Source organism: Centroberyx affinis, unplaced genomic scaffold (assembly GCF_046629955.1).
Source record: "Centroberyx affinis isolate AG114_WGS23_722 - 3 ecotype Tasmania unplaced genomic scaffold, CSIRO-AGI_Caff_v1 ptg004685l_1, whole genome shotgun sequence".
Taxonomy (NCBI): Eukaryota; Metazoa; Chordata; class Actinopteri; order Beryciformes; family Berycidae; genus Centroberyx; species Centroberyx affinis.
Window position 1 is genome coordinate 1 of NW_027282265.1, and position 60,000 is coordinate 60,000.

General features: G+C 44.0%; 4 protein-coding genes across 4 annotated transcripts; 2 read left to right on the forward strand and 2 right to left on the reverse strand.

The window, feature by feature from the left end:
• Positions 1 to 10,902: 10,902 nt before the first annotated feature.
• On the reverse strand, positions 10,903 to 17,153 carry LOC139665840 (probable endonuclease 4). The gene is made up of 8 exons (XM_071544842.1): positions 16,913 to 17,153; positions 16,307 to 16,470; positions 15,119 to 15,328; positions 14,344 to 14,526; positions 12,978 to 13,109; positions 12,459 to 12,563; positions 11,666 to 11,795; positions 10,903 to 11,160 (listed from the first exon to the last, which is right to left on the reverse strand). The coding sequence occupies exons 2-8, from the start codon at positions 16,467 to 16,469 to the stop codon at positions 11,100 to 11,102; spliced, it is 984 nt and encodes a 327-aa protein (XP_071400943.1). The 5' UTR covers position 16,470; positions 16,913 to 17,153; the 3' UTR covers positions 10,903 to 11,099.
• Positions 16,784 to 41,331, forward strand: tnrc6ba (trinucleotide repeat containing adaptor 6Ba). The gene is made up of 22 exons (XM_071544841.1): positions 16,784 to 17,046; positions 21,335 to 21,421; positions 23,106 to 23,127; positions 23,620 to 24,063; positions 24,252 to 27,317; positions 28,728 to 28,892; positions 29,567 to 29,766; positions 30,040 to 30,114; positions 30,686 to 30,886; positions 31,125 to 31,244; positions 31,463 to 31,588; positions 33,425 to 33,595; positions 34,770 to 34,883; positions 35,009 to 35,213; positions 35,494 to 35,661; positions 35,820 to 35,966; positions 36,939 to 37,082; positions 37,650 to 37,742; positions 38,635 to 38,844; positions 39,188 to 39,255; positions 39,740 to 39,879; positions 40,568 to 41,331. The coding sequence occupies exons 2-22, from the start codon at positions 21,365 to 21,367 to the stop codon at positions 41,130 to 41,132; spliced, it is 6,501 nt and encodes a 2,166-aa protein (XP_071400942.1). The 5' UTR covers positions 16,784 to 17,046; positions 21,335 to 21,364; the 3' UTR covers positions 41,133 to 41,331.
• Positions 19,782 to 20,450, reverse strand: LOC139665841 (uncharacterized). The gene has a single exon (XM_071544843.1). It carries the CDS (start codon positions 20,448 to 20,450, stop codon positions 19,782 to 19,784), a length of 669 nt encoding a protein of 222 aa, XP_071400944.1.
• Positions 41,332 to 47,092: 5,761 nt separating the features above from the next.
• LOC139665838 (casein kinase I-like) lies at positions 47,093 to 56,771 on the forward strand. The gene is made up of 10 exons (XM_071544840.1): positions 47,093 to 47,183; positions 47,352 to 47,462; positions 48,361 to 48,509; positions 50,684 to 50,912; positions 51,719 to 51,889; positions 53,034 to 53,182; positions 54,153 to 54,351; positions 54,751 to 54,890; positions 56,508 to 56,569; positions 56,665 to 56,771. Exons 1-9 carry the CDS (start codon positions 47,108 to 47,110, stop codon positions 56,538 to 56,540), a joined length of 1,257 nt encoding a protein of 418 aa, XP_071400941.1. The 5' UTR covers positions 47,093 to 47,107; the 3' UTR covers positions 56,541 to 56,569; positions 56,665 to 56,771.
• Positions 56,772 to 60,000: the final 3,229 nt, after the last annotated feature.

The following is a 60,000-nucleotide window of genomic DNA, read 5'->3' on the forward strand; positions in this document are numbered from 1 at the left end:
TTACCAGTGGACTGTTTAACAAAATGAAGCGAGGGCAAACCACAGCCTGGAGTGATGCTCATGTTCAGCTATTTCTTTATGCGTTCTGAACTGGTATGAACACCAGAGAAGAAGAGACAGAATCTCTAACTCTGTCCAATAAATGAGTTACTTGTGAGTCCATGTGACTTTTGTTTACAAACCCTGGTTCACTTGTAATTGGTCAGCATGAACCTAAACGCACCAAATACAAAAATGCAGCAAACTACTCTGGTTCAGGCCAAAGAAAACAAACTGTAGATGCAATCTACATTTTGAAAGATTACTTCCATACTCGTCCATATGATGCACTGTGAACCTGTTGAACTCTCCTTAGACCTGACAAAGACCCAGTAGAGAGCCTAAGTCCCTCCCCTTCCAGCAGACCATCATGGGACCTTATTTTGGAAAAAATATGTACGGTAGTCAATGGAGAGAGACAAATAATTGTTTGATCCCGTTTGAATTGTGCCATGAATTACACATATGATGTTTTGTCAATTTAAAAGATAATTTTGCAAGTCAAGAAAGTCGCAGTTTGTCGTAAAACTGTTGAAGTATCAGACTGTGAAAATACGTAATTAGAAAGACTACACACCCAAAAGTGACATAAGTGACGTCATAACTTTCTCTCTCCACAAGCTCCCCAGAGCCGCTGAAGCTCAGTCCCTCTCAGATAGCAGCAGTATTATACACAACCTGGAAGGTAGACAGTAAGAACGCATTTAAACTGGTTTGGGATAGTTTTAGTACAGTGGGGGCTAACGTTAACGCCGTGCCTGTGTGTTTCCTATGTTTCCTTCCATGTTGGTGTCGGTGATGTATATTGTGTGAGACGAGAGATGTAGTTCACTGAGCGGTTTCACACAAAACTAAACGTTACTTTACTGTTTTACGACAAACTGTGACTTTCTTGACTTGCAAAATTATCTTTTAAATTGACAAAACATCATATGTGTAATTCATGGCACAATTCAAACGGGATCAAACAATTATTTGTCTCTCGCCGTTGACTACCGTACATATTTTTTCTGAAATAAGGTCCCATGGGGGGCAGTGGAAGGGGAGGGGCTTAGGCTCTCTGTAGGGTTGAAACATTGTCTATTTAATTCTATTAAATAAAGGCACCACTGGAGCATAGTGTGCAGGTTCTAAGCTTCATTCTTTATTGGATTTAATCTCAACCCAGTGCTTAAGAAGATGAAATGTGTTTGAATAATTGTTTCTGTTGGAAATCCCCCATGATTTGAATCCCCACCCATTCCTCACTCCACCCCTTCCTCACCTCCCACGCCCCCGCCTCAAACCCCACCATCCATCCATCCATATTCACACGCATCCCGGCATCATACATGCATAAATGTGGCTCTTTCTTACGTCGGCCCCGGGGTGCGACGCTGATTAGCTTCCTGGCAGGAACGCCGCCCCCGGGTCGACGCTGGGTTCCTCCCAGAGAGCCGAGCGGTGGCGGTGGCGGCGGCGGCGGGTTTGAGAGCTGCAGCCGTCACTGTTTGTTTGGACTGTGCGCTTATTTCCGTGAATTCTGACCTGGCAGGAAGCGTGGCGGGGAGACGGGACAATGGGCTATTGTGAGGCTAAAACAGGAAAACGGAACACACACACACACACACACACACTAACCTGCACTAAGATACACACAGTCACAAAGACCCTTACAAAAACCCCTCATGTTCCCTCTCACTATCTCTCTCACACACACACACATTTGTATTACTGTACTTGCACTTGTACCTTCATTGACTGCATTCATTCCCTCACCACGACATGACTAACTTTAACCTTCACCCTGTCCTAAACCTAATATCCTAATTCTAATTTTAATCCTAAACCCAAGCCGTAAACCTAAACTTTTCCCTTTGAAGAAGTGAGAAAATGTCCCCATTTCGCAAAAACATGTCCTCACTCTGGGGGGATTTCCCTCATCTTTCTATCCTTGTGAGGACATTTGTTCTTCATAAGTATAGAAACACAAGAACACACACACACACACACACACACATACATACATAGGAATACAGGCACATACATGGAAACAGACACACAAACAGGTCAGGTTTGACCAATATGGATTTTTAAAGGCCGATATTTGTGACTGAAGCTTCCAGTAGCTGACATGTGCCAATATTCAATATCTTTACATTTTGCCATTTTGATGCAAACAACAGAACTTTATTCTTGGTTTTATTTTATTTCCTGTGTTTAAAAGCATTTAGACCAGTGGTTCTCAACGTGGGGTCCGGGGACCACCAGAGGTCCTTGAGGGGGTTCCAGGGGGTCCCCAGCAAACTGTTGAATTGTTAAACTTCACCATTATTTCATTTACAAGAAGTTAACACAATTAGAGAATGTAGAAGAATGACTGTTTTGATCATAGTTTCTCTCTAGTTATCTCTCTACCTACAATACAGATAGTCATGGGATTCTGGACAAAATCATATCTAACAAGAAAAATATTCTCAGATTTGGGTTCAAGAGACAAAATCTCATCAGATGGGAGTCCGTGGCTCTAATGTGGACTAAAGTAGGGGTCCATGATATGAAAAAGGTTGAGAATCACTGATTCAGACCATCATGGGACACTAAAACTCTCCACTGAAACCCAGACTGATGAAATTCTTTTAGTGTCAGCAGCTCTTTGAGGCAGAGAGACCCACTGCCTAAATTAAATGAAAACATAAAATGGTTTAAGAGAATAAAATTTAATAGCAGGCTTTTTCTGGGAGGGGGAGGAACCATCATATTGGAGGTGGACGGCATGACTGGCTGATATCTGATTTTTACTGATATATCGGTCTAGCCTTTCTACACACTACCCCCCCCCCCCCCCCCCCCCCCCCGTCACATACCTCGTGCTCTGTAAATAGCAGAAACAGCCTCCCTTCCCTTCCTCCAGATCTTTCCCTTCCTTTCCCTCGTTTCTCAGCCCCTTGTAAAGCCGTGGATCATCCAGAGCCTGGCGCTTTCATCTGACCTGAGAGGTGACATGGCCCAGTTCACAGGCTAAACTATATAATCACGGTGGTGTGTGAGTGTGTGTGTGTGCGTGTGTGAGTGTGTGTGTGTGTGTGTGTGTGTGTGAATTCCCTCGTCCAGGCCTGTGAATCTGAAGGTGTGATAACAGAGCAGAGAAGCTTACATGAACTGTAACGTGTGTTTGTTTAGTTGAAGCCATCGGTTGGCGAAGTCCAAGACCCTGGAGATAGGAGAGGTCGGGTCAGGAGTGTGTGTGTGTGTGTGTGTGTGTGTGTGTGTGTATGTTTTTGCGTTGTGAGGAATGTCACTGCCTGACCTGTCTGATCTCTGTGTATGAACGACTGACCTGAAAGATTGACCCTATGTGTGCTGGTTTGCTGGTTCAGTGCCTGGCTTCTGTCACACACACACACACACACACACACACACACTTTTCTGATAAACACCCATCCAACATGCACAGTAACGCCAGATCCATACAAGCCAAATCCATGCTGCGTGTGTGTTTGTGTCTGTTTTGGGCGGCGGTGTCGGTGTGTTTTCCTTCACCTCAGTGTAATTAGTACTCAATACGTCGGGCTGAGCGGCATCTTAATAACAGCGTGTGCATCTGCGGCAGTAGGTCTGTATGTGTGAAAATAGCAGTGTGTGGTCAGTGGCTCTGTGTGGGGGGGCAGACGACAGACTCAAGTTTCTATTTTAGTGTGGAGAAGAAGAAGAAGAAGAAGAAGAAGAAGAGAGGTTTAACAGCTGGGGTTTTTTATTCTGTGAAGGAGAGTGACTGCTGTGTTGTGCTACGTTTTCCAGTACTTGTAGTCACTTTCTGCTTCAACTCCAATATTGTAAGTAATTGATTACATCTGTGTTTTAGTACATACATTCCCTCTTAATGCATGTAAAGTCATTTGCATTCAACTTTTCTTATTCAATTAATCAGAATTCACAAAAACACTAAAGGCTTCATCAGTAGGAATCTTGCTGATTCAGTGATCAGATTTAGTCATTTTCCCTTTTATTTTTTTTCCCCAAATTTTCAAATTAAAATTTTTTTCAACCTTTGCATCCTCTTACACTGTTAGATCTTATCAATCTGCGATGTTCAGTGCATTCCAGGAGTTAAACTGTTGGAAACGACTTTCCCTCAGCCTGTCTGATCTACTTCTACTTCGCTTAGTGATTTCCTACATTTCCCAGAATGCCTTTTTGACAGCTCCCAGAGAACGGGCTTGAACTTGTTTCATTCAGCTGTTTGTTATATGTGTAGGTGGAGAAAGTGATAGCAATAGCATAGTAAGAGAGAGGAAGTTTTTCAGCTGAGAAAAAGCGAGAGTCGCGTACATAACGTCACAATGTCTTGATGCTGCATTGCATTCTGGTCTCTCTCCTGCTTCTGTGGGTGGAGAAATTGGTCTCTCTTCCTCTTCTCCGATGGATTTCTCCCTGTATGATTGTTGAACGTCTCTCGGTGCAAAATGGCGGCTCTAGAAAGAAGCCCTCGCTCTTTGATTCTGAGGGACTGACACCAAAACCTGACGTTTACCGCGGATGTTTTAGATCCATGAAACATTTTCTCATATCAAACTCCATTGTAGCTTCTGGTGTGTTTCAGGGTGGATTTCTCCTTTAATTATTCTTTTTTCTGAGGTTTACATGGATTTCCAGGTTTTCCCTGAGATGTTGGGAGAGAACAGAGGAACAGCACGACATGCAGAGAGAGAGAAGAAGAAGAGAAGAGAAGAAGAATGAAAAAGAAGTGAAATGAAATGCGGGAAGAGAAATCTTGGCACCTGAGATGACTTCAACAGTAATCGCCTAATATGTTGCTACTTCATTCTATCACTCTTCTGTTCTCGCTCTCATCCATCATAGCTCTCTTTTCTCCTCTCTTTCAGTCTTCTTGATCCCCGGTCTCTCTCTCTCTCTCTCTCTCTCTCTCTCTCTCTCCCCGTCTTTTTTCTGTTGCTGTGATTGCCTGTCTCCTCATGGCCCGATGCCCAGCCGCCACTGGGTAGCATTCCTCACCCTGGGCCAACGGGAAGAAGAGGGAGGAGGGGGGGAAGAGGAGGAGGAGAAGGAGGAGGAGGAGGAGGAGGAGGAGGAGGACAAATGGAAGGAATGAGAGAGAGAAAAGAAAAGTGCAAGAGAGAGAGAGAGAGAAAGAACCACAGCAGGTCTCCTTATATAGAGTCTGATGTTATAGAGCTGAGGAGGGGAAGAGTGATTTTTCTTTTTTTTTTTTTAGTTTGTCGCTCCCCTTGGTTTTTGATAGCAACCATAAAGTTTTCCTTTCAGCAGGTCTGTTTATAGTCACATCCACTCACGGCACTGCTCGTTTTACACACACGCACACACACACACACACACACACACACACACGGTCAGGCCGCAGGATGACCACACGAGGGTCTACAAAAATACACATAGCATGCAAACACACTCAGGGCCTCGCTGTTTTGGGAATGAAACACCAGATCTTGAAGGTAACTGCGCTGTCGAGGTGCAGAAAAAAGGTTTTGCTGAGAAAGCAGAACGGACTCCACCCTGCCCTCCAGCTCTTATTTCTTCTTCGATTCAAGTGTGCATGAGTTGTTTTTTTTGAGGCGTGGACGAGCATGTGTGTGCATGCAGGCAGAGGAGAGTGTGTGTGTGTGTGTGTGTGTGTGTGTGTGTGTGTGTGTGTGTGTGTGTGGCATCTCCACTGCGAACTGCTGGCAGATGCAGCAGTCAGACTGTGGGTATATAGGGACGGAGAAAGTTTGGCTCGGCCTGAAACTCAAGCCACACTGGAACAGAGGAGCCACGCATACAATCCTTCTCTCTCTCTCTCCTTTTCTCTTTCTAATTCTCTTTCTCTTTCTCTTTTTCATCCCCTCTCTCTCTTTCTCTTTCTCTCTCCAGTTTCTTCACTGGTTTAACTAAACATGGATCCTCCTCTGCCTCTTCGCTCCAGCTCTGCTTTCCTCGCCCCTCTTTCCTCTTTGTAACGTGTTAGACTACTCTGATTACTTTTTTGTAGTAATTATCAACTTATTGCATTCGTTTTTGGACGTAACTGTATGAATGTGAAGCAGGGCTTTACTGAAACAAAACATGCCCAAATGTCAGATTTGTACAGATAAATATAAGCTAAAATGAAGATAAAATAGGAGACTGAAGGATTTAAAACGTAGTTTGTAGGCTCCATGCAGATTGAGAAACCGGACCGGGTGTTTGATATAAACAGCAGTATAATGAAGGAAAACAATGAGAACTGCTAGATGATAGATGTTTCTTTTTTACTAGATTTGGTGGTGGAGATGTTGTGGAATTAACTTAAAGTAATGAAACCAGTGTGCAGGCATTTCTTTCTCTATGAATTACAGACTTCCCACGTAACAGAATGGACTTTCTGTAACTTAATCACCAATAAAAACAGACTAATGCCATTTGGTGGGCGTGTTTTTATCCAAAGCAATGTTTTAATCCATTTTATAGGACCAGAAATACATGAAAATGCAAGTTCAGTGCATTTTGTGCATGGAAATAAGCCCTTGACCCTGCAGTGTTAGTGCCATGTTCGACCCTTTGTGCTACTCAGGACCATAAAAAGAAAAACAATGTCTTCAGTTTTACAGTTTGCGAGTCGTCTCCAGCTTCACTTTGTAGGCCATTTTCCTCTCGGAGGCTCATGGCTATCTCCTCAGTCGGGTATTAGGCAAATGGAAACTGAGGCCAGAGACTGATCATCACTTGGCTACTCACAAACCTTTTACATATGAGTCTGGAAAGACGCTGCAAAAGTCTAACCAAAGATATCTGGAAGTATTTACAAAGTTGTATAATTAGATCAGCGGCTTAAGGCTGCAGTGGAAACTATTCACAGTGTAATGTAATGACAGAGAGAGCAGAGGGGGAACGGCTGGACGATCCCTCACAGAACGAGCGAGCATATTATGCCATAGCCGGCTAATACCACACATCTTAAGTCGATTAGAGGATGGAAAGGCATGGGAGTTCCCATCACTGTCTTTTCCTGCACATGCCTCCTGCCGAAAATGATGCTTCTCAAACTATTTTGGATACACACATTGGGTAGATTGGCTCCTAAAGGCCTTAATGAGGAGTTTGACATTAGACCTTTGTTTGTCGCACTCTGTCCGTTATTTTCTTTGTTACTGGAGTGTTTTCTATATACCTACTTGCTTTAGATGTTACATTTCCCTACAATCCATAGGATACTTTATAAATATCAGTGGTTCTCAACAATTTTGGCTTGTGACCCCTTAAAACGAAGCGATGTATACTCGCAAGTTCAACCAAAGAATGATTTTCCCTTTTCAGGTTGTTTGATTTGATTCATTATCAGAGGAGACTGAAGAGAGGGGAATATGATGTTTATATATTTTTATTATATATGTTGAATTTTTCTATAGATTTTGTATATATGCTATATATATATCATTACATGTAAATCTGACTCTGATCTTGAATTGTATTTATGCATTATGATCGTCACCTTGCAACAGCTGTGTTATGTCACATGACTTTCTACTAGGGTTTATGGGTATTTAAGATGGTGATTCTCTGTTGTTTATAGTAAGTCTGAGGAGGAGCTACTTGCTCGTCATTTCTTTATTAAAGGCCCCATGAAATTGCATCTGCACTTCTCTGATTTGATGTATTTCCAGTTGAAACATGATGCTGGGGAAGGAATTTGTTGGTTGGAGTTTTTACTTACGCCTCCTGGTGCAGTATGAGGTCATCATTAAAGATACACTGTTTTCCAGGAATGATGAGTTCATTTCATGGGGGCTTTAAATATTTCATATGGGAACATTTTTGTGTGTGGATCCTCTGTTGTATTCCTCCAGAAAATGACTCACTTAGAACACAAGGATGTGTGTACAGTGTTTAGTCTGAGGCCCCCGCTGGGTCGTGACCTCTGACCCCGACCACATCACCAGGGGCCAGTTGCATAAAGCTAGTTTAAGACTAGTCTAAGCCTTAGACTGGTCTAAGATTCTCAGTTTAGGTTAGTCTAATTTAGACTTTATGTTGCTTAAATATTTAGACTGACTTATTTTGAAGTAGGAAAGTTAGCCACCTTCCCCTGGCTAAACGTGGATTAAGAACTTTGTCGCTACGGCAACAAGTCGGCCTAACTGTGAGAGTGGGAGGTTTAAATACTGAAGCTGTTTCATACAAGGTGGCAAATCTTTGGTTTTTGGAAAGAGCCTGAATGAGTCTTTAGAGACAGAAATAACCTGTTAGAGATCTACAACAATCAGGAAGTAGCAGGAACAGGTGAATATAAGTTTCTATAGGGTCAGATTAAGGTCAGATTTAAGTCTAAGACTAGGTCTATCTTAATGCAACTGGCCCCAGGAAAACCTTCAGAGGTCTGTTTATCTGAACTGGGTAGGCAGTACCAGGACCGGCCTTCTCCTCCTTCAAACTCCCCTCCATCCCTCCATCCTTTCCTCCATCCGTCTCTCTCTCCGCTAACTGCAGACTTCTTTTTCATCCGTGCAGACCTGCAGACTCACCCGGGCTGGACAGGCATTTCCTGTGGGCGGGGCCAGAGAGCAGAGACATTCTTGGGCCAGGCACCTCCACTTCCTGTCTCTGTTAACACCCAGCCGACAAGACGTGCTGTCTGAACTTCTTCTCTTGCTTTGCATTTAGGTTAAAGGCATTATATTTGACACTCTTATCCAGAGTGACTTACAGTGAGTGCAGCAGTAGATTAAGTTTAAATTCCTTGATCAGCAACCCTGCAAGTAAACAACAGTAAGGAGTGCAAGGTCAAAGTCTTGGTGCCCCGATAACAGATGTCAAAAAATATTCCTGTGAGCTTAGTGTTATCGTGTCAGATAGAGAAGTGCTGGGAAAAGAATTTCAATATATAAGAGCTAAGGAAAAGGGTAGAAACCTCAGACAAGAGCATTTTAGAGCAAGTAGAGCATGTATTTTACTTTTCTCACTTCTCCAGTCTTTCCTCGTCAACCACCTGTATGCACGTTGTCTTTTATCAAATCTTATGCTTTGAAATAAATGCATTCAACTCTGTTTTAATTTCAAAGTATAAGTCTGAAATGAATGCGTGCAAATCCGGGAAAAGATTATAAAACTGAGGTACGGCTGCGTTTTTTCCACTATTTTAGAGCGTTTTGTTGTCATTTTTCCTTGACCTCGTTTGCATAGAAATAAGGTTTCACTCTCCACAGGATCTAAATATAACCATGATGTTTTCTGGCTGAGCTAACTGCTGCCTCACGGATGCATCTGAGTTTACAGAGAAAGGATCAGTGTGTCACAGCTCAGCCGTAAAGCTCACACACATCAGCAGCTCTCACTTCACTACATTACAGCATATAGAGGAAGGTCGCTTTCTCAGTTGTCCCCCCCCTCTCTATTTCTGTCTGTATTTGCTGTCTCATGTCTTCTACTCAGTTACATACATGACTAGAAAGCTGTGTATTACATGCCTGTGTAGGGTTTCCTCTGATATGGACTTCAGTGTGTGTGTGTGTGTGTGTGTGTGCGTGTGCGTGTGTGTGTACGGTGGGGTGTTAGAGTAGGTGTTACAGTCAACTGCTGTCCTCCCAGGAGTCAGCAGCTGCAGCAAAGTGTTGGTATTCGACAGCTGTGCCCATGCGGAAGAGGAATGTGGGTGGGCGTGTGTGTGTGTGGTGGAGGTGTGTGTGTGTGTGTGTGTGTGGTGGAGGTGTGTGTGTGTGTGTGTGGGTGGGGTGATCGTCACCTATACATAGATGATGATCAGATATAGACGTTAATATGTTGATGGGAGTGATGACAGGGTGGTTCCCATTAGAAACAGGATTTCCTCCCTCCTTCACCACATCTCAACCTCCTTGTTTTAAACGTTACAGGTGATAAACGTATTGTTTCATGTGATTTAAGTGTTAAATATAAAGGAGGGTAAACTATGACCGCCAGTCAGTCATCATCATAAGGCACGGCACCACCAATATAAACACAAATTTGTTATTTTCAGAAAAGCTCTGAAAAGTACATTTTGACACCGTCATATAGTCAGTTCTTATATATTCAGCTCTGCTCTGGCTGTATAGTTATGTATTTACACCTATTTCTATTCTGGAAGCTAGTACAATATTCTCTAGAGCTGTATATACTGTATTTCTGTTTATTTTTTTTATATTGCCAAATTCCATAGCTTCCCATCAGTGTAATCAGTCAGTTTTCAACAGAGAACCATGTACATACTGTACAGATAGACCTATTTCTTGAATTTCTACTTTTTTTTTCTTCATATACTACTTACGTTGAATACAACCTCAAAGGTAGACCTATTCCCTAGGTTATAATGTAACATTCAACGTTATATGTTTTATGTTAAATGTGACCTACAGGAACAAACCACCAAGTCAAACACCTTGTGCAGACTTGGTCAATAAACCTGATTCTGATTCAGAAAAGTACTCATTTTTGCTTTTTCCCCTTAAAAGATCCTATCTTCATGTCATCTTGCATTAGTTTGATACTACTTACTGTGATGTCTACAAAAATATATGTCAGAAATATTTATATTAGTCTTAAAGGGGGGTAAAACGAGCAGCTTATGTAAGAAAATTTAAATTATCTTGACACCTACATTGGGCCCCATAGAGCTGAAACTGGCCAACAATCAAAAAATGATACTGGTTCAGTTTAGGACACATTATGGGATCAGTCACTCATGTGGATTGGATTTTCATAATATCTCATAATATATTTCACCTGTTTCATCTCTGCTGTTCCTATGACATCAACCACTGTGGGAGTCTGAAACTAGGTTTGTGATGCATTTGTGTGTTCCTGCTGCCCCCTAATGGCTCATTGAATCAGTGGAGAACAAGACGACTGGTCACCAGCAAAATAAAACCTTCCATCAATATATTTATTAAACTTTAAACTCATTAACAGAAACAAAACCACCTCTTTGAATCCGTTCACACAGTGATTAAACAACTAAACTAAATCTGAATGCATTTGGAGGAAAATGAGCTGCATCATCCATCCTCTTTGGTCCTTGGCAAACACCTTGCTGGAGTTTGACAGTGCTAATTTATTAGTAAGTGTAGCTTCTATTTGTTTTTGCATAGGGAATACAGAAGCTCGATCTGTTCGGCATACTCGAATCCTGGCCTGTGGAGAGAGGATAAAACGGTGATGTTAAAGCTGCACTGGGAAACTTTGCATGTCGATGGTTCTAAATAGCAACTGTTTGAACATTTTTTACTTAAATACCCAGAAATCCTGTGGTGTGATGTGTCAGTAAACGTCACACAGAACACTCATGTTTACCACCCAGCCGGTCTGTGATGCTTTATACCAAAGAAACCAAAGAGATGAGAGAGGAAAAGATCCAACACTGGTGAGTCCAGCTTCCTCTGCTGCTGTTTAGGAGACAGTTTGGATTTCACTCTTAACTTTCGATTCATCAATTCTTGTCTATCAAGTCATTGTCATTTGGCCAAATAGTGCAAATCTAGAGGGTCTCAGTGGGTATTGCAGATCTGCTTTAATTCAGGCTGGTAGGATGGCTAAATTCTCCTACGCCAGTTTAAAGCATCCTGCAGGCCTACAGATCTATCCATGGCTCACAAACCATCATGACCTCTGACCCCCCCCCCCCCTCTGTCCCTCTCACCGTCCGGGCGTCTCCAGGATCAGAGGGATGTCGTCCAGCCTCGGCTCGTTGACGACGTCTCGGAAAGCCGAGATTCCGATGTGACCTTTCCCGATGTCTTCGTGGCGGTCGAGGTGGCAGCCCAGCTTCCCTGTAAACCACAACGACAGAAACGGGAAAGATGACGATGGTTTAAACGATTCACAAAGCAGGGGCCGGATTCAGTTCTCTTCAGAGGGATTTTAAGAAATTAGCCAAGAATACATTTTAGGAAGTTCTTAAGAACAATTCCCCAATATTTTCTTAAGATTAGTTTAATCCTTTTGCAAACTTCTCTTGGTTTTCTTACTTGAACTTCTCAAATCCGGTCGACCTAGCTATCGGAATGTAAACAAGCATAGGATTTTGGGGGATTTTGTCCAAGTGAATGAATTTAAAAGCTTACCTTTTCACTGCAAACATTTTAAGAAAAGTAGAAGATTATCTTAAAGTTAATTAAAGAACAAATTTTGCTTTCAAGAATTCCAATTATTCATAGATTTTTTTCTTAGGAAACAAAACAATAAAGGAAGTTAAGAAAATACTTTAGAACTGTTTTACTATGAGGTTTTCCTAAGGTTCTGTGAATGTGCCCTGGAGGTTTTTCCTTCATCTCCTCTATTAGCATGTAAATAAACTACTGAATCCATGAGAAAATCCTCCCTTTCCCAAAGAAAACTGAAAGCACAGACGTGATTTCTACCTGCACAAACCACTTATGTCAGCAACTTGTGTAATAATTATTTTAAGTGTGTAAATGTTGCTTGTGTTGTACCTTTGGAGTCGTTCAGATGGATGGCTCTGAGATAGTGGATCCCCACTTCCTGATCAAACTCATCCAGCATGGCCTTCACTCCTCCCTCTGCAGCCAGGTCGTAACCTAGCAACACAAGAAACCTTCAGGCTCATCCACAACTAGAAGAACACTTTTGAAGAAACAGGAACACTGGGTCGTTGAGTACTTTTGGGCTGCAATATAATGCATTTCTTCCAAAGCTACAAACCAAAATTGAGTTTGCTGGCCTTGTTTTCAGCTTGACCACCAGGCATTTTTGAGTTTATCCAATGGGGTTTGAAAGAGTTTCATAAAACCCAAAGCATGGCAGAATTTTCTCAACCCACAGAAGACAATGTGATCTTTCAATTGAAGTGAAAATCACCAAAATTGGAGTTACAGAGTTCTCACACAACACCAGAGATACGCATTTTTCTTCTTGAGCTCCAAAACAAAATTTAATTCAGTAATTCTTGTGGTTTTACGGTGCAAAACAGATCAACGTCATGTGTCACTCACCTGCTGAGAAGGCGTGGCAGGTATCCAGACACACTCCGACTCTGCTCTGGTCTCTCACCTTGTCTATGATGCTCCGCAGCTCAGAGAATTTCCCACCCACAGTGCTGCCCTGACCGCTCATGTTCTCCAACACTGACCACAGGGAGAACAGAGAGAGAGAGAGAGAGAGAGAGAGAGAGAAAGGGAAATTTGATGCACCCATCGCAACTAGCCAATATTTTCCTCTCCCTCCTAACACACCCGATACACACAGGAAATAGATTCAGCCTGTTGTTCATTCCTAAACCACAGCCTGATGCCAATTTCTGCGCTACTACTTCCGTGTTTTTGCAGGCATGACATCAGTGGCATTTCAGGTATTCCAGTCTGTCATCAGCTTATGTGAATTGAAAGCAATGCAACACTAGTGTCAACTTCTGCCAATCACAAGTGATGTGTTAACTCGAGGGCCAACCCCAGTTCAAATGGCTTGGTACAGGATGGCCGGCTGCCAGCAAAAACTAAAATTATGGTCTACTGCTTGATTCTGAAGCATTAGATTATTGACTTGAGGTAATGAAACATTAAACCCCGAATAAGGATCAAATCTGTATATTATAGCCCAATTTAAAAAATTACAACTGAGGCGAAAAACCCACTAATTGTGCTTTTAGTGGCATTAGATTTGAATTTGTGTGAATTGGGGTCTGGCCACTACTGCAAAATTCCCACTGAGGAATTTTACATTGATTAGCTGTTTAAATCTTATAGACGTCTAGCCTAAAGTGAGGATACATAGGGTTTAAAAGTGAAAGTTTAGTAGATGTCTATATCTTAGACCAGTGGTTCTCAACGTGGAGTCCGGGGACCACCAGGGGTCCTTGAGGGGGTTCCAGGGGGTCCCCAGCAAATTAGTGAATTGTTAAACTTTACATTATTTCATTTACAAGAAGTTAACACAGTTAGAGAATTTGGAAGAATGTTTTCTCTCTACCTACAATACAGATAGTCATGGAATTGTGGACAAAATCATATCTAACAATAACAATATTCTCAGATATATACATATATTCTCAAATACACTCTCATTAAATGGGGTTAGGGTTAATTTTGTCCCTTATGTGGACAAAATTAGGGGTCCTTGATATGAAAAATGTTGAGAATCACTTTCTTAGACCACTATTTACATCTGTTTATGCATCGTTGAAATATTTAATAATATATTAACTGCTTGGATCTAAAATTGAGCTATACATTGCCAAAAAGATCATTGGCAATATGAGAGCTAAAGCATAGACGCAAGTCTAGTGCTCAGTTGGTTCCCTCGCTCTGTTGAGACTTGGATTCAAAGACACACACACACACACACACACCCCCGACCAAATACCTGTCACCACAGCAGGCATCTGCTGGTGAGCGTGGTTGATGGCCGTCGCTATCTTGTCCACACACTGCTGGGTGGTGATGGAGCCGAGCGAGGAGCCGGGGTGGAAGTTGTAGAGCGTGAGGCCGAGGGCGCTGCAGCGGCTCAGCTCGTCCACCAGCATGGCCTGGCTCTTCTCAAACACATCTGGGTGGAACAGGGCACACAAAACACTGGACGCGTGTCAAATAAGAATAGAGGACACTGTTGGCAAGATGAAATATGGGATTGATTAAACAAGGAGCGGTTATTGAGAGTGGGAGGGGGAGAGAGAGTAGGGTCAGAATTGGGATGAGACAAAAGCGTTGTCTGAGATCTTTCCGCCTGTCCATCCATCAATCCATCTCACTATCCAGAGGTTTTAATTCCTTGAGACTTGACTTGATGCATGAGGAGAAGACTTGGGACTTGACTTTAACTTGTACTTTGATGACTTGAAAAGGTTTCTAAAGTCTTGACTTGAGATCTTGTGTTTGTGTAAATGACTTTGATTGAAAGTGATGAGATTTGTTCCAGCAGACGACTGAATTTAAATTCTGTTTTCTGAATTTGTATGGAATGATTGAATTTATAGAAGGTGAAACTGATTATAGAAATCAAACTCATGGTGCTCTCACCAAGTTTTTATCTTATTAAAACCATATTGCATTGAAAAGTCCTAGATATTTAGCTTTCTTTAAGATATTAAATTGATACTGGACTCTTGACTTGGTCACACCTCTGTCCCTATCAAACAAACCCTCTTTAGGAGATCCACAGTTCATCAGGTAGGAGCCGTGAGGCAGGATGTGAGCCGGGTCGAACCCCTGCAGGACGCACTGCTCCTGAAACTTGGCGGCGGCCGTCGGGTCCAGGCCGGGCCTCTTCCAGGACCGCTGGGACCCGAGGAACAGGGCGAAACTACGGCCACCCATCTCCGTGCAGGACGTCACCGCTTTCCATATCCCACCTATGGACATAAGGGGGGAAGATGAGTTATATATGGTCATAATGTGCAAATTTCTATCAAATTCTTGCAGTACAATAGGGCTTGGCGATAATTAAATATATCGTTTATTGTCTTTCAGTGGAATCATACTGGGATGATGATAATTTTGGCATATTGAGACACAATTCTGCTGTCTAAACTGATGATAACAAGCAAATTTTATTTCAAAACTAACAAAATAAGGTATGAAGCATATTTTTCAGATTAACAGTTTTTTATTTTCTTCTTAAGCATAATACAAAACATATGCATCACACAATATACATACAAATCTCCCACCCTAACCCCCCCCAACCCGTCATCACCACATACACAATTGGCCTTGGTTGTCAACATAAATACATTCCATCATATGCAATGGACAGAATAGTTAAAATTAGACAAAACTCAAAAAACAAACCATAACAAAACAAGTACAAAACAAATGTAGATTTTTGTCCATGCATAGATTGTGACACAAAATACAAAACATGCGACTCCCCCCAGGTATGAAGCATATTAAGAAATATTATTATTATTAATAATATTATAGAGATTTGTTTTACCTCACACCTAACATTACCATTCGGTTCAGTGGGATGAACCTGTTGCTAATCTGCTCTTGCCTACCTTGTGTTTTTCGCTATGCTTGTCCTATATGATTTTGTTCACCATTGATTGTGTTTAGTTAGATCTAGCTAGACACATTCTCTGTAACGTCCTCTGAGACATGCTTGTGATAAAGGGCTATATAAATAAACTTGACTTGACTTAAGTTTAATTAGATTTTTTTATATGTTATTTTGCATATGTGAGCCATATCGTGATACATATCGCTATCAGGGGGAAAAAATGTTATCGTGATAATAATTTCATCCATATTGCCCAGCCCAACAACCATGATTGTGTGTGTTTGAGTGACTGAAGGGAGGTTTAACATGAGGAAAAATGAGACATTACCTTGAATGCCAACATGAGCCCCAATGTATTTCTTATTTCCACGGTGTTTCCTCCCACTCTCCCTTCTCTCCTTAGCCCCCTTGTCTTCCTCCTCTCCTTCCTTGTCTCCTTCCAGTGCCTCCTCGGTTTTCCTTTTCCTTGCTGCTCTCTTTTTTGGACCCATGCTACCAAGACGAAAATATAATCACCGTTAGGCAACGATTATGAATCTGCAAATTCCTGCCAGAGTCCCTTCTGGTTCTGTCTTGCCACTTGCTGCTGAAAATGTGCGTATGACAGAGCGAAAGGAAGGCTGTTAATAAGCTACAAAGCACGCACAGATGTGCTGAGGCTGAATCTCAAAAGTTTATGAAGGTCAAAAAGCGTCTTTTATGCATCCCTCCTGACAGCAGCTAGCCAGTCACAGAGCTTCCACGCAGCTGCCACAGGCTGGCCATTGGAGACGCTTCATGCTGAGCAGCAAAATGGCCGACCGTCAACCGACTGACTTCACAGCGCTTTGAAATTCAAATTATTCTGCACATTAGGGTTTACACTATCACAACGTTAGTACTTATTTACAAGTCAGTAGCTTATTAGGAGTGTATTTCATTTTCTGCCACTTACTTGATTATCCGCTCAGGCGTCGCTGTTCTTGTAGCCTCGACGAATGCCTCAAAAAGCTAAAAAAAAAAATTCGCACTGAAGCACTTTAGCAGGCTAGCTAGCACGCTAGCTATTCTTCATATGTGATTCCTGAGGTGAGTAGCCGACGTTTGCGATACGCAGAATATTTTGCAAGTGTTTCAAATCGTGTTGTCGTTGGATTGTTTATATGTATACGTTGACGTTACATAAGCGTCAATTTATGTAAGGTCTTTGCTAATGTAGCTAATGCAATGAAAAATGCCACTGCGCTAGCCAAGCTAACGCCGTTAGCCAGCAGTACTAGTAGTGCCAGTGAGTAACTTAGCTAACGTTAGCACTGTGATAGCAGCATTTGTGGTTGTGCGTTAGGTGGGTGGCTTAGTTAGGGCTCGGTATATTTGCTGTGACGGATCGTTGTATACACAGAACCGGGTCGTTACCAAACTGGCTGGCAGTTGATCTAGGATCAGAAAGATTTGTTTTCGTATGCGCTACGTGCTTTTCGATGCGTGCTTACTTCACAAGTGATGCTAAGGTAACGTTAACTATTGCTTTGCAGACATCAGATGTCAACCAATTGTTGTAGCTAACGTGGTAAACATAATTTGCTAGTAAGCTTGCTGCCTGTGTTAACTTGTAAGGGCAGGAGTAAAACTGATTATGTCAGTTTGTACGCAGTGCAATTTCAGCGTTCATGAGCACGTATGTGGCATCACTGTCTTAAGTTAACATTATCTGCCTGTGTCTGATTTTCGTGAACACATAACCATTTGTAGCATACCGTGGATGCTGTAGATGACCAGCTGGTTATAATATCGACAAGACAACAGATAGCTAGCTCACTGCAGTGTTTTGAAGGGCAGTTGGGCAACGTTGAAGGCAGGTCTGACAGCTCGTAACGCTGCTGTGTATCACGGCTGAAGCTCAATGGTTTTCTGATGCGCCAGGCCTGAGCTGAGGTTAGTAAAGCTTCAACATGCCAGGTTCATTTTCCCTGAATCCTGTCTGCTGGAAGAGTTATGGCCCTGAATCGAAACTGTGCAAGACACAGGCACTGTCAGCTCTTACGTGTTTAAAATGTCTATTCTCTTCGAGGCTTATAAATCAACATTCTAGTTCTCACAAGCTTGGTTAGGGCTTACTGCACATTCATATATTGGGGATCCTAATGACAGTGCAATATTTTCTGCCCTAGGAGTATGCTTGTGTGTGTGTGTGTGTGGGTGGGTCTGTGCTGTCTTGTTCCACAGCTCTCATAGCTGGTAAAGAGAATGTAGAAAAGCTGAGCGTAAATGGAAGGCTAATAAATTACAGATCTTCCATGATATCTTGAGAAATCGAATGCTCACATATCAGAAAATGGTTAAGGATGCAAGAGCTGCTTATTTCTCAGACCTCATATCTAAAAACTGTCACAACTCTAATGTTCTGTTCCAAACCATAGATTCTCTCATTAGCCCCTCCCCCAGCCACAGCCTTGAAGCCTCCACAGAGAAGTGTGAGGAATTTTTAGTTTGTTTTACTCAGAAGGCTGAAAATATAAGATTTTACCTGCTGACAGGGACTCATCTGTTTTGTTGGAAAATTCAGCTGTTTTAAATTGTTTTCAACCAATTTCTTTATTGTTTTTAAAGGATATTGTCTCTCAAATGAGGTCCTCTACTTGCTGTTCTGATGTTGTTCCAACAAAATTTCTCAAAGATGTCTTTGAGACAGTAGGTCCTAGTATTCTGTCTATTGTCAACAGTTGTGCATCTGATCTTACTAATTTTAGACCCATCTCTAAACTGCCTTTTTTTTATCAAAAGTTTTAGAAAAAAATGTTTTTACCCAATTAATATCTTATCTGAACCAGAATAATATTTATGAAAGATTCCAGTCAGGGTTTAGAGCATTACACAGCACAGAAACAGCCCTTGTCAAAGTAGCTAATGCAGATGCAGGAGAATGCTCAGTCTTAATCCTTCTAGACCTGAGTGCAGCTTTTGTCAAATGAATTGAATTAAATTGAATCACCTGTGGGGTTCCACAGGGCTCAATTCTTGGTCCCATCCTCTTCTCCCTCTACATACTTCCACTTGGTCATATAATTCGTAAGCATAATGTTTCCTTTCACAGCTATGCTGATGACACACAGTTATATCTACCCTTAAGACATAATGATCCCAACTGCTTTAATACTCTCAGAAAAGGTCTCAAGGACATTAAGTGTTGGATGTCACAAAACTTTCCTCAGTTAAATGAAAGCAAAACTAAAATAGTCTTATTCGCGCAGCCCAACGCAAGAAATCTTATTGTACATGATCTAGGTGACTTATCGTCTAACATAAACCCTGTGGCCAGAAACTTAGGAGTGATTTTTGACAGTGACCTGACTTTCGAGGAGCAGGTAAAGAGTTGTGCAATCCTGCTTCCTTCAACTAAGAAATGTATAAAAATATCAAGTCATTTTTATCTCATGCTGATTTAGAGAAGGTAATTCATGCTTTTATTTCATCTCGTTTAGACTATTGCAACTCTCTCTATACCTGCCTCAGTCAAAAATCAATCTCATGTCTCCAGCTTGTTCAAAATGCTGCAGCAAGAATTTTAACTGGCACTAAATGTAGAGACCATATTACCCCAGTCTTAGCACATCTGCACTGGCTACCAGTAAGATTTAGAATTGATTTTAAGATTTTACTGATTACATTTAAAGCACAGAAAGGTCTAGCCCCTAGCTGTATTGCTGACCTTTTAACTCTTTATGAGCCGGAAGGCAGCCTTCGATCCTCAGGCAAGGTCCTTTTGGTTGTTCCACAGTCGAGGCTCAAGACTAAAGGTGACTGCGCTTTCTCTATTAGGGCACCTAGGCGAGTGCCCTTGGGCGTTCTGGCTGTCGGGCTTTTGGGATTCTCATTTGGGGTTTCGCCGCGTGCTTCCTGCGGCGCTTGCCATGGGTGCGATTGGCTTGTGGGGCGTTTCTCGCGGGCCTGGCGTTCAGGCTGTTTCCCACGGGGGCTCGATGGGGTTTGGATCGGGCGCTTTTGCTGGTCGGTCTGTCGGAGGTGGTGCTCGTCTCTCCTGACTCGGCAGTTGGTTGTTGTTTTGGGGGATGGGTTCTGTTTCCGTGTGTGGGGTTGCCTCTCGGGGCGGCTGGCGGATTTGTGGAGACGGGTGCTGTCTCTGGTGGTTTGGCCGGTGCGGTCACCCGGTCTGGGTCCTGTCGGGCTTTTGTGGGGGCGGCGTGATCATGGGGGATGCCCTCTGGGCCGTTTGTGCCGGTGGCGGGTCCTGCGGGGGGTGTGGGGCGGGGCTTCGCCGGGTGTCTTGGGGGCCTGGCGGCTGGAGTTCCTGGGGTCTGCGGGGCTGTTGCTGCTGTGCATGGGGGATTCTTTGATGGGCGGGGGGTTTGGGGAGTGGAGCAGTCGTTTGGAGTGGAGGTATTGGTTTGTGGCATTGTTGGTGTCTCGGCTGTATTTCTGATCGGTTTGGTGCTGCCCTGGTGGATTGGGGTATCGGTCTCTTTCGGGGGCATGGAGATTTCTTGGTGGTTCCGGATTCTTGAACAGTAGTGTAGGCTACTTGTACCTGTATCTCCATTTTATTGCTTTCTTGTGTTTTGGCACACACTTTTATTTATAGTTCCATCTGTTTTTAATTGTATCTCTGTTTGTTTGTGTGTTTTTAGTTGTACCTGTTTACCTCATGTATTAGCCTACCTTTTATTCCTATTTTCTATTATATATATATATATTTTCTATCATTCACTGTGGTAGTTTCACATCACTGCTTTTGGGTTTTATTGTATGTAAAGCACTTTGTAAACATTGTTTTTAGAAAAGTGCTATACAAATAAAGTTATTATTATAAAGATCCTAATCCTCAAAATATGCTCACATTCCAGCTCAGAAATAATTTAAAGAGATGATTGGGTTTCAAAAGTTTAATTGGTGCTTGTTTTGGTTTATATAACCGTATACAGCTTCTGTCAGTGTGTTGACAAGATATAAGTTAGCTGACCAAAGCCCCTCCCTCTATGTAAACTGTCTTAAAGGGTTGAAATAGAGGGTGATCAGCTTACAGTTTTCTGCATGCTTACGACGAGGATAATTAGTGTTTGTTGCCCTCATGTCCAGCAATATTCTTAGCTGTAGCACCTGATGGCTGATTCATCCTGTCAAGCATGCAGTTCATTGTAGCTCATGCACATTGATGGAAGCTCACATGGCCACGTAGCGACTGTGATGTTGCCTTTTGCCGTCCTAATTTCCGCTGCTTTGCTATGAGCGCTGTTGCCCTGTGTAATGTGAGCAGTGTCAGCAATGCTACAGATAAAAGCCATTGGCTAGAACACTCGATGATTAAAGGGTGAATGTGTGACCAAATGTTGAAATATGTCCGTCTTTTCTCCGCCTCTAGAAAGGAGTATCAGGACAGGAGCAGTAGTTCATGGAAGACAAGAAAAGGAAAAAAGACGACAAAAGGAAAAGGGAAACCTCTCAGAAGGTAAGCATGTTCGGTGTTCATTCCCTCAGTAAAAGTCTTATTCATCTCTGTTTAGGTGTGCTACTTAGGCTCTTTACTGGGAGGTGTGAGAGTTGTTGTTTGAGTTGGCAGTATGTTAATGATTGGTTTTCAACACTATATTGTTATATTTATGACCACGGTACCTTTTATATCAAAAGGAACTGATGCCATTACTGTTATGTAAGGGCTTTCTAGGATGAAGGCATCAGCTTAATGGCCACATTAGAGCGTTAATGTGCATAGTTCAGTCTAGGTTTCTGAAGAACCGGTTATGGGACATTATGAGCATCTGAGCATCTTATCTCCACAAGCAAAGTTATAGGACTCCAGACTAACCTTTTCCCATTGGAGGATGGTTCCACCAACTGCATATGTTGTTGGCACTAGCAGATAATGTGGTGGCAGGGGGATAGTTTAGTCCAGACACTGCTTCACTCACAGTAAAATTTTGATGTTGAAATATGTTGCCTGTTTAAATTAATGTTGTTTTCCCTAGAACATGATGTTGCACTATATCAGCTTGATAAACATGGAGAAAGCCATACACAGTTTTGCTCACATCGTCTATATGCTAGATTTTGGTTTGCCATAGTCGGTGTTGAAGACTTTAAAACTATCCCAAATAAATAAGTGAATTCTAATAATTTGTTTACCTTCAAAGTCTCCTTATAAGCTCCTGCTTATGATCTCAGAAGTTGCAAATAGGACTTACTAGTATTTTTTGGTGACTTGTTTAATTTTAGAAATCAAGTGGCACAGAGCTACTTTAATATAACATAATACAGTACATCCTTGTTACCATCAGATGCTGACATGGCTTCCATACTCTTCCCCACCTAAACATCACACTCGTTTATCATAGAAAATTCCCACTTTCCCAGTAATATTCACCACTTTTGGGTCATACATGTGCGCTCAACTTGTAGTTAGAATATTTTTGACCGCACTTTAGTGCAGCATTAGTTTCAGGAAATGTTTCTCCTCAATACCAAAAGCAAGCTCTCCATATCACCTCTGGCTGATTATGATGCTTTTTAAACCTTTTTCCACTCAAGATAGGTTAGTATTTACCTGTCATTAAAACCATCGGGATTTAGGCGAGAACAGAGTGACAAATTCTGATGAGTTCTTATGGAATAATCTTAATTAGAAATCACTTACATTCTTTAATACCTTTAGAAAACACAAAAAAGATTTATTATTTTATTTTTCTTTCTGAATCAAGATTTTATAGACCTGGCTTGGGTTTTAAATCGCACTGGTATGACCAAAGAAAACATTAAGTGGCACAGCTGGAAAGAAGACCAAATGGTCACACTCTGGAGACCTGAGATATGTTTGGATTATGTCTCTCAGTGTTAGCAGAGGACTGTTAAAGACACAACAAGTCTCAACAGCTAAGGGATCTTGAATAGAGGACTGATTATTTATTATACCTGGCACACCTAGACTAGAGATTTTTTTTCTTTCTCTAACCACCATCATGGATTCTTTCCTGTAAATGCTCACACCGTCTTTCCTGCTTAGCTCAGCCTACGTTGTTTTACTGAGGTTTGACGTGTTGGATGAATGACATGTCACTTAATCATGCCGTTCTGACTTTGATGTCTTATTAAATGGTGAATTGACAACTGATGTGTTTTGTTTTTTTTGCTCATCTTAGGTTGCAGAGCAAAAAAACAAAGGTAAGCAGCATAGTGACGTCTGTTTTGTTGTTGAGTTCATGTGGTTGCTATGCTCACAAAAGCACCACTGCCTTTCTACTCAAACTTGACTTATGATTTCCTGTATTTTCCATTTTTTTTCAGTTGTGATAGTTTGTTGGCTGTGGTGATTGTTGTATTTTGCATTTTGTGTATCACCGCTCCTGCAACATACGATCAAATAGGTTGCTAGATAATGAACACTCCCCCATTTCCTCTTTTATGCTTCCATCAACGTGTCTTGTTAAGTTGTTTATAAATGTTGCTAGTAGCCTTTCTGTCAAAACGACGAGGGTTGAATCAGCATGTGGGAATTTTTTCTAGCATCCTACCTTTCCCTATCTACTTCATTCTTAAACAGAAGTGTGATGTTTACAGAAAATTCACTGTGCAGTGTTCTCCTATCATGTACCAGGTTATATGGTTCTGAATTTCATCACCTCCCTTCCTCTCTCTGCCTTGCCCTTCCTGTAGTGCCAGACTTGACCAAGCCGGCGTCAGCCCAGTCTCCTGCCACCCAGAGCAGCTCTGCCTCCCCCAGCCCTGGACCCACCCCCTCTGCCTCCCCCTCCCCAGCCACCCCGGGCCCTGGCAGTGCTGCCACCCCATCACAGGGCGGCAACAATGCCAAGCGCCTGGCGGTGGCCAACGGACAGCCCCCCTCCACCACCGGTTCTTCCTCCACCGCTGGCGGCCCCAGTGCCACTGGAAACGGCAATACGAGTAGCGGTGGTGGTGCCCAGGCGCCTCAGCAGCAGCGCTACATGCCGAGAGAAGTGCCGCCGCGATTCCGCTGCCAGCAGGACCATAAAGTGCTACTGAAGAGGGGTCAGCCGCCACTGTCCTCCATGCTGCTGGGAGGGGGAGGAGGAGGAGGAGGAGGGGATGGCCCCAATGCAAACATGGCTGCTGCCTCAGGTAAATGTCAGGGTTAGTGAATGGGATGTTATAGGTCACATTCAGGATAGATGCATTCTATGCAAAATTTGTTTAGGTGATTGTCTCTGCAATAAGTGCATTAGGCTTTGTATGTTAGCCTTTTGAAAACACAAAGTGCCGTCTTCTTGACCCTTATTGTCTCTGTGTTGTGGGATTTGCCTTTTCAGATTCCGGTGCAGCTGCCTCCTCACTAGCCCTCACCTCATCATCAGTCGCTGCTTCTACTACTACTTCTAATTATGCAAATTCCATGTGGGGGGCGGGCTCAGGCAGCCAGGCCTCCTCTCAGGGCAGGGAGAAGGTGATTGTCGATGGCAACGACCTGGAGGAGTGGCCTAGCATCGCTGGCGGTGACGGGGGAGGAGCTTCAGTCACCATGGCTGGTGGGGGCAGCGGCAACAACGGAATGCCTGTGAACAGCAGCATCAGTGCCTCTGGCAACCAATCCTCGCCCACTTCCTCGTTCTCTTTGCCCAATGAATGTATGCAGTCGTCCGGTGGTGTGGCGTGGGGGACGGCTGCCTCCCAGGGTCATCTTGGAGGAGGGAATGCAGCAGCTGCAGCTGGGCCACTGCTACAGCAGCCCTCCTCACTTTCCAAAGCCTCCGCTGTGCCAGGGAGCCATGACGCCGGTGGCCCCATCGATGGCAGCAGTGGGATTCCAGGTGCCAACTTCAACCCAAATGCCAACCCTTCGGCCTGGCCTGCCCTGGTGCAGCAGGATGGGCCCGCTGCTGCAGGGGAAGGAGGTCCGTCTTCCTTCCATCACCAGGGCCCCGGAGGGTCTTTGTCTGCCAACAACCCTGCCTCCCTGGGCCTGGGGGTGGGAGCCGGGGCAGTCGGGGTGCTGGGGGGTCACCCACCTTTATCTGTGAATCAATCAAGCGCCCATCAGCACCAACTTCACCAAATGCAATCCAGAGACAGAGAGATGGGAGGGGGAAAGTGGGAGAGCGGATCAGCAGGACCAAAAATGGCAGGGGGGGAGGGGATTGGGGGAGGAATGGACCGTGGTGTGGGAGGAGGGGGGGTCAGCGGGGGAGACCACAGCCTCGCCTCCTCATGGAGAGGCCAGCCTTCTTACCCTGCTGCTAACTCCAAAACGGGTGCCTCAAGGACTGACGGATGGGAGGGCGGAGGAGGTGGCACAGGGGGATTCGGAGCTGCTGAAGGGGATAACGGGACCTCAGGTTGGGGGTTCTCGGGTTCCACTAGTGGGGTTAACGCTTGGGGTAGCGCTGGAAGTGGGGGAAGCAGTGGCCAAACCTCCGGGGTATCTCAGGGAGGGTGGGGGTCATCAGGAGCAGGAGCGGAGAGAGGGGTGTCTGGTGGAGACTGGGGTGGGAACTCCACTGGTATGGGTGGAGCTAATCCTGGAGGGGAGGGACTGGGTGGAGCCTGCAGCAGTAACAGCAGCAGTAGTGGGGGCAGCACCACTGGCAACCCCCCTGCCACCTCCTCTTCTTCCCCAACAGCCACCACTATGACCAGAGCTTGGGACAATCAGAAGGGAGAGGGAGAAACTGGGGAGTGGGGCGGGGGAGCAGGAGGACAGGGAGGAAGAGGAGGATCTTCGTCCAGCGGCGGGAATTCCAGAAGTGGGAGTGGGCCTCAAAGCGGTCAACGGACCCAACGCCCGCCACCTAACGCTGAAGCTGCCTTACAGAACCTGCTCAGCCGGTCCGATCTGGACCCTCGGGTCCTGTCCAACACGGGCTGGGGCCAGACCCAGATCCGACAAAACACGGCCTGGGACCTTGACGCAAGTGCAGGAGGAAGTAGAGGTGGATCATCATCAGCTACATCCAAACACCCATCTTCTGTTGGTTCCTCTTCTCAGTATTCTGGTGGTCCCAGAGCCCCGATCACTGATCCTGTGGGTCCAGGGGCCAATCCCTCCCTGGCTCCCTCTGCTGGTTCGTCTGGAGAGGGCTGGGAAAGCAGCAGCAACAGTAGCAGTAGTGGGGCCTCTCTGTCTGGGAGGGCCCCGCCGCCTTCAGGCCCCAGCACCAGGAATCTCGGCGTCTCACAATCTGGGTCAGTAAGCTCCACTGGGGCTGGTATGGGATCAGGGGGACTTGGATCGGGACACAGCCAGCAGGGGAAGGCCACAGGCTGGGGTGGAGGAGGGATGGGGGCTGGGGAAGGCCAGCAGGCCAAAGGGTGGGGGAATGAGGAGTGGAGAGACAATAGAGGAGGAAATGGAGGAGGTTGGGGCGATGGTGGACAACAGGGTAACCCAGCAAGTGGAGGCTGGGGAGGGAGTCAGGAGGAGAAAGGGACAGGGGGATGGAAGGAGAGGGGAAGGGATGGAGGAGGAAGTGGGTGGGGTTCAGGACAGAGAGCCGGGGGAGGTGGGAACTGGGGAGAGCAAGAGTCCAAATCAAACAGTGGAGGAGGAGGGGGATGGGAGGATGAGAGGAAAGGTGGAGGAGGAGGAGGAAACTCAGGTGGGGATTCAGATGTGGGTGCATGGGGGAGCTGGGATGAGGGTGCCCCCCGGAGGACCTGGGGGGCAGGAGGCACAGGGGGAGGAGGGAGCGGAGGAGGGGGGATGGGTGGAGTCGGGGACATGGGGTCCAAACCCCATCAAAGTTGGAGTGGAGGGAATGGTGGCGGAAACAAAATGCACCAGATGCCAAACAGCCAGTCGGGCTCCATCAAAGGCCCGCCGGCACAACTGCAACAGCAACAATCACAGCCCCGCAATCAGCATCCACAGCAGCAGCAAGCGCTGGACCAAGGGGCTATGCAAGGGGGCTGGGGGCGGAAACCCGTCTCCCAAGCCCAGAATCAGAACCAAAGCTCAGGCTGGACCTCGGGGCCCATCCCCAGCGGCCCTGGAGGAAGTGCGAGTGGATCTGAACCAAGCGGCTGGGAAGAACCCTCGCCGCAGTCCATAAGCAGGAAGAACGAGATAGATGATGGAACATCAGCATGGGGAGACCCAACCCATTACAACTACAAGCCGGTCAACCTGTGGGATAAGAACAGCGCCCCCGCTGGCCAGCAGCTGCATGGCCAGGGCCAGGGTCAGGCTCCGCAGCAGCAGCAGCAGCAGCAGCCGCAGCCACAACCGCAGCCACAGCAGCAGCAGCAACCACAGCCGCCACCGCCGCAGCAGCAGCAGCAGGGACCTCCAGTACAGCAGCAGCCCAGCAGACAGGCTTCAGGACTTGTGGGGAACAGAGACATCAACACTGGGCATGGATCTGGGAAAGCTCCAGCTATGGGTAAGAGACGAGAAGAGCTGTTCTATCACATTTTCTCAGTAAAAATTGTAATTTTTTTTTTTTGAAAGTGTCATATGGTAGAAGGTTGAATTATGTAATTTGAATTCAATATTTCTTTCTTCACAAAATGTTCAGTCATAGGGAGAGACCAACCACTCCATAATTGCCCTCTCAGTTCTGTGTGGCTCTCCCTTCCAACCAGAAAAGACAGGAAGGGCAGGGCAGGAAACTATTTGATCAACCAACCATAGCAGCTTTTTCATCCTAAAATCCAGTAGTCATTTTCACTATTTTATCAGAAACTAGATTTTTTTTAAAAACAATAGGACCTCCAATTGACGGATGGTTATTGTATTTATATATATTTATTTATTATATAAGTGTCTGGTAGAGTAGACAAACTGCTCAGGCACTACCAACACTTACCAGCATTTGTCTTGGTAATTCCCCTATTGTGGAGGGAAATAGGGGGCAATGTTTGGTTGTGTGAGTCCAGGAATAGGAAAACAAGCTTTTCAGACCGTTGTACACATAGAAATTCCATAAATCAACACTGTGTCTTGGTGTTATAGAAGTAGAATATAGGTCATTTTCAGCCAGTCACCTGCATGCTATCTCTGCAGTTCCATGTCAAAAAAACAAGATACTGTCAGCCAATGAGAGCCCTATACTGTAGCTTGAGTGGGCGCACCAACTGAAGCTACAGCTGTGGTAAAATAAACACGATTTCTGCGAATGAACCGTCTCTGTTTGCTAATAGAACTGCAAAGCAAGCCAATGTGCCTGACCAGCACAAGCCAAGAACTTGTCAAAAAACGAACGAAGAGGGGAAAAAAAAAAGTTTGTGGTTGTTTTAGACAGCTGGAAGGTCGAGGGAGGGAACTGGCTGACGATGGTGTGTTCAGCCTGTCGGACACAGAACACAGCAGAAACTGGAACATCCTTCAGAGTAGCAGAGAGACCAAGTAGCAGACTTTTTAGAAGCATGAAAGCTGACGTTTAACTTTGTGAGAGAGATATTTCCCAGAGCTCATTGCGATACTGATAGGATGACATAAAATGCGGCAAGAAAACTCTTAGCTATGATTTCACATTGATGTAGCTCTTAATGCACCTTATTAGCTAAAGGGTTGCTCTGCACTGATTCACTGAAGTAGTAACGTTAGGAGTTCAACCATTTCACCCATTTAAGTACTCTTGAATCTCACATAAACACGCTGAGCACTTCAGGCAACGTCAGACTACGTAAACCGAAGTTTGTGAGGCCTCAGTCTGGAGTCTGGACATTGGGATTCAGCCTTTATCTTGCTCAAGGGAAATAGTTGTGTCCTGGCCCTGTAGATGTCCCTGTCTATGGGGTTTCTATCAGTTATCCCTGTTCTAACCGATGCTGTCCCTGTGTCTCTCCAGCTCCGTCAGGTTGGGGCGGTACCTCTCCCACCAGCCCTACAGTAGATAACGGCACGGCAGCCTGGGGAAAGCCCACTGAAGCCCCGACCGGCTGGGGAGACCCTGACGACGCTGCAGGGAAGACCGCGGGCTGGGGCAACCCCTCTCCCAACCCCATCAAATCTGGTTAGGAAACAAAGGAAAAAAATGTAGCAGATGTTCTCCCTGGGCGAGAGACAGCTGGAAATGAGTTTACCTTGAATTGCATTTGTTTTCTTCATGATCACAATAAAACAGGGCTCCCGCAGGCCTTGATCCTTTGTAGATTTTTGTAGACTTGAGAAATATAAAATCGGGCCTTGATGAGTTTTTGAAAATCAATGGATGGCCTTTTATTTAAGTGAAACATTGCACCCAAATTCATCAATATGCCTCCTCTCTCTCTGTCCGAGGATCAACACATCACATCCTGAGGAAAAACCATGTGATGGCGATTCAGCTGCAGTTTAAAATTGGCCTATTTTAAGTCAAAATGAATGATTTTACCAGGATTAGTAATAAATGAGGCCTCCGTGATGTCTAATTTTGACAAATGTCATGTCTTAACTCAAAACATGCCAGTTTTGAGTCCTTGATTTTTACCTACATTTTACCTACTTTTAACTACATTGAAAGTCATTGAAAAGGTCTTTGAATTTGATGTACAGGTGAGATAAAATTATAAAATGTGTTTGGTTTGGGTTAGTTGTTTTGGGTTGGTCCATGGAGACGTGATTCTTCTGCCATTCTTGGAAACAAATTTTGGATCTACTTATTGCTTATCCACGGCATTAACCATGACCTTTTTTTTCCCCCTGCAGGTTCAAAGTCTATGCAAGATGGCTGGGGGGAGAACGAGAGCTCTGTGGCCGCCACCCGTCACTCGAGCTGGGAGGAGGAGGAGGAGGGAGGGGGCATGTGGAACAGCGCTGGCTCCCAGGGAAGTGGCTCTTCCTGGGGACAGGGAAGCAACGGGGGCTGGGGACAGGGGGGCCACCCTGGGAAGAAGCCCATCAACAAGGTGGGTTCCTTTGGGGGAAAATAAAGCTGGATTCCCTGATAATATCACTTCACTTTCATTGGTTTCTTGTTTGCTGTCTTTTGAAAAAAGACCAAGAATAAATAATTGATCAAAATAATGACATAAAAGAGAGAGCTTTAGTTTGTGTTGGGTGAGGATCCACTGTAAAGTTAATATGGAGATGCCCAGTTTTGCATTTATTTCAGTAAAAAAAAAAAATTAGAGAATTGGCAGATGATATCATTGCCTCTACTTCTTCTGTTTGTCCATCAGGGTCCGCTGAAGCCTGGAGGAGGAGACTCGTGGATGAACCCCATCAACAGACAGTTCTCTAACATGGGGCTGCTGGTAAGACAGAAGATTTCTTTTCTTATTGTTTTACGTATTACCTTAGTGCTATTGTGGGTGGCAGAGCAAGGTAAGGATATTTCCACCAGCCAAATGTTGGTACATTTTGACTGTGGCTGGTAAGTTCATCATCTCTTCCAGCCACTTTGTTAGCTAATCCTATTTGGGAGATTATGTGGTTTTGGGACTCAGTTCAGTGTCACTGAATTTATCCTGGATTTCTTACAAACCAACCAATAATTTCTTGATGACATGAATGTCGGTGTAGCTGCGATACTGAGCCACGTGTCAACAGATTTCTTAAGTGTGAGGCAATCTGGGTCACTGGCAGGTTGGCTGTATTACACCAGTCATGGTGATGATCGGGGGGAAAAAATCACTTTTATGTCCACCAGCCACTTTGACTATTTTACCTGTCAGATAGATTTTTAGACTAAGGCAGGACCTCTAAATGATGGTTAGTTATCTGCCAAAAACTTACCAGCCACAACTTACAGGCATTTAACTGGGGGCAATTTCCTACCTGATGATGATGGTGATGATGATGATGATGACCTTTTCTGCTGCACAGGGTGATGATCCCAGCGGCCGAAACATGGACTTGGCTCCGGGTTCCCTCCAGGAGAAGAAGATGGATGCAGAGAAGAGAGGCATGGGAATGAACGATTACAATGGAGACATGAGAAAGGGAGGAAGAGGAGTGGGGATGGCTTATCGTTCGCCTGGTTCCAAAGAGGCAGGACCTGGGGATGCTGGATCCTACTATGACAAGGTGCCGCCTTACTGCCACGTTAGTGGTCTCTCTTCATCTGTTATGTGTTTCTCATGTCTAGTTAACTCTTTGTCTTTTTCTTCTTTCCTTCTACGATTCTCTTCCTTTGCCTTTCTCTTTCCTTTCTGGTCTGCACCCTTTCTCCTTGTCTCGTCCCACTCCCCACCCCCCACCTCCACCACCACCACCACTACTACTCCTCAAATTGGGCAACTTCCATTGGCTGTCGCTGTGACAGACCTTGCCTTTCACCAATCAGGATGGGTGCCTTGGGGAGGAGGGTCCTTGCTCTCTGTACTCTCCACCCACTGTCTACAAGTCCCATCCCCTCTTCAACCACACTATCCCCCTTAGACAAGTAAGACTGCAGCTCCTCTTGTTTCCGTCCTGCCATCTTTACCCCATAGAAATCGGTTCTTGTAGATTTCCATTCTTTCATAAGATAATTATAGAAATTTACCTCCGAATTATCCTCCTCTATTTCAACGTTGTCTTGTGTATCAGTTTTTCATGTCTCTTTCCCCTCTGCTACGGGTTCTACAACACGTTTTTTTAAATTTCCATCTTCGATCTCAGGGCGGTCACAATATGTTCGGCAGTGGCGGAGGGATGCCCCAGTCAAGACACCAGCCAAGTGTCCCACCCATGAACCAGTCCCCAGGGATACGAGCGCAAGTGCCTCATCAGTTCCTGTCACCGCAGGTACTAAAGCTTGTGTGTTTATTTTGCTGATTGATCTTCCTCCACTGTATGTTTTATACCTTTACCCCTTCCACATCGCCCATTGACACATGAAGTATGTGGCATGTTTACTGCATGTCATACCATTCTCTCTCCTCACTCTTTCCCATTTCTTTCAGCTGTTAACTGTCCAATAAAAAGCAGAAATTCTAAACAAAAAAACTACCTCAGTCACATTCAGGGTTTATGCTGCGTTCAAGTCATATAGAAAGAAGCGGTAGAACGGGATGACATCTTGTTACTACAACTTGAAAGCGTTAATGTGCTAAACTCACTGGAACATCTAAGATGGCGATCGTAAGGGCAATTGTCTGGCCCATCCCTGTTGTTATCATACGGGTTATTACGATCAACTGTTATTAACTTCTTATGAAATTCCTTAAGGAGCAAAGGAAACCGACTTTGGTGGATTCACTCTCATGTTTGCCGCCTGTGTTGACACACTTCAGCAATTTGTGACGCCAGGTGGGAGATATCAAAGCCTACAAAAACTTCCCACGTCCTACTTTCAGTTGACTCTAGGAGGCCGATGTGAACATTTTCCCAGTCGGCAGCTCATATTTACGATAAATCTGACATGTCATAAACGCAACATGAGACCTAGGTCCGTCTGTGCTCTGCTAGGTGTGAACGTTCAATGCTCAGGTTGGTGTCACGTTGCCACACCTGCTTGGTTTGATTATCTGGCACGAGTGTGACATAAAAAGCATCTTATGCAAGGGCGGTGTTTACGACATGGAGACTTTGTAGCAGCGACAACAAAGAAGCAAGTTTAGAGAACAGTGTTCACTGAGAAATATGGGGATTGTAATTTCGTCTGACATTTTGAACACAGGATGTACGCTTTGCTTTTGATGACATTATAAGGTGACAGCCACAGAGAAGTGACAGATAAGGAACTCCACCTGCGTCAATGGGTCTGTTGTGAACTGACATGGAACCTCCTACATAGGATGAACTTGAATCTAGGGCTGCAACTAACGATTATTTTCATTGTCGATGAATCTGTTGAGTATTTTCTTGATTAATTGATTAGTTGTTTGGTCTATAAAATGTCAGAAAATGGTGAAAAATGCCAATCAGTGTTTCCCAAAGCCCAAGATGACGTCCTCAAATGTCTTGTTTTGTCCACAACCCAAAGATATTCAGTTTACTGTCATAGAGGAGTAAAGAAACCAGAAAATATTCACATTTAAGAAGCTGAAATCAGAGAATTTGGACTTATTTTTCTTAAAAAATGACTCAAACCGATTAATCGATTATCAAAATAGTTGGCGATTAATTTTATAGTTGACAACTACTAATCGATTAATCAATTAATCATCACAGCTCTACTTGAATCAGCATATTCCCAGATCATATGTGAGCAAAGTGATATTAAAAACTACTACAAACAGTTGTGTTTGTGCTGGGAGCTTTTTGGCACACTAGGTAATTGTCTGGTTATTTTTATATGAGCTTAAGGCGTCTGCTGGCTGCATGTGTTGCGTCTGGTAGTCAGTGCCGTCCCTAGAGAGCGCAGTCACTCTTCAGCACAACATTGATCATGTTCCCCACTTGTTTCTAAGGAATACAATTATGTCAAACGCATGTGATTTTCCAGGGATTGGATCAATTTCTCTCACTCACTCGGGTCGGGTCAGTTGTTAACACAGACTAACAAGAACATCAAAAGGAATCGATGTCAGTCGGAGGGAAGCGGTGGGCTAATGTCGTCGCTAGTGGTTACAGCACCGGGCGTTGCGTGCTCCAGGTTTCCGTGGTAACAGGTGTGCCTTCTGTTGCGTCTGTCCCCAGGTGCCAGGCTCCATGCTGAAGCAGATGCCCCCTCCCAGCGGGAGCGTGGGCGGTGTTGGCGGCGTGGGAGGAGTGGCAGGAGTCGGGGGAGGTGTGTTCCCTCCGCAGCTGTCCCCCCAGCACATTGCCATGCTCAGCAGCATCTACCCACCTCACATCCAGTTTCAACTGGTGAGGAACGGCTCAATACTTCTCTTAACTCACTACAGGGTTCCTACAAGGGTCCGAAAAGTCTTGAAATGTATGGAAAACAATTGGCAATTTCTAGGTCTCGGAGGTTTGGAAGATGCACAAAGAAGTTTTCTGTGGTTTTAGTCCCCTCCCATATTCCATTTGTTCCTTTGAAGAATAATCTTAATGGATAGAGTGATATGGCATAGTTAGTAGGGATGTAAGTAATATGACTATCAGCATTCAAATCAAGAATTTATGAAAAAGGGTGGAATTTACAAACTGAAACTGTGTAGGAACCCTGCCGTTATTAAATGTTTTAGGAACATCATACTATAAAGCAAGGAATCTCTGTCTGTATGTGTGTCCTTCGCATATCTCGAGAACCGTTCGTCCGATCTACTTCACACTTGGCGGGTGTATTGCTGGGGACCCAAGGACGTGCAGTGTCGGATTGGACACACGACACGTTGAATATTAATAAACTTTGACTAAACAAGCGAAAGGCGCTCTGTGCAGCAGCGGGGCTCAAAGCAAGCGACTGGAAGCGCCGTGTCGAGTGTGAAGTTGTTTGGATGGGCGGTTCTCGAGAAAGCTGCAAGCAGCAACACCGGAGGCCAAGCAGTCGGCCCGTTCCGAACAGGCATGTTTTGAACGGGCACTGCACTAGTAATTGTATTGTCAGGATCACACCAAAATGCATTTGCAAACTGCTTCTGCAAACACAAATGTGTGCATCCTGTGACGCAAATGTATTGAGATGAAACTGATAAGACATTGTTATCGGTTGTTGTATTACAACATAAACTTTTGTTTTAACTCTGACTCACTGCCCAAATGTTATGATCATGATTACTTTCCAGAGAGGTAGCAAAAAGAAATGGGTAAAACTACATTAGCTTTAGCTTTAGCTTCAGCGCATTGCGACACTATTATCACAACACTGTGCATCTGCAACAGAATTTCTCTAAATTAGAAATGAACAAACTTCCATCGGCAAGTAACACATCCAACGTATTAAGTGTGATCCTGGCATAACGATTATCATATATCCAGAATATAGTGGTTATCTTTCCTTGTGGTACATAGTGCATTCATTTCTCTCTCTGGCTGCCCCACTCTTTCTTTCGTTGTTTCTTTCTCTCTTTCTTTCTTCCCTCCTTTCTTCCTTCAGGCTTGCCAGCTCCTCCTTCAGCAGCAGCAGCAGCCTCAGCAGCAGCAACAGCAGCTACTGCAAAACCAGAGGAAGTTCACGCCGAACGTACGCCAGCAGGCTGACCCTCAACAGGTACACACACACACACACACCACACACTCAACTCCATTTCTTACCTCCACAGATCATGGATGAATACAGGTACATCCACACTGTTTTGCCACCTGCTGACTCTTTGTGTTGTCGTCCCTCCCCAGCTGGCCCGCATCATGGCGGTGCTCCAGCAGCAGAGGCAGCAGCAGCAGGTCGGGGGTGTCGGCGGCAGCTCCAAACTCTCCCCCTCCCACCTTGGTGGAGGAGGCGGAGGGGGTCCCAAACTGCCCGGCGCTGACTCCCTGCCCCACCCTGGCCTGCCGGGATCTGTGGCCGACCTGCACCAGAAAACACACGGGCCGTACTCCGGTGAGCATTTGGCCCTCGATCGATTGATTCACATCAATTAATTAATCAGAGCGAGCCTTGTGGGAGAGATGTGGGTTTAGAACAGCAAATGCCAAAGCTTTCATCGACTGGCTACAGACATTTATTTATATGAAAATGTTGCAGATTAAAAATGATAAAAACCTGAATTATTTTAAGAGTCTATTTTACAATGCCCCCTCCCTGTTTCTCTCTCTCTCTCGCTCTCTCTCTCTCTCTCTCTCTCACTCTCTCTCTCTCTCTCCCTCTCCCCCTCCCACAGGGTTTAGTTCTGGCGTCAACCTGTCGGGTCTGGACCTCGGGGGTCCCGTGGTGGGGGGTCCTGGGGGCATGAAGGACCTGGGGGTGCAACAGTCCCGTTTCAAATGGATGATGGAGGGACACTCGCCCCCAGACCCCTCCCCACCCGAGAGCGCACTCCACAAAAATGGTAAGATATCTTTTTGATTTCTATTTTTCTGACTAATATATTTGGTGAGAGTGAGGCAGATCGCTTGGTAATGAGATTAGACGTGAAGTCACATATCAGGGTGAATAGCTGTTAGCCCATCTGTTGTTCGTTGATGTAACACATCCTCGCCCTCCCAGGTCCCGTCACCCCCATGAAGATGCCGGGCGGGTCGCCCTACTCTCAGTACGACATGATGGTTGGAGACGGCCTGGGCGATCACTGGCATCGCACCCCCGGCAACAAGATGAGCTCCAAGGTTACGACCGCGCCCAGCTGGCCCCCTGGTGAGTGGCTCAGGATAACTCACCGACAGAGGAAATCTCATTTTATTTTACCCTCATTCAACCAATTAGGAGCAAATTGTAATTACAGTGATATCCTGGATTCCTGAGCGATTAAAATATTGAGTGAAGTAGGAATGTCGACTATATTATCCCCAGATGAACTCCCTAATAAACTTCCAAATTCTTGGGAAAGTAAAAGAATTTTTGCGTAGTGTGAATAACATAGTTACTGCATACTTGTTGCCCTTGGTGTCGGTAAATCAGGGTTCCTACATACTCCTGGAAAGGCTGGAAATGTATGGAAAAAGAATTTGGTAATTTCCAGGTCATGATAAATTTTGAAATTGCACAAAAAAGATATGGAACTTATGGAAAAATGTTGTTGTACTGTCCTGTATGACGATACATTGTCTGTGGTTTTAGACCGCTGTTGCCTCACATATTCTGATTGTTGCTATAGATGAATGACCTTCATCTATAGAGTGATATGGCAGAGTTTGTAGGGGCAAGATGACTATCGTGCTGAATACCAAAATTTTCAAATCAAATCAAGGAATTAAGGTCAAGAAAAAGTATGGAATTCTGGGATTGTTACTGTCTAGGAATTCGATGCAAACATGACAAAATCAAAATGTCTTTTTCACATTTTCTATGACACCTTTTGTCAAAATGCTGCTGTTGCTTTTTTTTTTACTCTTTTTTTGTTTTGTTTTTTAAGTGATATTAAGTTACTAAATTTAGATTTTAGATATTAGGAGCTCAGCAGTGCAGGAGTGCTTTCTCTCTGCCTCTTTAATGTTTACGGACCGGAAAATGAAATTATGGACTGTGGAATTTCTTGTTTCCCCTCTTTGCTGTTGATAAAGTGTTGAGGTTCAGCGTGTCTAATGTTGTTGAGCGTGTCATATTTTACCTCTTGCCTTGACAAACTGGCCTCAGGCTCACCATACCGCATGTCTGTGTCCTTCCCAGAGTTCCAGCCTGGCGTTCCCTGGAAGGGAATCGACCGCGTCGACCCCGAGTCTGACCCCTACATGACCCCAGGGAGCATGATGGGAAACACGGGCTCCCCCAGCCTCAATGACACTGAGCACCAGTTGCTACAAGATAATACTGGTAAGTACCGCAGAAACATGGGTGGGTCTTAACCGCTCTATTGCCTTGTCTCGTATTGTATCAGTACCAGAATATAATCAGATATTTAGCAGAAGTTAATTTTCCTTGTTATTTTATGTGCCATGTTGTCATTCTTGCTTGTTTCTTCCTTTTGTTTGGGTCAAGATGTTTCTCTAAATCCCATGGTGTTTAGAGAAGTCATTTGTCTTCTTCCAATGTTTTTTATCATTGTATTTTATCTGTGTTTTTTATCATTCTGCTTCTATGTTCACTTTGCAAATAAACTAAATTAAGCCAAGGTAAAGGATGAAAGGAATTGACATTAGTGAGCTGCAGCCTCAGCCACATTCAGAGCTGTCAGTTGCTAAGAAACTAGAGCGGTTTCTTAGGTTAGCCAAGCAACAAATCTCTACACTTGAATATGGATCACAATATTGTATGTTATTGTGACAAATATATTAGCACTGTAGAGTAGACTTAATGGTTTTCAGTTAATTTTCAGAATAGTTTTTAGTTATTAAATGGTGGAGTGATGATAAATGTCGTCTGTCGGTGCCTCTGCTGCAGATTCCACCCCTCCCCTCAACACCTTGCTGCCTTCACCTGGTGCCTGGCCCTACAGTGCCTCAGACAGCCCCCTCAACAACGCACACAACTCAGGTAACCTCGCCACACACACACACACACACACCAGCCCATTCAGAAACTCACTCAGAGTAACACCTTGCGCTTGCTTTGTCTGACTCTCTTGCTCTTCTTTTTCCCCCTCTCACACTCTTTTCACTCTTTCTCACTGTCTGTATATTAACATTTGTTTGAGTCAAGCGTAACTCTGAATGAAATCTCAGGCTGCATTCACACTTCAGCTAAAACTGTCCCCAGTTCTGTTTTTCTTTGCCTCACATGCAACACAGATCAGATGTTTCCTAATCTGTGTGAATAGCAAAAAGCTGCTTGGAGTTGCTTTTTTTTCCAATTTTGGATATGCAGTACACACAATCGAATCCCGAGACATGTGACCTACATGCTCAAATCAGCGTTTTGTCAGCGTTGCCATGACAACAAGTAAATCTTAAATCATTCATTTGAGACATTTGTCACCATTTTGGAGCTTGGTTAAGCCAGCTTTTTCATGAGATACGACAATGGAAAGAAAACCAAACAGTGACTTGATCGGCCTCAATTCAGTCAAAACTGGAAGGCACATATAACCACAATGTGTTGAAACAAGCTGCAGAAGCATAGATACAAAAATGGATGTGACACCTTTTTGTTATCGTCACTGTGCACACATTTACTCTGCCTTTTTCAGCATCGCATTTTATCAATACACTGGATTTCATGATCCAAAGTGAGCGTTCATACAGAAGCCCATATTCAGATGTCAACAGAACAATGTACTAACCCACAATAGACGACATCAGACAAGCAGCACTGTTCACCAAACCCAGAATCTCAATATTACAGGGTTTAGTGTGTGAGTCACTGGTGTTTCCACAGATGTTTCACTGAATTTGGCTCATGTATTTCCTGTCCCCCCCCCCCCCTACAGCAAAGTACACAGACTACAAGACCAGCTGGCCCCCGGAGCCCATTGGCCACAACAAGTCCTGGAAAGCCAGTCGCGGCAGCAGCCAGACCCACCTGCCCCGCCCACCTCCAGGACTACCCAGTCAGAAGCAGCCGTCGCCTTCCCCTTGGTCGGGAGGAGCCCCGCGATTGGCCGCCAGGGGCTGGGGCGGTGGCGGCTCGAGCTCCACCGGTAAGGCCTTAACGCGTTTCTCGTGTTGTTTTGGCTGCGAGCTCGTGCTTTTCCCTTGTCCGGCCGTACCACGTGTTGAAATATTCAGCTGATGTAAATGTACGCGGGAGATAAAACACAGCTGCTTCTGCGAGTCCATTTATATTTGATTTGGAGGAGCAGCCGAGCTACAGGGAAAGTTATTCATCATTTATTGCGTTTGAGAAGCCGTGGGTAATACAGAGGGAGGGATTGTGTTTACTGGGAATATGGAAAACTCACTCTCTCACTCCATTTTTCCTCTCTCTCTCTCTTTTCTGTTTGCTCTCTCTCTCTCTCTCTCTCTCTCTCTCTCTCGCCACAGGCTCTACCTGGAGTGATGGCAGCTCCCGGGGAAGCTGCTGGTTGGTGCTCAGCAATCTCACACCACAGGTACACACACACACATATACACACACACACTTGCCTTACAAGATTACATCATCCATGTGTTTTCTTTCAACTCAGTCAAGTCAAAAAGTGAATTTTCTTCTATAAAAAAAAAAAAAAAAACTGTTATGGGGGAAAAAAACATGTTCCATTCAATGAGTTTCAGTTGTTTTGATCTTTTTTTTTCCATCTGGAATTGTAATTATCCTGACAAAGCCATGTAAAGGCAAGGCAAGGCAAGTTTATTTATATAGCACATTTTGTACACAAAGGCAATTCAAAGTGCTTTACACCAGGTATATAAGACATTAGATAAGAAATACAGGATAAGATAAATAAAAAACGAATAAAAAGAGATGATGAAGTGTATACGACGAGAAAATAAATTAACAATTAAAATCCAGACATAAACATTCAAACTCCTCTGGATTTCATTCCTTCACACATGCCTCTTGTCCCACTAAGCCCGTCTTGTCTGTCCCTGCAGATCGATGGCTCCACTCTGAGGACCATCTGCATGCAGCACGGCCCCCTGCTGACCTTTCACCTCGGCCTGACCCAGGGCACCGCTCTGATTCGCTACAGCTCCAAACAGGAAGCAGCCAAGGCCCAGAGCGCACTTCACATGTAAGATTTGTGTTTGAGCTGTGTCTGTCCGTCATACGTGTTTTCTCAGGTGATTTGGAGGGATCGTGCGTCTTCGAACTGTTCCACTGTTTACAGAAAATGTCACTTTTTGGCTTAATGTGGGCGCTAAAATTAAAGGCCAACATTTCTAACTTTGAATGCTCTAACTCCTGCACGGTAAGTCCGATTAACACAGAAAACTTGTCACACACATCCAGCTATCCTCAGATATTACACTGAATGGCATAACGGGGGTGCTATCATTAAAGATATGTGATATGTGTCCTGATATGTGATATCTGACTGGTCCGATTACGATAAATCTTGGACATGATAACCAAACATCGGTCGCTGAAACCAAATCATCATGTCACAACTTTATTCAAATTTCGGAGCATGATAGAGTGTGCGACTAGTGGGTATGACGCATTTTGACCTTGTGTTCTGGCGTTTAAAAATGACACAGATTTGCCTGATGGAGGCGCTCTAATTAAAGGTAAAAATTTCAAACTTTGAAAGGTCGCAGCTGCAACATCACCGGTCTAATTTTGACGAACCCTGGAGGGTAGAAGCATCTTGTTACTGACTGGCCCAACGGGTGGCTGCATGGGGGACGACATGTTTACTTGTTTTGTGTTTTTTTCCCCCCAATATCCCAATGTCTGACTGAGTGTTTTGTCTTGCCCAGGTGTGTTCTGGGTAACACCACCATCTTGGCGGAGTTTGTGAGTGAGGAGGAAGTGGCTCGCTACATTGCACATTCCCAGGCAGGAGGAGGAGGGAGCGGAGGGACGGCGCCCGGCTCCACGGGCTCCGGGCCCGCGGCGACCTCGGCGGTGGGGGCCAACGGCACCGGAGGGAGCGGCGAGAGAGGAGGCGGAGTAGGAGGAGGAGTAGTCATAGGAGGAGGAGTCGACGGAGGCTCCACCGCCGGAGGAGCGGGAAGCGGAGGAGTCGGGCCGTCCGGCTCCGGCTGGCAGAGCCTCGACGGTACGGGAAGCTCCTCGGACCCGGCCGCCACCCAGGGGCCCGGCCTGGGCATCTTCGCCCAGTGGAGCAACGGGGCCGGGGTGGGCGGGGCCGGGGGGGTGGAGCCCGGGAGGCAGGGTCTGTGGGGGGGGATGGGGGGCATGGGGGGAGCGGGGTACCCCAGCAGTAGCCTTTGGGGGTCTCCTGCGCTGGAGGATCGTCACCAGATGGGCAGTCCTGCCTCACTGCTGCCAGGGGACCTGCTGGGTGGAGGGGCCGACTGAAACACACACACACACACACACACACACACACACACACACACACACACACACAGGTTAAACCCATATTGTAACACACATGTTCACTCTGTATTTACTTATACACAGAGGTGACATGAATTCCAACGACACTGATCATCAACATGCAGACACTCTCACACACACACACACACACACACACACACACACACACACACACACATAGTAAATGCACACATGATTTTCACACACATACATTCACCCGTTAAACTTTAAATGAAGACGACAGCGAAACTTGAACCGGGGGAAAAAGGTGAAATCCATCAAACTGTTAGGACTCAACTGGATAGCTCTTGTCTTTTTACTCCAAATCCCACCATCCGCATTCAGAGACCCGATCACTCAGGCATGCACTGCAGACAGGCTCAGCCAGAGTCGTACATGAACAAGTTTAGCTATTGCTGTTTTTAGTGTGCCACAATGTTATTTTTTTGTATTACTATTTAATGGTTGAATCTCAAAAAATTCAGACTTGCGGACTGAGCCCCCATAGACCTGGCTGGCGTTCTTCTGAGTTCTCAAGTTTCGGAAAGGCCGAGAGCAGGGGAAAAAAAACAAAAAAAGGGTCTGGAGAGAAGAGTTTGGAGAAAACTCGGGACAGCCACACACTACTGAGTCGAAGAGGAACATCAGCAAAAACCCCCCCGAGATCTGGAAACGGAGAGCGTTTTTTTGCTAGGTACCGACAGCTCTGCCTTGGTAGAAACACGCCGTCAATATGGCACCCAGGGTAAAAAAAACACAAAAAAAACAAACAAAACAACATTAGCCAAACTTGCACTATATATGCCTCTGGGTTTGTTGACACACCCTCCGGAAATCCCTCCATTTTTGACACAGAGCTCCGACACAACTGCTACACACAAACTTTTACAGGACGACAAAATGTTACACAACAGCAGTGGCCTTGGCCAGAATCGCACCCTCCTCCTCACCAGTTAACACACTGCTCTTATATTTGACAAGCAAAATCGTATCTCCTTGTCGTATGTACGTCAGTTTATCGTTTTTCTTGTTTTGTTTTTTTTTTCTGTTTTTTTGTTTTTTTCTGTTTTAAAATTTAAAAAAAGAAGAAAAAAAAATTTGCGTGGAACATTGTGGAAAAATCCGGAGATGTCCCTTTTTTTGCCCCTCGAAACACTGACCTCGTTATTGTATTTTTTCTTACTCGAGAAATCAAGTTGGTTATTCTATATTGTCATGACGATAATGATGACTATGATCACTTATTTACTCGCTGTACAAGGTGCCCTCCTGCCTGCCTGTGTGTGCATGAAAGGAGTGTTGACAGTATGATGTGTGGAGGAAGACGTGATGAAGACGACGATGATGATGATGATGATGATGATGATATCGGGAGTGTCTGTGTTGTTGCTACAATGGTGAATGTTTTTTGTTTTTGTTTTCTTTCTTGTCCATGAGAGATTCATGAGTTGTGTGTGTGTGTGTGTGTGTGTGTGTGTGTGCTTTTGAACACTTATCTGCCCCAGTCAGGGAAGTGAATAAATGTTAATCTGACAGCTTGCATCAGGTATGAGTGATGAGTGTGTGTGTGTGTCTGAATCGTGTGTGTGTGTGTAGATGAAAAGTTCAAGAACATTGGCACTAATGCATATGTCTCTTAAGTTGTGTTTTTTTAGCAGCATTTTGTTCCTGTTTTATATTCTTTTTTTTTTTTTGTCCAAATGCAATAAGAGAATGATTTTTTTTTTTTTTTTTTTTTTTGGTTTTTAAGACGAAGCAACCAACTGAAGGCATTTTTGTATTAAGATGCCAAATCCTACCCATACCAAGCTGAGCTGGAACAGTGTTTTACAGACACGTTAAAGACGTTACCTGTTTTGTTTTTGCTGTTTTTTTTTTTTTGTTTGTTTTTTGTTACTATGTATCAATTTAAATTAAGTCGGTCTTTATTATCACTCCTGTTCAGGATGTTTTTGTTTATTTCAGATGTTACAAAAAAAAAAGGAGAGGAAATTAATTTAAAGCAGAAAAGAACAAGATAATAAAGGTTGAATTGAAGTGTGTGGTGACTGGTTGTTATTTTGTCGCGGCCTCAGATCAGTTCGCAGGATGTGGAGTGTGCGGTTTGCAGTCTGGTCCCCCTTCTTTGCCATTTCAGATCAGTTGCTAAACTCTGCTCCTCTTTCAGAAATGGCCTTTTTTTAACAAGGTTTACATCCAGTCTGTTTCCTGTGTTAAATGCCACCAGTACAGTCTCTTTACTGGGAAATGCAACTCACTGCTTCTCCTTTATATAGTTCCACACATTCCCAGTGGAGCAAACTGGGCTGTTCCCTGGTCAGTTGTTGTGAAAGGTAAAAACCTTTCTCACTCACTTTTTTCCAATCAAGCTTCACTTCTCTGAACATCTAAGACAAGATGACGAACGTGTAGAAGCTGAAGGAAGATGGCTGTGTTTTCATGCCATCGCACCATCCTTATGAACAAAAAAATTTAATTAAAAAGCTAAGGGTAGTAGTAGTGTTTATTTATTTATTTAGTTTATAGCAGTGTGTGTGGTTTTCCATGAGGTTTTGGACTTTTATTAGGAAAAAAATCCCTTCTGTCCCCTTCGCTCTTCTATTACTTTTCCGTTCATGATCATTCTACAGTCACAGAAATATTGTAAAGCCACTAAAGCCCTGACCTTTGACCCTTCTTATCGATGCTTGTAATGGAAGTTATCTAGGAATTTAGGCTTATTCTGAAGGTTTGGTATCAAAGGGGCTCAAGTGACATTTTGGCAGAAAATTATTATATATGAGTGGAAAGCTCTTGTTGAGCTCTATAAGAAAAAAAAAAACACGTTTGTAATCCTAAACAAAATTAAAATCCAAAAGACTCACTAAAGTCTCCCAAACCTAAATTGAACCTACATTAAATTTGGTGCAAAAAAAGGTGTAATTGCATTTACTCAAGTACTGTATTTAAGTACAATTTTGAGGTAATTTTGAGTATTTCCATTTTATGAGACTTTATACTTTTATTCCACTACATTTCAGATGGAAACATTACACATTTTACTATACATTTCTCTGACACCTGAAGTTACTAGTTATTTTGCAGATTACGGGTTTTAATGTAGATGTAGATACATTTAAAAAAAAAAAAAAAAATGCATTATCAAAATTAAAGTCAGCTTAAAGAGGGAGCACAAGTGAACCTCCAGCTCCTTGAACATAACCTTTATGGGTTAATGCATAGAGAATTTAACTCAAATGGAAACGTGGATGCAATTTTAAATGCAGGACTTTCATTTTCACTGGAGTGATATTCCATTAAAAGTATTCCTACTTTCACTTGAGTAAAGGGTTTGTGTTTTTCCTTCTCCACTGCAGCCTGGTGGCCTGGTGCCTCATTCACACCAGCAAAACAAGCAGCACGGTGGATTTAAAGGGGAATGACACCCATTTTAAGAATTCACATACTGTGTGTGTATGTTCTCCCTGTGCCTGTGACAGTTCAGCTGTTTGTGAACCCACACCACTATTTTCTAAATCTAGAAATCAGTGATAAAACCCTTGAATTTGTGATGTCACTGGGATGTAAAATCAGCGGCTGCTCCATAGACAATGAATGGGACTCTGATTTTGTGGAGCCATGAGATGCTGAGTTGAGTTGTCACATCAAAATGTTTATATTCTAGCATTGCTAACAGGTATGAACTATAATTTAAACCTAATTTGGGTGCAAGAATTCACACAAAAACCTTATGGGTCAACAAAATCAGTGCTCCATTCATTGTCTGGAGTTGACCCTGATTTTTACATCCTAGTGACATCACAAGTTCAAGGGTCATTTCTCCAGTTTCTAGCTTTAGGAAAGAGTTGTGCATGTTCACAAGTATTGACTGAAATACTGAAATAACATATAGTGCTGTGAAAAACACTCCTTGAGTTTTGCACAATTTGTCGGCCTACAAAATGAATTTTATAGAGAATTTTCTCGCAAAAAAATTCAAATAATTTCATTTTGTAGCCCAATAAATTGTGCAAAAACTCAAGGGGTGTACAAACTTTCTCACAGCACTGTATATGTTTTTTCTTTTCTTTAAATGGGTGGCATTCCCCTTTAAGGCAATCCGGGCATCTCTGCAAGTCTGCGGATGACATCATTGATATTGTCAATGGTGTAAACTGCGAGGAGGAGGAGGAGGGGGAGAGAGACAGAGCGCGGAGAAGAGGAGAGAGAGAGAGGAGAGAGAAGACCTGAGGGTTTCAGCGTTTTTCCTCCCACAAAAAAAAAAAGAAATTGTGTCATTGAGAATCTTCCAGAGTTTCATCGGTTCGGTTCGCCTCAGTTCGGCTCTGCTCGGCTGCGTTTTTTCTTTTTTTGGTGGGGGGGGGGTTTCAGGTCAGATTTTACCGAGGTGATGAGCCGTCCGGAGCCGCGTCGGTGCGTCGCTGTCCAGGGTCCTGAGTGAGAGCCAGCCGGGCCAAGACGGAGGCCTGACACAACCTGGTGAGGAGGAGGAGGAGAGGAGGAGGAGGGGAGGGGGGGGCATTGGGTAGCAGGGTGTCTGGGTGAGGGGTGGGGGGGGGGTCGTTTGGGGTAGACAAGCAGACAAATAGAGTCCGAATAGAGTCGGGATTTGGGGGGGAAAGGAAAGCGAAAAGAAGGGCGGGTTGGATGGAGAGAGAGAGGTCCCGTATCGAGGGTGCGGTTACGGGAATGTTATCCGTAAATTGACAGACCGTGTGTGTGTGTGTGTTTTGGATAACAAGCACCTTTCCTTTCCCCCATTTCCCCCATCTCTCTTGCCTCTTCTTGTGCTCCACAGCGATGTATGTCGGGGTATTTAGGGCAGCTGCGTGCAGTATTCCCTTTGAAAACATCACGTTTTTTTTTTTTTGCCTGTGTGTGTTTTTTTTTTTTTGCAGCCTTGCAGCAATAGTGAGACCCAGATTACAGGAGCAGTGTGAAGCTCTTATAGGTCGAGAGAGAGAGAGAGAGAGAGAGAGAGGGATGAGATGCATGAGGAACCTTTTGGTGATGGGTTTGGTGTTTGCAGCAATGGCTTATCCGTCCATAATGTGTGTTACTGGGGTGTATTTGGGTCTACAGTGCAGCCGGGACTAAAATAAATGAACTTACTCAATGTCAAACTGGCATCTAACACCGTCTTCTCTCAGCCCCTTTTTCTACTTTTAAACACCTATTACACATTATGCCTGTTTGGACAGATAAAGCCTCGGCAAGGAAGCGTGACTCATTCTAATTTTACCAGGGGACTCGGTCAGAAATTGGGAGTTTATGCAAATCATCTGTACACAGGACTGTAGCCTATACTCCTTTTTGAAGTGGGTTGAAAGAGTGTGTGAGTTGCTGATCTGACCCCCCTCGCAGCGCTGAATAAATCATGTTACACAGCTATACTCTGCCCTCACCTGCTCCCCATACACTTCATACACACTTCGTTATCCAGACGTAGGTTATCCTTGAGTCTTGTGGAGGAGTGATGGGTCTAACTCAACAAAACGTCTGATCCTGTGTATTGAGAAATGGAAATATGTGGCTTAGTTCACTCAGCGCTTTTAGTAAACAAAGCGTTTGTTTTCACAGTGGTTTTTCAGTCAAGTCAAATCTCTTTATCTAGCATTTTCCTCCCCAGTTCCAATGGTCCATCGCACCCAACTCAGTCTACACTGCATCCCAGTTTCTGCTTAAATCTTTCTCTCTTCCACTTTTTATTCTTTCTCATCTCTCCTGTCGATTTTCTTTTGTTCATCCGAGCTTCCAGTTTCTTTTCTTTTCCACCATACAGCAGCACCAAGGGCCTGGAGCTTAAAGTTTGAACTGTGCAGCTTTGCACCGCAGCGTCCTTCTCCTCTATTGATTGCTACAGTGATTGATGACAGCTTGTTTGTGTGTGTGTGTGTGTGTGTGTGTGTGTGTGTGTGTTTGCCCTCATCAGTGAGTTGAAAAGCCCAGGAGCCATGGAGTTGAGGGTGGGAAACAAGTACCGCCTCGGGAGGAAGATAGGGAGCGGATCCTTTGGAGACATTTACCTCGGTGAGACTTTGGGCTATTTCGGGTTTGTGTTGTGAAATTCATCCATACATTGTGAACACTTAGATCTCTTATCTCTTAAATTTCCCAGCTTAAACAGATCCCAGTTGTGTTGGAAGAGATCGATGCGCTGTATCTGTGTAGTAACGTCTCTCTCGTTGCTCCCTTCAGGTGCTAACATCGCTACGGGAGAGGAAGTGGCCATCAAGCTGGAATGTGTGAAGACCAAACACCCACAGCTCCACATCGAGAGCAAGTTCTACAAGATGATGCAGGGTGGAGGTGAGGGGGGCGTTCAGGGGTATTTAGGGGCATTGAGGGGCAAGGAAGGGTGTTTTGGGGTATTAAGGGTCACTTGGGGGCATTGAGGGGAATTTATAGGTGAGAAAATACAAAAAAATACAAAAAAAAGCCTTAAATATAGTGTCTTTTTTGTCATTTTCACCTATAAGTACCTACCAGTTCAAAGTAGAGAGACAGGAAAGGAGGAGATAGAGGAGGATGATATGGTGACAATGGTCTTGGGTCGGATTCAAACCCAGACCCACCAGGACTGGACGCCACTATAATAAAGGCTTTTTATTTTTCTAAGGAATCACCTTTGATTTTTTGCATAATGTTTGCCATTGAGACTGGCCCAAAGTCCCAATGAACACCTCTCTGTTCTACAGCAGCGTTCCTATTTGTTTCTGTCATTTATGGGCCTTGAGGGGCATTTAGTGTTGTTTAGGGGTATTGAAAGGCATCAAAAGGCATTTAGGGGTGTTAAGGGACTATTATGGGCATTTAGGGGCCTTGAGGAGCATTTAGGGGCAGTGAGGGTCGTTTGGGGGCATTAAGGGGCATTTATAGGGTTGCTGAAGCATATTAAGGGTCATTCTGGGGCATTGAGGGAAGTTGAGGTGCGTTGAGGGACATTCAAGTGTATGGACGGGATTTGGGGAGCATTGAGGTGCGTTCAGGGGCAGTGGGGTACATTGAGATGTTGGATGTTAATAATGGAACTAACATTTGATTTTACACCAGACAAACAGTCAAATATAGCAGTGAAAACGCAGCACATCAATGAAAACTGGTGAATTTTAACCCATGTATTGTTTTCCAAGTTATTAAGCAATAGGTGAACAAGTTTCCTCTAACCCCCCCACCCCCTCCTCCCCCTCCTCCCCCTCCTCCCCAGTGGGAATCCCGTCCATCAAGTGGTGCGGGGCGGAGGGCGACTACAACGTGATGGTGATGGAGCTGCTGGGCCCCAGTCTGGAGGACCTGTTCAACTTCTGCTCCCGCAAGTTCAGCCTGAAAACTGTCCTGCTGCTGGCCGACCAGATGGTGAGACGGATCAATCACACTCTAAAAACCCAGGGGTTCCTCAGGGGGTTCCTCTGAGATCCAGTCAGAGCCAATAAACACTTTATGGAAAAAGAAAGAAGAACCCCCTAATGTTAGAGTTTCATGGAAGCAGCGTCAGGGTTCATGAAATCTTTAAGAAGGGGTTCATCAAGGCACCGTCTTGGGGTCCTAAAGGTTCCTCAAGTCTTTTTGATGGAATCCAAACTTTTTACACTTATTCTATAGCAAGCACCTGCTATGACGATTATCTAAAAACCTTCACATTTCCTTCTCTTTGGACACAAAGAATGATAGTTGTAGATCGTAGAAAGATACAGGTTAAAAGGTGCAATCCTGCATTCCTATTGGACAGAGAGAGATGGTTACGATACTGAATCCTTATGCTCTCATTTTTCTATTGATCCACATCTTCACCCTGATTATTCACTGACAACAACAGCTGAAGTCTGTATGTTAGAAATTGATTGACACATCATTTTTGCAAAGAGATAAAAAATAAGGGATCAAAATTCCAAGAAACCTCATTCAGTTAGACTTTCACAATGCTAATGGGTATTTGAATGGATATTTGAACTTTGCTTGCACACAACATGTTGAGGTCAAATAATCTCGGGTTGGGAAGTTATATACCGATTTCAATAAAAAAAAAAGGACGTGGCTATTTTTAGACGGAAACTAAAAGGATCATTTGAAATGGGAGAATAAGTCTCCTCTAAACCTCTGAGGCTTGTTTCCTGGATCTACACAAAGCTTAATCCCCTGCAGTGTCTTCGTCCATTCAGCTCCTCCACAAAAGTAATTTCTAATCTGGGACAGGGAAGCTCCACAAGACGGCCTAGTCCCAAATCTTTTATGAGCCTTTTTAATCCCTCATATGTCATTCTTCAGTCTATGCTGCCACATTTGTTCTTTTTGTCCCGATTTCTCTTCGCCACTTTGACCTCGTTCCCCTAATCGCCTCCCTCTCTTTCTCTCTCACTGTTGTCCTTCTCTCCTCTCCTCTCCTCTCCCCTCTTCTCCTCTCCTCTCTTCCTCTCCTCTCCTCTCCCCTCTTCTCCTCTCCTCTCCTCTCTTCCTCTCCTCTCTTCCTCTCCTCTCCTCTCCCCTCTTCTCTCCTCTCCTCTCCTCTCCCCTCTTCTCCTCTCCTCTCCTCTCCTCTCTTCCTCTCCTCTCATCCTCTCCCCTCTTCTCCTCTCCTCTCCTCTCCTCTCTTCCTCTCCTCTCCTCTCCTCTCCCCTCTTCTCCTCTCCTCTCCTCTCCTCTCCTCTCCTCTCCTTTCTACAATTAAGATTTTTCCTGCCCCGTAACAGAAAAAGACCTCAATCTATCTGCAGGGAGTTAATGGGGTTGTTGATCAATACCAATGATTTATCCATTACTTCTGTAGCTGCTGAGATTTCTGGCTTTCAAAACTCACTTTCTGGCCCATACTCTGTTTTGGAACAGAAACTCCTCGCCTATTGGGGATTCAAGTCACTCCAAATGTTGCAATTCCGCCATTAGAGGCCGATAAAGGTGACTGATCTGTGTTTATTCATAATTTATACAAATGAGAAAACCTGAAGAAGCAGCAATGTTCGCTCTTATGTTTTTACTTGCATACATACATTGAATAAAAACAGATCAGTGGTGGAAAAAGTTTTCTCATCTTTTACTTAAGTAAAAGTAGCAATACCACAGTGTAAAAATACTCTGTTACAAGTAAAAGTCCTGCATTCAAAATCTTACTTAAGTCAAAGTACAAAAGTATTAGCATCAAAATATACTTAAAGCAACAAAAGTAAAAGTAGTCATTATGCAGAATGGCCCATTTCAGAATCATATATATCATGTTATTGGACTATAATTATTGATGCATTAATGTGTTCATCACTTTAATGTTGCAGCTGGTAAAGGTGGAGCTAATTTTAATTACTTTATATACTGCTGGGTATAAAAAATATATCATAATATATTAGTTGATTTATAATTTGTATTAATAATCTAAATCTGCAAAGTAAAGCTGTCAAATAAATGTAATGGAGTAAAAAGTACAATATTTCCCTCTGAAACGTAGTGGAGTAGAAGTTACTTCCATTTTACCTTTACTTCATGAAAGGTGTTAGATCACGTAATGCTCCTTTAAACCCGACTCCCCCGTCTGTCCGATGCAGATCAGCAGGATCGAGTACATCCACTCCAAGAACTTCATCCACAGAGACGTGAAGCCGGACAACTTCCTGATGGGTCTGGGCAAGAAGGGCAACCTGGTCTACATCATCGACTTCGGCCTCGCCAAGAAATACCGTGACGCCCGAACGCACCAGCACATCCCCTACCGCGAGAACAAGAACCTGACCGGCACCGCGCGCTACGCCTCCATCAACACACACCTGGGCATCGGTGAGGCCGCAGGCACACACACACACACACACACACACACTCACACACACACACACACACACACACACACACACACACACACACACACACAAGCACACACACAAGCACACACACACAAGCACACACAGGCACAGGCTGGCCTAGATACTTTATGTTATAGGAAGGGCTGTGTGTGTGTGTGTGTGTGTGTGTGTGTTCTTCTAACCCGATTTAGTTTGTGTGTGTCTTCCAAAGTCAATACACTTAATGTTTTGCGTCTGTATTGATCAGGACTGGATTCTCAGAACTGCTGCAGCCTTTCCTTTCCTTTCCTTTCCTTTCCTGTCCTGTCCTTCCCTTCCCTTCCCTTCCCTTTCCTTTCCTTTCCTTTCTCCTCTCCCCTACTTTCCTTTCCTTTGCTTTCATTTCCTTTGCTTTCGTTTCTCCTCTCTCCTTCTTTCCTTTCCTTTGCTTTCCTTCCCTTTGCTTTCGTTTCTCCTCTCCCCTACTTTCCTTTCCCTTCCTCTCCTCTCCTTTCTTGTCCTCTCCTCTTCTCTCCTCTCATTCCCTTTCCTTTGCTTTCCTCTCCTCTTTTTCTTTCCTTTCCTTACTATCCTCTCTCTTTCATTATACTGCTTCCTTACTCCTTTCCTCATTTCCTTTTTTCCTACTTCCCTTCTCCATTACTTTTCTCATCCATCCATCCCTTATCGACACTTGCTTCCCCTTATTTACTATTTACTATTTTGCTGTTTCATTCTCCTCTTTCCCCCCTCTCCCTCTCTCTCTCTCTCTCTCTCTCTCTCTCTCTCTCTCCCTCTCTACAGAACAGTCCAGGCGGGACGACCTGGAGTCTCTGGGTTACGTCCTCATGTACTTCAACCTGGGCTCTCTGCCCTGGCAGGGCCTGAAGGCCGCCACCAAGAGGCAGAAGTACGAACGCATCAGCGAGAAGAAGATGTCCACGCCCATCGAGGTGCTGTGTAAGGGATACCCATGTGAGTAGAGACGCCCATGTGAGTAGAGACGCCCATGTGAGTAGAGACGCCCATGTGAGTAGAGATGAGACACATCAGACTCTAGTGATGGGAATCTGATCGCTGCTGCAGCAAATCGTAATAGGAAACAATAAAGAAAAAACAAAACAACATGAGTAAGAATAGAGAAAAAGGGGAGGCGTTAAACATAATCCAGAGGTGTGACCCAATTCAGTCTCAAGTCTCAAGTCAAGTCCAAGTCTAAATGTAGAACAGCAAGTCAAGTCAGAACAAATCAAGAGTCCAGTATCAATTTAATATCTTAAAGAAAACTAAATATCTAGGACTTTTCAATGCAATATGGTTTTAATAGGATAAAAACTTGGTAAGAGCATCATGAGTTTGATTTCTATAATCAGTTTCAACTTCAATAAATTCAATCATTCCATACAAATTCAGAAAACAGAATTTAAATTCAGTCGTCTGCTGGAACAAATCTCATCACTTTCAATCTGAGTCATTTACACAAACACAAGATCTCAAGTCGAGACTTTAGAAACCTTTTCAAGTCTTCAAAGTACAAGTCGAAGTCAAGTCCCAAGTCACCAGAACCCAAGTCAAGTCAAGTCTCAAGTCTTCTCTTCATGCATCAAGTCTCTTGGGCTTTTTAGTGTTAAGTAGACATATATGGTGGCTGTCCAGTGAAAGCCTTACATCTCCAAAATGTCAACGTCTCAGGAACTAAGTTTTCTTAGTTTTCAGCTTGACCACCGGCATTTTTCAGTTTATCCAATGGGTTTTTTTCGGGGTTTCATAAGGGTGGTAGAATTTTCTCAACCCATAGAGGAACATGTAATCCTTCAGTTGAAGTTAAAACATGAAAATCATCAAGGTTGGAGTTATGAATCACATCACATGAGACCAGCGATATGAATGAGAAGTTTGAAAATGTAGGAATCAAAGTGAGAGTAGATGGGAGATTTGGTTTCCTCATGGATGGCATCATTGGTGCCGCTGCTCTATGGACCGAAAAATCAACTTTACAGTCGATTGCTTTCACGTAACTTGGCTTTGAATTCCTGGGCTTCTGCAGTATTGCTGTCATATGTTTTTTCTTCCCATAAGGCTTGACACTGTAGCTCACCTGTCTGTGTTTTCCTCCCAGCTGAGTTCTCCACCTACCTGAACTTCTGCCGCTCCCTGCGGTTCGATGACAAGCCGGACTACTCCTACCTGAGGCAGCTGTTCAGGAACCTGTTCCACCGACAGGGCTTCTCCTACGACTACGTCTTCGACTGGAACATGCTCAAGTTTGTGAGTGGCTTGTCTACAGTTCATTCCTGTCACACTCAACCTGCACAATGTAACAGTTATAGTTAACCAGCATGACACCGTGAGTGTAATACTTTTTCAAAATAGCTTGAGTGTGGAGGTTCAAAGCTCATCATGTAAGGGTGCGTTCACATCAAGCACGAGTGGTTAGTTCAGTTCAGTTCAGTTTATTCACAAATCAGTTAAATATAAGTACAATCATATGAGACATAATGGAGATATGTGAAATGGGACACCCTGATAAGCTATCTGAAGCTTGAGAATAGGGGCCCAGACACTAAGCAGATAGTATTTAAAGTATATGTTTACTAACACGTCTAGATTTGAAAAAGTGCATGTATTATACAGTAACACTTACAACCTACAAAACACCTAAGACTAACCTAAGACCCTAAAAAGTACTACTAAATGGACATTTATTCCATCAGTCTAAACATTGATTGAATAGGTAAGATACAATAAGTAGAGACATATGGCAAGTGGAAATAACAGAACAATTTGAATGGATTTCGGGGTAGAGTAACTAGTTTAGTCCCCAGCCGTTCAGTTCGAACTCTTGACTGTTTACTCTTTTAGTTCAGTTTGTCTGGGCAGGTGAGAACTATGCCATTCAAACACCAAATGGAACCAAATACCGTGAAATATAGTTGGTCTCGGTCCTCTTCCAAGAACTGCAGCAAGCCTTGTTAAGAACTAGAATATAATCTGAACCAACTACAGCTAACGACCCCAAAACACAAGGGTTTATGGGTATAAAGAGGTGGATCTCATGGACCAAATAAAACAAACTGTAGGTGTGATTGCACCCTTAGTCTTTCTCCATCCACTGTTTGTGATGAGATTCCCAAAGCTTTCAAGCCTAGAAACACCTTTCTGACTGGAGATCACTGCCTGCCTGTCTCTACAGAACCTGGGTGGACACTCACATCTATACCGTCCCTCTCTGTTTCAGGGAGCCAGCAGGACAGCGGAGGACGGAGAGAGAGAGAGACGGGAGGGGAAAGAGGGGGAGGAGCGAGCAGGAGGAGGCCAAAGAGGAGCCGGAGGTCGAGCGTTGCCCCCCGGTCCGAACCCCGCGGCCGCCAACAGGGTTAGGAACGGACCGGACGCCGCCGCCGCCAACCCGGCCTCCCGCGGCGTCCAGCAGTCAGGTCGGTCCCGCAGGCAAACAGGAAGGAACTGTGTAAACATAGGGGTGGAAAAAACGAGGTAAACCAGCCAAGTGCCTGCTGGGTAGAAAGCTGCCGCATTTTCCCCCGGCCGCCTCTGAAAAGATGGGAGGCTCTTTTAAATCTGCAGGTTATGCAAATTCAATCCTCCCTGGACTTTGTTGCATGGTGCTGAAATATTCACAAGCAATAATCCTTGACTGATTTTTGCCATAAGAAATACTTGCTGTGACTTTGAATCTAGTGGAAGACAGGAAAAATTATCATCCTTAGCGTCCTTAGCAGGGTTTAGGCTTACATATGAAGTGTGTGTGTGTGTGTGTGTGTGTGTGTGTGTGTGTGTGTGTGTGTGTGTGTGTGTGTGTGTGTGTGCCCGTGCAGGTAACCGCTCCCCCCAGGCGGCGTCCCGTGCCGAGCGAGAGAGGAAGGTGGCCATGCGGCTGCACCGCGGAGCGCCCGCCAACGTCTCCTCCTCTGACCTCACCGCACGCCTCGACCAATCACGCATCACTGCATCACAGGTAGGTGAACAAACCCTGAGATTGTGTTGCCGGGGCGATTTCAGTGCAGTTGAGTTTTTTTGTCTTTCTCACTCAAGAATTGATCGAATTAAGTTGTGACACAAAAAAGCCTGTAAAAGAGCAAATAGTCCATTCATCTAATTGCTTCAGCTTTGATACTAGCTGTCACTCATGCCCCAAAGCCCCTTTATAATTGGACTATTCTAATTGGTCTGATGTGAGATTGTAGGTGAAAATTCTTCCTTTCTGTCTGATTGGCTGTTGACGAAGCCTCTGTCTCTTAGCAACGACAGCAGCCTCTCTGAATGTCCAAACTCTTTGTGCAAAGTCTTCACACCGCCTTTCAAAAGATCTTATACTACATGCTACAATAATTTTGGTGTTGCAAAGTGTTAGTGAATTGAGTCCAGTCTCTATTTGCATGACCTCGTCTACAAATATTGTCTATTGTGTGGGCAAAATAATGAGATTTGCATATAATTTACATATGCATGACCATGACAGGTGCAAAGAGGCTTTATTTTTTGACCAGCGCTAGTAGCAGCTTTCCATTCATTGCACAAGATTAGTGAATAGCACGGCTTTCTGATTTGATCATTTTGGAGAAATAACGCATGGTCTTCCCTGCAGAAACCTTTATATTAGTGAATCTGGGCCCACGTTTCTCTAAAACTTCCTGAAACTTTTTTCTTCGCTAGCATCAAAATTTGTGAGGGAAAGACCAAAAGCTCTCACTATGGCTAAGAGAGGCTATACCTAATCTATACCTTTACCTTTACCTGGATACTGTAACAATGCAACAGTTAGCATGCAGTGTGTGAAAAATATGAAAATACTACTGTCACGGGTAGGTGTGGTGAGGACCCAAACGCAGGACAGCGATGCAGGTGGTGATCAAAAATCCCCAGACTGGGAGTTTAATGCACAAATAGCAGGTGACACAGGAAACCAAAAAACAAGCGCTCTACACAAACTGACACCAGTAACAGAACATAATACAGAACAATGAACCGACAAAGACTGACTGGGGAAACAAGACTAATATACACATGGGGTGATTACAAATGAGGTACAGGTGTGTGGGAGCAGGAGCTGGGGGAGAGAGGGAGCCACACCCACACTACACACTGACAGACAAACCAGGAGGCGGAGACACAAGGGAGGCAGGGAACACAGAAAGAAACACACAGGCCGGTCATGGCCGAACCATGACAACTACAGTATATATACATGTACTGAAATGTCACTTTCCACATGTTGAAAATATGATGAAACTTCAGCAGATTAACTGTAAACTACACTTTGGCCCAAACAAAGCAGTTTATTTAATCCACTAATTTCCAGTAGTTTTCAGTGTTTTCCCAATGTCTCAAATCAAACCTGGAAAAAAAATCACGTGCATCCTAATATTTTCAGTATACTGATGTTGGTTGAAATTTCTGCATACAAGACCATTTTAAATTCAGTGCATAGAAACAGACTACTGATCACACATGTACCATTCAGTGTTTGGACGGGGAAGTGTCCTTCTTCCCTCTCTGTCTCCTCCAGGTAGCCTCCTTCCCTGCTTGTCTCCTTGTCTCCTAACCCTCTCATCCCCCCCCCCCCCACATGCAGGTCAGTGTGCCGTTTGAACATCTGGCGAAGTGAGCTCCTCCTGGCCTGCAGGTCACTGGCAGGTACGGACATGTCTGATGTTTAGCCAACCAGGAGAATGTTTTATGGAAGGTGGGAAGTGACGTTTCTCTCCCTTGTTTCCTTGTTTGTGCTTCAGCAGCTGCTGCAGGGTATCAAATACCCCCTCACGTACTTTTCAAACGGTTGGATGAAAACATGAATGAATGGACGAAGAGAAAAGAAGCGAGAGTTGCAGGCCCTTCGAAGGGGGATGGAGGCGTCAGTGTGTCTGTCAGTATGCTTTGTGAACACTGGTGACCAGACGAAAGCTGAGATGGAAACCAGCGGGAGAAACTCTGGGCTGGAACTGGTTGATAACTGCTTTTTGGGGGGCGGGGGGGCGCGGCTGGAGGAGGGAGGGGTCAAAACAACATCAGGCCCCGCCCCTTCTTTGCTCATTTTCACCTGCCCATCGACTCAGAGGCTCGACTTGCAAAAAAAAAAAGTAAAAATAAGCACAGCGAAGTGCACAAAATGGACTAAATCCAGTTGTCCTATCGCTGGTCTACGTCTGGATAAACTACTATGTTCAAAAACAAAACTTCAAACTATCACCCTGCTAACGTCTGAGAGCTACATCCGCTGCTTCTGGTGTTTCTCCAAATGAATATGTAAACAAACTATGGAATGAAGACAGAAGGGAAAACAAAACTGTATTCAGGCCTAAAGAGACGAGACAGGTGGGAACGGCAGAATGTATCGCGCTTCAAAATGGACCGAGGGAAGAAGAATGAATGTGAAAAGAGTGAATTTACAGGAGGGAGGCGAAGCTGCATTTTGTCAATATGTGTCGGTGTCTGTCTGTGTCTTATTGTCTTAAATGTTAGTTTTGCCTTTAGCTTTGTTTTGCCGATAGATTTGCAGAGAGTCCAAGGAGACGAGGGAAGGAGGAAGGGAGGGAGGGAAGGAGGGAAAATTACTCAGATGCTCTTTCTTTGCCGTTCATGAATGAATGAATGAATACCTATGAATTAAAACAGCAGATCTGTCCCTCTCGACTAAATCTCCCTCCCTTTTTTCGGAGCGTTCAGCACACTTGTCGCTGTCTTAACTATTGAGAGATTAACCGGGATTTTAGGCTGTTGAAAACAAGCTCTTTGGATGACGATGATGAGGAGGAGGAGGAGGAAGAAGACTGCTATTAGATAGTGACTTGAGGATCAGATTACAGCATGGGGAAAAGTGGGTTTGTATGATATTATTAAAGCCTTAGTCAAACTTGTTACTCCAGGTGTTAAAGGTTAGTTAGAAAGGTAAGTTTGGGGATTTTGGACCTATATATAATTTGTCTCTTACACACCTGTAGTACTTTGACCCAATGAATCCAAATGGGGTTTGGCAAAATATCTCCAAAAAAAGCCATCTGGGGAGTTGAGAGTAAACGGAAAAGTTACAAAATACATAAATTAGCTCTGATTTCATGACATAATTCCACCATTATGCACATTTATTTATTTTTTGGGTTATTTACTAATGGTGTTCATGTTAACTAAGGTATTAATTTATACATTATTTAATAGTCATCTTTATAAACTATTAAATAATGTATAAATGAATACCTTAGTTAACATGAACACCATTAGTAAATTATTACCAGACATATTAGTTAACTGTTAATTAAGGGTTAGTTAATGCTTATTAAGCATTAACTAACCCTTAATTAATGTACCATTATTGTAAAGTGTTACCTTTTTAGTTGGTTGTTTTCTCTTTTACTCTTTTTCCTATTTTTACTGTTTTCATTTTCATTTGTCTGTCAATTTCATTTTTATTTATAAGTTAATTATTTGTAAGTTAATTTCCTTTGCTTCTCAGTGACTCAGCTGTAGTTGATATAGTTGGTCATCTAACAAGCTCTATGAGGTTTTTTCAACCACCTGTGCATACTGGACTATGTTGTTTAGTTCTGTCTATTGGCGATTTAGATTTTACTTTCTTGCACAAATAAACTAAACTAAACTTTCACTAATCAGGAAATCACAGAACTATTTTTCTCTGCCGCAGCACAGACTGCTGTGAGGTGAAAATGCGTTACTGGCGGAGTGATCTAGTTTTGGACGGTCAGGTCAGATTGTAAACAATGACACATGGTACTACAAGTATGTAAGAGATAAATTACATATAGGTCCAAAATCACCAAACTTATCCTTTAAAAAGGTGTTGGAGATCAACAAGTCCGGTTTTCCGTTTGTATATTTGTTCTTTACTTTGTTTGTTTTTTACCTGTAATGTGTGTAAATACCTTTTGTGTAAAGCCAAAATGTAATAGATTGTTTGAAGATGTCAGTGTGGCTGGAGAGATGTACCGTTTACCTCTGGAGGGCTTCGTGGTGTCAGATTTCAAAAGGCCAAAGGTCAAACCTGCATCAGACCCGGGGGCAAATCCAAACCGAAACTTCACCGGTGTCTTTAAGAGTCTGCTGGAAGCGGTTGTTTTGGTTTTCACCGCAGCAGACAATGACAGAAAGATATTTGGTGAGGTTTCAACCAGGTTTTTTTTTGTCCCGGGCCTGTTTAGTGCGGACAGTTATATTATGGGATGGATGTCACTGATGGGACGGGGCTGTCTGTGGATCCACTGATGTCTTGTACATTTCTTTACCATGCTTAAACTTTATTACTATGATATTTGTGTATATTTTATGAATCAATAAAGATATGCACAACTTACACTGACTTCCAGTACTTGTGTGTGTGTTTGTGTGTGTGTGTGTGTGTGTGTGTGTTCTTATACCTGTCCTTAACATGCATAATCCCATGTCCAGATCAATGAAGTGAGTCAGAGGCTTTTAATGTTAGGCCAGTGGTTCCCAAACTGGGGTCCCGGGACTCCCAAGGGTCCTTTAAGATGGTCGGCAGGAAAATCAGGATTAATTCAATTTCACTGTTCATCCACTAGAAGGTAGTACTTGAGATGTATACAAGAATGTATTTTGTCCTCCTGCATGTATCTCATATTTTTGGTATATTTCCACATCTGTATTATTTTGCACACTCTAATGATGCTGTAACCCATACATACTTTTCTTTCACACGGTCTATTTACCATGTTTTTGTGTGGAAATCGGCAGTTTTATATGGTTCTGTTGGCTCCCTTTGTTATTTATAGTTGTATAGTTTATTTTCTATTTTTTCTGTTTATATTCTATTTTTCTCTGCTGTATCATTATTTGCTGCTGCAATGAGCCCAATTCCCCACAATCCATCTTATGTTATGTTGTTACATTGTATTATATTATATTAGTATTACATTACATTATGTTGTCTTATGTTATCTTATCTTATCTTATTTTATCTTATTCTCTCCACTGATATCTCCCCACTTACACTTTAATATTCTGAAACTTTATATTTTCTTATGTTATGTTGTTATATTATATTATATTATTTTATTATTACATTACATTATATTGTCTTATGTTATGTTATGTTA

Excerpts from the sequence above, each read along its gene's own strand:
- LOC139665838 (XM_071544840.1), top strand. The coding sequence starts at position 47,108 with ATGGAGTTGAGGGTGGGAAACAAGTACCGCCTCGGGAGGAAGATAGGG. Across the intron at positions 50,913-51,718 it reads CAACACACACCTGGGCATCG|AACAGTCCAGGCGGGACGAC; the intron begins GTGAGGCCGCAG and ends CCCTCTCTACAG. Across the intron at positions 53,183-54,152 it reads ACTGGAACATGCTCAAGTTT|GGAGCCAGCAGGACAGCGGA; the intron begins GTGAGTGGCTTG and ends TCTCTGTTTCAG.
- LOC139665841 (XM_071544843.1), bottom strand. The coding sequence starts at position 20,450 with ATGCCCCCGAAAGAGACCGATACCCCAATCCACCAGGGCAGCACCAAA.
- tnrc6ba (XM_071544841.1), top strand. The coding sequence starts at position 21,365 with ATGGAAGACAAGAAAAGGAAAAAAGACGACAAAAGGAAAAGGGAAACC. Across the intron at positions 39,256-39,739 it reads TCAGCAATCTCACACCACAG|ATCGATGGCTCCACTCTGAG; the intron begins GTACACACACAC and ends CTGTCCCTGCAG. Across the intron at positions 39,880-40,567 it reads GCCCAGAGCGCACTTCACAT|GTGTGTTCTGGGTAACACCA; the intron begins GTAAGATTTGTG and ends TGTCTTGCCCAG.
- LOC139665840 (XM_071544842.1), bottom strand. The coding sequence starts at position 16,469 with ATGGGTCCAAAAAAGAGAGCAGCAAGGAAAAGGAAAACCGAGGAGGCA. Across the intron at positions 14,527-15,118 it reads CTGTGGATCTCCTAAAGAGG|ATGTGTTTGAGAAGAGCCAG; the intron begins GTTTGTTTGATA and ends TGTTCCACCCAG. Across the intron at positions 11,796-12,458 it reads CCATCTGAACGACTCCAAAG|GGAAGCTGGGCTGCCACCTC; the intron begins GTACAACACAAG and ends TGTGGTTTACAG.